General features: G+C 36.9%; 2 protein-coding genes across 2 annotated transcripts; both read right to left on the reverse strand.

Annotated features, from left to right (window-relative positions):
• Positions 1 to 3585: 3585 nt before the first annotated feature.
• On the reverse strand, positions 3586 to 5726 carry LOC106779633. Its single transcript, XM_014667787.2, has one exon. The coding sequence runs from the start codon at positions 5375 to 5377 to the stop codon at positions 3860 to 3862; it is 1518 nt and encodes a 505-aa protein (XP_014523273.1). The 5' UTR covers positions 5378 to 5726; the 3' UTR covers positions 3586 to 3859.
• An 8062-nt stretch (positions 5727 to 13788) lies between these two features.
• LOC106779636 (mediator of RNA polymerase II transcription subunit 13) lies at positions 13789 to 56813 on the reverse strand. Its single transcript, XM_014667790.2, has 23 exons — positions 56309 to 56813; positions 50769 to 51024; positions 49810 to 49883; positions 49596 to 49735; positions 45122 to 45208; positions 44912 to 44999; positions 44749 to 44829; positions 40862 to 40939; positions 40701 to 40777; positions 40483 to 40561; positions 40061 to 40390; positions 39237 to 39296; positions 38579 to 38822; positions 37497 to 37757; positions 32359 to 33729; positions 27636 to 27879; positions 27415 to 27562; positions 26972 to 27059; positions 26759 to 26837; positions 26017 to 26312; positions 24716 to 25784; positions 17242 to 17613; positions 13789 to 14825 (listed from the first exon to the last, which is right to left on the reverse strand). Exons 2-23 carry the CDS (start codon positions 50892 to 50894, stop codon positions 14257 to 14259), a joined length of 5961 nt encoding a protein of 1986 aa, XP_014523276.1. The 5' UTR covers positions 50895 to 51024; positions 56309 to 56813; the 3' UTR covers positions 13789 to 14256.
• Positions 56814 to 63861: the final 7048 nt, after the last annotated feature.

Below are 63861 nucleotides of genomic sequence, written 5' to 3' on the forward strand. Positions count from 1 at the left end.
CATTCGGCCTCACAGATTCTCGGCCATTCGGCCTCACAGGTTCTCGGTCATTTGACCTTACACGTACTTGGCCATTCGGCCTTACAGGTGTTTTGCCTTTCGGCCTTACAGGTACTCAACCATTCAGCCTCACAAGCATTCAGCCATTCGGCTTTACAGGTACTCGGTCATTCGGCCTCGCAGGTTCTCAGTCATTCGACCTCACAGGTGCTCGGCCTTTAGGCCTTACAGGTACTCGACCATTCAGCCTAACAGACATTCAGTCATTCGGCTTTATAGGTAATTGACCATTCGGCTTCACAGGTGCTCGGCCTTTCGGCCTTACAAGTACTTGGCCATTCGGCCCCACAGGCACTCAGCCATTCAACTTTATAGGTACTCGACCATTCGGCCTCATAGGTGCTCGGCTATTCGGCCTCACAGGTTCTTGGTCATTCGACCTCACAAGTGCTCGGCCATTCGGCCCCACAGGTTCTCGGCTATTCGACCTCACAGGTTCTCGGTCATCCGACCTCACAGGTGCTTGGCCATTCGGCCTCACAGGTGCTCGACCTTTTGGCCTTACAGGTACTTGACCATTCGGCCTCACGGGCATTCGGCCATTCGACTTTATAGGTACTCGGCCATTCGGCCTCACAAGTGCTCGGTCATTCGGCCTCACAGGTGCTCGGTCATTCGGCCTCACAGGTTCTCGGTCATTCGACCTCACAGGTGCTCGGCCATTCGGCCCCACAGGTTCTCGGTCATTCGACCTCACAAGTGCTCGGCCATTCGGCCTCACAGGTGCTCGACTTTCGGTCTCACAAGTATTCAATTGTTCGACCCCATATGTATTCGGCCAGTTGGCCCTACAGGGCATAAGATAGTCCCCTATGGACTATAAATCAAAGACAGTCCCCCATGGTTTATAAATCAAAGACAGTCCCCCATGGACTATAAATCAAAGACAGTCCCCCATGGACTATAAATCAAAGACAGTCCCCCATGGACTATAAATCAAAGACAGTCCCTCATGGACTATAAATCAAAGACAGTCCCCCAAGGACTATCATCCTAACGATAAAGGCATTCCCCCGATGAACGCTCACTCACAAGCATTCGGTCATTCGGCATCACAAGTATATGGCTATTCGGCCTCCCAAGTATTCAACCGTTTAGTCTTACAGAATCTTGGCCATTCGGCCTCCAAGGTATCTCTCTCGCCGTTCGATTTAGAGATGAGCAACGCCTAAAAGCACGCTCCCTAGTACAATAGATACAATCTCCCTCAAACTTATAAGTCCTATAGTTAATCATGGCTAAAGTCAAACGATTAACTCAAACTTGGGGGGCATACGTATGGTATAGAATATCTGAATGAATATCTAATTAAAGATATTTAGCAACTAACCATATTTTTTAGGTAAGTTTGTTTATATTTTACTCTGTTTATATTTTATTGGGCTTATGTCAATTTAAGATCAAAAGGACAACTTATAAATAGAGAGTCAAGGCCACAAGTCAGGTACATTCTACTCACACTCCACTACTCTGAAAATACTCTACAGTGATAACAAAATCACTAAATATTCAGTCAAGAGCCGAGACTCTTCAATACACGCTTGACTTGGGCGTCAGAGTGCCTTTTGTAGGTACCTCCCCCTCTCCACAGGGAAGGCGACCCAGCGGTCAAAGTTTGAAGATCACCGAACGACCAGGATTACAGGCGATTGAGCAGCCTAGGAGGAAAGAAGACAAGCAAAGAACCCAATTCAAGCATCGAAAAGCGGTAAATTCATGACAAAACAGGTTAATCTCTCAGTCCTTTAAATCTACATCGAACACTTTATATAAATATCCATTGATTTGAACCTTTTATATACCAATTGATTCATGGAATGAAATCACCATTTTTCCTAAATATTTCACAAAGGGTGTTTCATCCTACACCTCCAACACTTTCATCCAGCACCTCTAATTTCCTAAAATGCCCTTAATTAATGAGGTGATTATCTAGTAATTATTTGCTTATGGCCAAATTTTGTGTAACATTGAAAGCCTCCACTCCCATTTCCCCTATCAGCGCACCCCCTGCACCCCATTTCCCTGCACCTGATTTCCCTACACCCCGTTCCATTTCCTTTATTTTCATTAAGTGTATTTCAATGTGCAGTGAGGAGATGGTCTTTAAGTTTTTACTTTTCTATTTTGGTGTCAAATCTTCTTCTTCTCTTGTATATTTGGCATTTCAGTAGGTTAGATCAAAGTGGGAAGATTATATAAGATGGAAGGACCGAACAGAAAGGAGTGAAGAGACAAAAGGGCATAACTCATCATCTTTCTCTCCGCTTTACAACTTATATACAGTGAGTGATACAAGATAGACAACAAAACAAGGTTGTTGAGAATTGGAGGTGGTGGCAGGCTTGGCGTTTGGAGGTAGTGAAAAAAAATACAAGTATATACATCGGATATGAAAATCCGAAAGGGGAGACTCAGATCTGGATACCCGATGCAGTTTTTGTCGGATGTCGATAGTCGATAGGAAAAACTTATTTTTCGGATGTCGACCGTCGATGGGAATTTTCTTTTTGTCGCATGCTGTGTATATATTTTTAAAATTATACTTCGCACCTCCAGATCCGATGGTGTTGTGTATTGTTTCGCTTTTCAATTTTTGTGTATTTTTTTTGCAGTGTGTTTTAAACTTTGGGTTGATGGCTGAGCATAGCAGAACTTGTGAGAAGATAAGAAAAGAGAAGAGAGAATTGTACAACCAAAGACCAAACCAACCCATTACAACCCACACCAAGTGTTTGAAACTTTTCTTTTCTCTCTACAATTTGTAGAGAACCTAAGCCCGTAACTCTTAACTCATACACTATGCATTCATGCTTCTCTTCTTCATCATGTTTACGTTTATGTTATAATTGCAATTTGTAATTATATTAATCCACACCTCTACACATCTCTTTCAATACATGAGATAATAATTGATAATAGATAAATATGAATGATTTTGGTGGATAGCTAATCATCGACATGAGACTTTTGTATAGTTAAAAAGAGTTTCTCTTTTAGCAGTCAAACCAATATGACTCATTTGGTGGAATGCATCAATTGTTGTAAATTTTTAATTTATATTCAATCTGTATAGATAAAAAAAGGAACTTCACTCTTCATTATGACTAAAGTTAAATCAGAAGCTTATTTACTTCCATGGTGCTGTGCAAGAGAAAGGAGAGCAAATGGCGTTACTGTGTGTGAGAAAGGAAAGCAAATGTAAGTAATGGTCTGAGAGAGAGTGAGCAAATGACACCTGACACACAAATCTTAAAACATATTTTAATTAGGAGACAAATAAAAATTTTAGCAAAGTTTGAAAATACAGAATGAAAGGGTTAGAGGGATAGGGTGAAACACCCTTTCACAAATCACCTATATGAAGTTTAACATAATTGAAACATTTGTTTATATGTATGTAATTTAATAGTTCAATAGTAGCTATATATGTAAAGTGTAAAATATCTCCAACGATTTTATTACCCCGTGAAACAATTGTTCAATATTTATGCAAAAGAAAATCATCAAATTCTTTTGGGATAAATTTAAAAAGTATTATGTGCTACATGTACATAGATAAAAGACGAGAAATATGTAGCAAATACAAGTGTTGTAATGGTATGGTTTTCATTTTCAGTTGCAACTATTACATATAATGGAGTTTAAAAAATAAAGTATTTTGACTTTGTCTATCTCTTTCTATTGGCTGGGAAACAAATTAGAAAACTATGAGAAAGAAACAAGCAGAAGGTAACAGTAAAACAATAATGGTACAGAACGTATATATAGGGTTTGACCCACGAGGCTATTTTACTGGTTAAAACCATTGATGAACAAGAACTCCACTCTGTCTAAGAGAAGTGAAGAGCTGCAAGCACTGATCATAAGTTCTTTGATACTTGGGACTCCTCTGTCCTGGGCAACACCTCTGCCACCTATTGTAATGACACTCAAGAAAAATCTCATCCACCAAACATATGGCCCCAGTTTCAAACAACCTGGGAATCAAGTCAAACTCCGTACCCTCCACATCTATCTTCATCACAACAAAATCGTTCTTCGAAAACGTGTTCTTTAACCATTCAGCAAAATCAAACCCGGGAATTCTCTCAACCTCACCACCATTAAAACCACTTGAAGACTGCAATGGTTGAATCCTCCCCATGCCCCTGCCCTTACCCTGAACCTTCTCCCTAGGGCCATGGTTAATCTCAAATACCAAACTTTCATTCCTAACCCATGCAGCATATGGCAACAGAGTAACCCCTTTTTTCAAACCATACTCCTGATGAAACGTTTTGTCAGCCTCAATGGCATACACATGAAAGGTCTTGTTCTGTTTTGGGTACTGTTTCCTAAACCAACTCCCAATACTAGAACCATAGCTTCTAGCTCCAACATCAACGTAAACATACCTGTCCTTAAAGCTTATATTGACCATTGAAGAAAGGTACCTTATGTTCTTCACGTTTCTCTTCAGAGTGATCCATGGCTTCAGTGGCTCCTCTTCTATTAAAGCCTCAGCGTTTCTAACCAATGTTTTCTTGTACTCGGGAACAGAGCATTTTCCATTAGAGTTGGAATTGGAATCGGAACTAATTACATAACGTTCTTTCTTCACAACGAGTTCTCTTACGCAAGACATCGATGAATCAAACCCTATAACGTCCTTTATTTTCACCACATTACAACAAAAATTTAACAAATCAACGAATGAATTAAAACTATAAGTATCATTGGCCTTTACATGGAACACGGCAAACCCTTCGGGTTTGAGCGTCCGAGCAATTTCCGTCACGAACTCCGCCGGCCGCGGCGATCTCTCTAGTGCACCGTCACCAGCGAACACGAAGTCGAACGTGCCGTTCGCGAACGGAATCCGGCGAGCATCACCCGCCTTTACCAGCGACGGCGATGCCCTCTTCGAAATACCGATGGCGTCTGTCACGCCGATCTCGCGCAGCGCGAGGACGTCGCGCCCGGTCGGCGTCTCAAGGCATAGCGACTTCGCTGCCCGTGAGAGGAAGCCACCAGCGATGAGGTCCTGGAACACAGACGAGTAAAAGCGAACGCTGTTGATCCAATCCTTGCTGGCGTAGCGCTCGGGTGCCGCCGCGCCGACGGAGGCGGAGCGAACGGCGAGAGCGCCGGATCCGGGTCCCGCAATTGCGAGATTTAGCGACGAGGAGAAGAAGCAGAAGTCGCCGAGGGTGCAGGACTCTCCGGCGAGGGTGATGACGTAAGCAAACCTTACGATGACGATGAGAAGGCCGACGATGAGTAACCGTGTCAAAACATTTCTGAGTAAGCCCGGCTTCCCTGTGGCAGGCTCCATGGAAACAGATTGTACAGTTTTCTTGAAGAAAGTAATAATTAGGAGAAAAAAATGAATTAAATGAAAATGTGTTTTGAATATTTTTTCAATTTATCTGGAGTAGAAGCGAGGAGAGAAGATGAATTTGTGAGGGAAGGAATCAACAAAGAGAGAGGGATAAAACAGGAATTCATGGCTCGGGTTTGTTTGAGTTCTATAGAACAGTGATGAAGAAGAAAGAGAAGAAGTTTAGTACGATTTTGGGAACACTGATAAAAATAAGAAGAACGCCGTGTGGAGGTTAGTGGTGATGGGGACAACAGGTTGTTTCTACGCAGAAGGAGCTGGGCAGACAAAGGAAGAGTTGACATTGTCGTGGGCCCTTTTGTGATTTATTTATTATTTAGCTTTATTAAAAAAATAATATAGAATATAACATATATAATTATTGAGCAGTTTGTTATGAGTTTTATAATTTTTATTCCTAAAATGATGTGATGACCAATTGTGTGGTGTAAATTTCAGAATCCTGAATTGGGGACTTTGCTATGGAAAGCATTGAAAGTGCTTATTTCGCGTCACTATCTACAAGTACATCTTAATCTATAAGTATGTATATTATTGCTTGGTCAAAGAGTAATATTTCTTTATTTTATTTTTTTAAGCTGAAATGGCCCTTATTTTAAAATTTGGTGTTTATTATAATATTATATATCTCGCATGTGAATCTTCATTTACTGTCACCACTGTGTTCAGTGTTCCATCTTCTATGGCTGTCACGGCGATTTAAGCATTCAGCACATGGAATTTTCTCAAAAGGAGTTTAATTAAATTCATTAAAGAGAAGGTCGAAACTTCGTTTGTTAGCAATATAATCATAGTAGCACATTATTTTAAAATATTAAAATTGAAACAATTATGGGTTATAAAATATACAACAATTAATGTGATTAAAACTGTAATTTTATATTAAATTTGTGAATTAATTTCTCAATTAATACTATTAATAATTAGTACCTTATATTTATTTCCAAATATAGAGACACTTATGTCAACTAATAAACTATATGGTAATTTTTTTAGGAGAATATTATTCACCTAAATATGAATCTCAAGATTCGACATAAAAAAATATTGAAGTCAATTTGTTGAGAATGGTTAAAATTATTAAAATTATATTATACCTTTCTAGAAAGATAATAATAATATTCAGATGAGAAATTTTAGATGAATTCAAGATTTTAGAAAATCCTCTAAACTAATTAATAATTATCAGAAAATTTAGAAGTTAAATAACTAACGGTCAGTTTCACACATGTCTATGTGAGATGTTCACGTGAGTTAACTTTAAAGGAAAAGAAAAAAGTTATAAAATGAAAATAACTATCAATTAATATTGTATATTTTTCAGTAAAAATAAGAAAGGAAGACAATGGATAAAAACAAATAAGAAGAGATATCATAAGTGTTGGAAGTCTATTTATCGATGAATAATAAAGCAATAAGATATAAGTATTATTGTATGAGACACATTAAAACTAGTGGTGATAAAATGTTTTGATGATTGATGATATATTTAGACAATGAACATTTGAAAATTTTCATCGAATATTTTTTTAAGAGATAGAATAAAGTTTACATGTTGTTTTGATAGAGATTTTATGGGGTGAGACACTAATCTTTTCGATGTGTTCTCTTTGTTTTTGAACGTTTGGACAATTTGAGTCACCCGTCTTCCTTCAGCCTTGATCGCTCGGTTGTCTCTGGTCTGGATTTCTCGGTTGCGTTCAGTTTGGGCCGCTTAGTTGACTTCTTGACCAGGATGAGGAAAGTACCTGCAAAAGGCACTCTGACACTCAAGTTAGGAGCGGTTTTGGGAATTGTGTATCACAATTGTATGTTTGAGTTCTGATCGAACGTTAGCAGGATGTAGTGGAGTGTGAGTTGAGCGTACTTGGCTTTTGGCCCTGATCTTATATTTATAGACCACCTCATGGGCCCTGAACTAATGCAGATCTAATAAAATAAAAACAAACTTATCTTTAGATTCGGTTAGTTATTCATAAACAACATATCACATATCACAACATATCAAATATCTTTAACCAGATATCTTTGATTATTTTATCCTCCGCTAGATTATTGGCCCAACAATAAAATAAGTGCTGGCCCAATTGTGGCCAAATTGCGGTCTCTACTAGGTATAATACATGTGCTCCCCAAGTTTGAGTTAAGCGTTAGACTTTAGTCATGCTTAACTATAGGACTTATGAGTTTGAGGGAGACTGTTTTTAGTTGTTTCTTGTAGATGACCACACAACTGAATACATGTAACTGTTTCAGTTTAGGACGAGAGTGAGCATTCACGGAGAACATTCCCCACCGCTTGGTTCAGGACGATAGTGAGTCCGTATAGAGCCTCACCGTTCGGTTTAGGATGAGAGTGAGTCTATATAGAACCTCATCGCTCGGATTAGGACCAGGAGTTCTCGGAGAGCGTTCCCTAGGTTTTGTGGACGAGAGTGAGCATTCACGGAGAACGTTCCCTACCACTCGATTTAGGACGAGAGTCGGTCCATATAGAACCTCACCGCTCGATTTAGGACGAGAGTGAGTCCGTGTAGAACCTCACCGCTCGGTTTAGGACCAGGGGTTCTTGGAGAGCATTCCCTGCGTTTTGTGGGCGAGAGTGAGCGCTCATGGAGAATGTTCCCCACCGCTCGGTTTAGGACGATAGTGACTCCGTATAGAACTTTAGCGCTCAGTTTAGGACCAAGGGTTCTCGGAGAGCGTTCCATGGGTTTTGTGGATGAGAGTGAGCGTTCACAGAGAACGTTCCCCACCGCTCGATTTAGGACAGGAGTGAGTTCGTATAGAACCTCACCGCTCAGTTTAGGATGAAAGTGAGTTTCTACAGAACCTCACCACTCGGTTTAGGTTGCCACTTGGCCGAGTTTAGGATCCTGTCATCTACAATGAAGAAATACAACAACTCGAATTTGACAAGTGAGAAACCGATTACCTGTGAGGCTGAATAGTCGAATGGTTGAACAAAGGCGTTGAAGTGTTTTGATCCTGTTGGTGAGTTTTTTACCAGGTGATTCATGAGTCACAGGGGATGCTTCTATATGTTGTAAATTCGTAGAAGCTTGTTGAAGTTAATGGTTTTTTCTATTGGGATCAATATACTAGGGTGTGGTTGACATGATGATGTTGAGACAACGTCCTTATCTGGTTCCTTGGGGTTTCAGTAGGATGCCCCCCGGTCCCACGGTGGGCGCCAAAACGTTTCGGTAGAGATTTTATGGGACCGAGACACTAACTTTTCTGACGTGTTCTCCTTGCCTCTGAACGCTTGGATAGCTTTAGCCACTCGCCTTCCTTCAGCCTTGATCGTCGGTTACCTCTGGTCTAGACCACTCGGTTGCGTTCAGTCCGGGCCACTCAACTGACTTCTTGACTAGGAGGAGGGAGGTACCTGCAACAGGCATTTCGACGCTCATGTTTGGAGCGATTTTGGGAATTGTGTATCACAATTATATGTTTAAGTTCTGATCGAACGTTAGTAGGATGTAGTGGAGTGTGAGTTGAGCGTACCTGGCTTTTGGCCCTGATCTTATATTTATAGACCACCTCATGGCCCTGAACTAGTGCAAATCAAATAAAATAAAAACAAACTTACCTTTAGATTCAGTTAGTTATTCATAAACAACATATCAAATATCTTTAACCAGATATCTTTGATTATTTTATCCTCTGTTGGATCATTGGCCCAACAATAAAATAAGCGCTGGCCCAATTGTAGCCCAATTGCGGTCTCTACTAGGTATAATACACATGCAAATTAATTTATCTACATGCGATACAATTCATGTCATCATATATCATATATTAAAATTGACCACAAGTATGCTTCAATGATAAAAGTTGGCCAAGTATTTCATATGCATTTGAGAGAGTAACATTCTTCTTTCTTAATTGTATTTTTACTAGTAAAATTCTTAATGAATAAAACAAAGCCACCTCAAGAAATGAATCCTTCTTAAATTTCAATATTTGAGGGTGTTATTCTCTTGATTTTGTTGCCTCAAAGATTTTTGCAAATCCGATTACAAAAGAACCAACATGTCAAAATTCCACACAAAATTCAACCCCCCAAAAATTAAATAAAATCATGGCACAAAGAAACATTACAAAAAGATGGAAGTTCTCAATAAAATAAAATAAAATGAAACTTAACAAAAGTGTAGGTTTAGCCGAACATGAGCACAATCAAGTATAGAGGTAAGAGAAGAAGAATAAGTACCCTGCAAGGTATGAAACCCATGTATCTCTAAACACACTACCCCCATTAAGTCATGTGCCATCACAAAAAGACAAACTAAGTGCAAATTTTTGCCCTCAAAACCTCCTTCTCTCATTGCAAAACAAACAATAATATCTATCTTATAAAGGAAAATATTTTTGAATTGGTTCTAAGGAAAAAAAGAAACAAAAGGAAAAGGTTCTAAGGAAAAAAAAGAACAAAAAGTAATTTTTTTGAATTATTTAATTAAAAATGAAAAGGGAAATTATCTAGTAAAAGATTATGAATTAATACAAACAATTTAAATAAATCATCCAAATTTTATTTAAACTAGGGTATTTTATTGTGTTTATAGAAAATTTAGTATCTTCTGTTTCAGGAGTACGGTTGAGGATCATAATCAGACACTTCTTCATAGTTTTCCCCAAGTCACTTTATGTTGCCTTAGACATCTGTAGTTAAGTTCCTTTTTGATTCTTGATGTTTGAGCTCCAAATTGTGCATACAGGTGCCTGTTAAATACACTCTAATGCTTAAGTCAATATTTTAGCAGATCAATTATCATAGTAATGTCTTAAATTCACAATAAATGTAATTATCTACCTCCTTACCTTAGACTTGTATTTATAGTTTTGAGATGGGCTTATGATTAGCAGATTCATAATTATGGCCTAAGTTTAATAAGTACGACTTATTTTTAAGGTTGATTATAGGTTGTGCTTAAGTCTCCTTAGGATTTGTGGCCACTTGGTCATCCTATTCTCCTAGCTGTTCTCTTGGCCGATTGGCCGTAGTGTGTATGGTGTAAGGAGAATGCAATGGTGTAGGGTGTAAGGAGGGTGTAGGGTATATGGTGTATGATGTAAGAAAGGTGTAAAGTGTATGGTGTAAGAATGATGTATGATGAAAGGAAGGTGTTTAGTGTAAGTAGGGTGTAGGGTGTAAGGTATACGAAAGATGTACGGTTAAAGGATGATGTAAGGTGTAAGGGTACAATGTAGGGTGTAGGGTGTAAGGTGTAAGGTGTAGGGTGTAGGTTGTATAGCTTAGAGTGTATGATGTAATGTGTAGGGTGTGAGGTGTAATGAGGGTATATGGAGTAAGGAGGGTGTATAGTGTAATGTATAAGGTATATTGTGTAGGGTGTAAGGAGGATTTAGGGTGTAAGGAGGGAGTATGATGTTAGGAGGGTGGAGTGCGTATGATGTAGGGAGGGTTTAATGTATAAGGAAAGTGTAGGGTGATAAGAGAGTGTAGGGGGTAAGGTGCATAGTGTAGTATTTAAGGTGTAGGTGTAAAGAGAGTGTAATGATGGTGTAAGGAAGGTGTAAGGAAGGCTTAAGGAATATGTGAGGAAGGTGTGAGGAATGTGTAAGGAAGGGTTAAGGAAGGTGTAAAAGGGGGTGGTATGTAAGGTGTAAGGAGGTGTAAGTTGTAAAGTGTTGGTTGTGAGGAGTTTAGTGTATGATGTAAGGAGAGTGTATAGTTTAAGGAGGGTGTATGATGAAAACAGGGTGTAAGATGTAATATTTAGGGTGTTTGGTGTATAGTGTATTATGTTTGATGTATAGTGTAGGGTATAGGGTGTAAGATTTACAATCTAGGGCACAAGGTATAAGGTGTAAAATGTAAGGTATGAGGTGTAGGGTGTAAGGAGGGTGTAAAGTATAATGAGAGTGTAAGGTGTAAGGAGGGTGTAAGGAAAGTGTAAAGAGTTTAAGGAAGATGTACAAAAGGTTTAAGAATGGTGTAAAGAGAATGTAAGGAGGGTGTAGGGTGTTAGGAGGGTGTTAATGTGTAAGGTCTAAGGAGTATCAAGGTGCAAGAAATATGGTGTAAGGTATAGGGTATAGTGTATAATGCCCCAGCAACTTACAGGGACTGCTGACTACCCCCACACATCAACACGAGGCTTTCCAGTGTGCTTTGTCCTCACTCACACACTTTCTGAGAAAACTTCCCAGAAGGTCACCCATCCCATAATTACTCTAGGCTAAGCACGCTTAACCAAATTTCTTATGAGTTAGGCTACCGAAAAGCAAATGCATTTGTTTATATGAGTAGCCAAATCAATTCCTTTAAGCTACCCTTCAACTGTATAGTCCCATACCTATACAGTCTCCAGATCCCTCTCATTTCGGTGTATGTTCAATTCGTCCATGTGCCCCTTCCACTCGAAGCCTGCTAGGAGCCGCTCCTTGTCCGTGCCCCTGCACCATGCCTCTTGCACCGACGATCACTCCCCGCCCTCGTCAGTGCCCGGGTGTCACATGCCCACCAGCTTCCGCATGGTTCGTCCTCGAACCACACCGTACTGGGAGAGGCTAGGCTCTGATACCATTTGTAATGCCCCAGCAACTTACAAGAACTGCTGACTGCCCCCACACATCAACACGAGGCTTTCCAGTGTGCTTTGTCCTCACTCACACACTTTCCGAGATAACTTCCTGGAAGGTCACCCATCCCATAATTACTCTAGGCTAAGCACGTTTAACCATGGATTTCTTATGAGTTAGGCTACCGAAAAACAAATGCATTTGCTTTTCGGTAGCCTAACTCATAAGAACTTCATGGTTAAGTGTGCTTAGCCTAGAGTAATTATGGGATGGGTGACCTTCTGGGAAGTTTTCTCGGAAAGTGTGTGAGTGAGGACAAAGCACACTGGAAAGCCTCGTGTTGATGTGTAGGGACAGTCACCAGTCCCTGTAAGTTGCCCGGGCGTTACATAGTGTGTATGGTGTGCGGAGACTATTTGGTCTGCGGTGTAAGGAGGGTGCGTAGTGAAAGGAGGATGTATGGTGTAAGGTTTAGTGTGTAGGGTGTAAGTTATAAGATGTATGGTGTAAGGTGTAGGGTGCAGGGTGAACGATCTAAGGTGTAGCGTGTGGGGTGTGTAGGGTTTGAAGTGTAGGGTGTAAGGAGTGTATAAGGAGAATGTAAAGAGGGCGTACGAAGTGTGTAAAAAGAGTGTAAGAAGGGTGTAAGAAAAGTGTAAGAATAATGTAGAGTGTAGAGAGGATGTAAGGAATGTGTAGGGTGTGAGGAGAATGTAAGTAGTAAAGTTTAAGGTATAAAGTTTTGGGTGTAAGGTGTAGTGTGTAGGATGTATGAAGAGTTGTATACGGTGTAAGGAAGATATAGTGTGTATACTATAAGAAAGATATATGAGGTAAGATATGATGCATATAATATAAAGTATAAAGTTTAGAATATATAGTATAAGATGTAAGGAGGGTGTATAATTTAGGTTGTAAGGTAGAAGGAGAATGCATCTAAAAGTCATGTTAACTTTCAAATTGATTAGTCTAAAAGTCATGTTGACTTCAAAACTAATTAATTTTTTGTATAAAAGAATTTATAAATTGTTAGAATCTAAAAATATCTTTCAAAATTACCTAATTTACAAGTGAAATATAATTTCAATCCAAAGATACTTATAAATTACACAATAGTATTTTTTATGAAAAAATATATTTTAAACTGTATACAATAGAAGAAGTCACAGTTACGAAATAAAAAAAAAAATGTTTAATTTTTTAATCTTTTAGCTTCCACATTGTCACACCTAAAGGTCAAAATTGAATTCCGATGCAATCCAAAAACAATTTTAAAAATAATAAAATGTTTTATACTTATAATTAATGTGATAAAAATTAGTCATTTGATTTGACTCATCACCGATTGACTATTTAATAACCAACCTAATCTAGCTTCCTAGTTAAAAACTCAAAAAAATTATGGTAAATTAAACGAATTAATTCATTAACTCACTTATTTATAATATTTTTCTTAATTCCAAATATAATATCTTTTTTAATTTAAATCTAGGTAAATTTAAGTCTGAAATTATGTTAAACTTTAAAAACAATTTAAAATAAGAAATATAATATAATATAAAATCATTTAAATTCCAAATACAATCCAAAATAATAAAAAATATTAATAATTTTTATATTATAAGATTAGAATCTTAAATATATAAATTCTCAACATTGTGTTCTCCGAAAACATTTTCTTTTTTATCCCATCTATAATACAATAAGGCTCTAAGAATCAGATTAACATACAAGTTTCAACGTGTTTTAACAATACTATTTACAATGATGATGCAAAAGAAAAATAAGGGTGCAGAAAGAAATCCCTTGCTTTTAAATATAATAAATACTAAACCTATTGTACCTAGCAAGGATTCATATTCGTTAGCCTACGAATTAATTAATTATACCTAGCAAACCAATGTCAAGCATAAAATTAGTTACTGTCACATTATTGTTTTACAATATCTAATTACAAAGGAAATGAAATTTCGGGGACCCAAATACTACAAAGATAGAGTATGGTATTCTGTGCTACTACAATCAACAATTCCTATCAATCATGCTAATCTGGGTTAAAATCAGATGTTCTGGAAAAGCTCATGTACATTCCCAACGATTTCTAAATCTATTTCTTCCTGGAACACATCAGCCTCTACAATTAATTTACATATAATCACAGTGGATCTAGTATGATACAGTCTACTGAGCTCAGTTTGGCTGTCTTTCCTCTCTAACCAATGAGCACTTTTCACTATCATTGTATATATAACGCGTACTCAAGATTTCTCTGACTGCTTGGTGAGCTCTTTATCGGCAAAGTGAAGAAGTCTTCTTAGTCTTAGAACCATGTCACAGTGGAAGGGAAGCGCAGTCCGCCGCTCTAAGTATACGGGACTCACTGTCATCCAAGACAGGGCATGAAGCTCTGCTGCAATAGACTCCAGAACCAAGTGCGTCTCAATTTCAAAATCTTTAGCTTCCCAGCTTAAACTTCTACCAGCTTGTTTGTTAATTCCTCGGACCACTTTCTCTTGGGGGATGTTAGTACCTCCATAATAATCAATGAGGCTCACTGAAAGTATAGAGGGCCATTCTTCCTTTAGGTTGCTTCTGTAGTCCTTCCTCATGGAAGGTACAGCTTTTGAAACCACAAATCCAGTAGAGAGAGGAAGAGCGGAACCCTTGCTGTGAAGCAGATGAGCCAGTGGTGGTGACTCTGCTGTGAGGCACGTGGGGAGTTGAAGAACTGTCGGAGGAAGAAATCGCATGCTTGGAGAAGGAATTAGAATGTATGCAGAAGACGTAGAACCAAGAGACTTCACTGGAGTGAAACCTTCGATGTAACCTGCAATAGACAAACCACTACTCCTTTCAGTTCCCCTCCAAAAAGTTATTGCTACAATACTTACATGAGTTACTTAATTATGAATATTCAACTATTAGCTACCATTAGAAAAAAAAATTTTGTATCGTAGTAGCTTTGCAGAATACTAATTTCATCTTCCGATGCCAATATATCTACAATTAAAACTTTTATCCAGAAATCCTAAGTTGAGAATCATGATGAAGAATACTCAACTGAATCTCCTTTATTGCCAAAACAGGTTTTTGGTGTATTGGTGCAATGCAACTTTAAAAAATGCAATTTTTGTCATGAATGTGGAGCTATACCAAAGTTATTCTTTTGGAGGAAAAATAGTAATGATTATTGTTAACGTAGACGCCGTTAGGATTACCTGAGATGATTTGGACAAAATAATTAGTTGAATGCTTTCCTTCGACTTTGAGATTGAAGGCCTCAAGTACTTAAATTTTGGGGATGGGGTTTGCAAGATCACAGAAAGTAATGGTTGTCATAGAGAGTATATTTTAGATCTTCTCAAATAAATTGAGATGATGGGTTTCAGGCACGCAGAAACTCCTAGAGTATAGATCCTAATAAAGAGCTTGGAGGTAAAGACAAGCGTGATCTAGTAGATACCACTAAATACTAAAGATGACAAGGAATGTCAGTGAATCATATTGAGCTCTCCACATGAACATCTTGAGGAAGATTACAGAATTTTTAGGTAATAAAAAGTTCTAGGAGAAGGGGACTTCTTTTTGAGAAAATTGGGCGGCAAGGCTTATGATAGAATTGAAGTTTTCACGGGTGCCAACCACTAGATCCATGCCTGACCTAAAGTCAACATCTGGCTATTGTACTTTTGTTCAGGGAAATTTGGTTACTTGGAGACGCAAAAAAAATTGTAGCCAGTAGCACAGAGATTAAAATATAAGGAAATGGCACCAAATAGTTAGAGAAATGTTATGGCTAAAAGGAATTCAACAGTTACAACTTCCTATCACTCTTCCATGAAGTTGTACAATGATAACAAGGTAACAGTCAGTATTTCTCCGAAAATTGTTCTACATTTTCCGAGCAAGCATGTCAAAATTGATCGACATTTTAAGAAAGGGAACGCGTACATATCACTTGTTCCTACTTCTAGTAAGTTGAATACATTCTTATGAGAGGTTTTCTTAGAACAAATTTTTATCTCTATAAGCAAGTTGGACTTGGACACGTATGTACCTGCTGAGAGTTGTATGCATTTTTATTTTAATTTAAATTTCAAAAAAGGATTCTAGAAGACTATTTAGTTAGTTAGTTAAGATCAATTAATATTACTTATTCAAATCTGGTTTGATTCTATTCTCCTTTATTTTCTACCCTATCTTTATATTCATTTTGTAATCAGGATGGGTAGGATGTCTCCTAGCCACTCTATAATTTCTAATGTAATTTGGAATAATGTATAGAAATAAAGAAAATTTCCCTCTCCTAAAATTAACACCAATCTCTACCAATTTGAGAGGTCAAAGAATTTAAAATTATTAGACAAGATTGGACTCCTGTTTTATTACTTTATTATGCCAGGTATGAATCTAACTAAATATTTTGATGGTCATCTATAATTATTAATAAAGAATATTATTCTTGTAACTACTATTTTTTAGCGTTTATATTGTTACCCTTGTGAATGCAACTCATCTTATTTATTTCATTACTTGTGTAAAAATTACCTAACCATTAATAATAAGGAGTTTTAGTAACCGATTCTTTTGTAGATACATTTTTTTACTGCTTATGTTTCAGTTTAGTAATTATTATAATGTTTAATTTTTTAATTATGACAAAAAATTGGACATACTCGCTCAAAGGCATGGGTTTCCACTTGTACTTTACAATTAGGATATGACAAACACTTTCACTCAGCTATAGTGTGGGTTACTAGATCTAGGTAAGGGTATCCAGGTATTATTAAGAACACACAGACATTGACACTAAATTTTCCATCCAAGCAGATTGGGCCTGTGGTGAGGTATGTTTACAAATGAGTATCGGGACAAAATACTACAATACCCTATGCAAACCCTTTCCATTAAAGATGAAACTATTATCAGACGTGTTTTGGTCTGTAAAGGTTTCTGATGGTTTTGTTAGGCCATAACAGCTATCAGTTAACTGACAGTTGATATAAGCTTGTATAAATGTATACCTCAGTATTTCCTTCACTGATTGTAACATTTATCATAATCCCAATTTCAGCTTGTGTTGCAAAATTTTCAGAATCTAGTATCACCTTTCTCTCCTATATTTTCTTTCATTTTCTCATATCATCTATTCTTGTGCCCCTACTCATCATCCATCAGAACAACTCTCATGAATGCAATTTAACAAAATAGAATTTGAAATAATTGTAGCACAGAAAACTCACCAGGAGTGGAGGAATCTGCTGGGTGAACTAGTTGTAATGTATGGTCCATGGCAACTGCAACAAAACTAATGCTTTGTGCCCAATGAAGCAAACCCCTTGAATTGTCAACCATAGAATGTCCACCCATGAGCTGCTTTCTTGCAGCAGGTTGCCCTAAATTGCCTTTCAAAAAACCAGTGGATTTGGTATGGGGGCTGTACAAGGGACTAGGAGAGGAAGGAAGAGTTCGTTCTGGGATCAAACTCATGTCTTGTTGTTGCAAAGAAGAACCATTACTCGTTGCAGACAACCCATCAGACATAGATTTCCGCAATTGCAGAGGCCATCTCTTCATCTCAGATACACCAACTGAATAAATGGCTTTCTGCCATTCTGTTTGAAAAAAATAATCAAGGTAAAAATGCATGTATAGAGGTAGCAATAAGATGCAAACGAAAATTAGCTTCTCAATCTAAAGTGGCGAAAATATAAATAAAGCTAATTTACTTTTGATGAATGTAAATATGCCAACAAACCATGCACCATTGTAAGTGTTTTATTTACTTTTTATTACTTTTTAAATCCCACAAAGCAAAGTAGCCAGCTCAAAAAACATAATAGTGGTATAACACACTGCGGAATAGCCAGCATTGTTATTGGTTAATTATTATTTAGTTTATTATATTTTTATTACTGCTATTGTTAAATATTGTTATATTCAGTTTCTATTGTCATTTAGTTTATCACGTCATATATTATACTCAAAGTATGTAATGTTTTATTTACTTTTTATTACTATTACATTGTTTATTATATTACATGTGCATTAAATAATTTATCATATTTTATTACTATTTAGTTTATTTATTATATTATATGCATAATGAAATGCTTTCTTTTTGTCAAAGTCAGACTCAAAATAGAGTCACGAACAAACAGAAAAAGGAGAAAAAACACCCAAAAATGTTTTTGGCAAATTGGCCTAATTCTCCAAATCCCAAACTTCCTTCACTAAAAGCCTAGGAGTCTACCGTAACCCAGTGCCGTTTCCATGAACTTAGAAGAGCTCAAAAGAACTATGCAGCCATGGACAGACAAACAGGCCGCAACAGATCACAGAAGGAAAAGGGGCAGAAGAGGCTGTTATAACGAAAAAGTTTGAATAGAGCGTCCAATTCCCACCATTCCATGCGATGCACACTGAACTGTACCATCAAGTCATCGTCCCTTGTGGCCTGTAGCCACTCCACTCCGCCATGGCACTTTAGCCTAGCTGTAGCATGCTATTCTCATCCATGATAACTTGAAGATTGGAACAGCTTGAGCATGATCTAAACCCAGAAGTTCAAATACATCTAGGACAATACTTCAAACTAAAGGCAAAATTCTTCTTCATCAACAAGTTATAGAGATCATTTTGATAAACTAAACAGTGAATAGCTCAATCATATGAACAGAACAATATTAAAGTATACAAAAATGCAAGACGCTGTTCCAACCAACACATCACAGGTTGAGGTGAATAATAATAGTAATAATAAGTGAATTACATCGATACCCCATTCTTTGTTCAAATTGTACACGGTACTTTTACCCTTTTAACCTCTACAATAATCCTTCTTAATCCCCATAAGAGGAGTCATTATAAATGTTACAAAGGCATAGGCGTGTGGAATATAAAGAACCACAAGGGGTGTGGATGTTAGTGTAATTTTCTCAATCAATAGGAATTAGTTAAGAAACTTGAGATTAAAACAGAAAATATATTTCTAGAGAGCTTACTCGATCTCTCTCACAATCTTCTATTTATAATAAAAAACTGATACAAGAGTACATGAAAGATTAAGGGAGTGCACTAAACACCAAGGTGTAGAACTAGGTACTACTATAGGTAAAACTAATGAATAATTAGCACACTACACCCTAAGTAGGTTTAATGATGATAATTCTAACATTTTTCCTCAACCTGGAGCATATAGATTGTATGTACTAAACTTGGAACAAATAAACTCAATCTGAGGACTCCTTAATGACTTGGTCAACACATATGCAAGTTGGTCATTTAATCCAACAAACTTAGTACATATTTCTTTTGTCAACAACTTTTCATGAACAAAATGACAATCAATTTCTATATGCTTAGTTCTCTCATGAAACACTAGATTGGATGCAATGTGGATAGTAGCTTGATTGTCGCAAAATGACATCTTCATAGTCTGAATGTCACAAAAGTTAAGCTCTAAGGAACTGCTTCATTCATATAAGTTCACATGTTAAGGATGCGATTGCCCTATTCGGCTTCAGCACTTGATTGAGCTACTACATTTCGTTTCTTACTTTTCCATGAAATAATGTTTCCTCCCAAGAAAACACAATATCCATTAGTAGACCATCTATCAATAGGCAAACCTGTCCAATCTACATCACCCAAAGACCTGAATGCTTCCTTTATCTCTGGGAGCTTTTTTGATATACCTTAGAATGTAAATGATAGCATTCCAATGGTCAACACAAGGAACCTGCATGAACTGGCTAACCACTCCACCTGCAAAAGATAGATCTAGTCTTGTAATAGTGAGATAAATCAGTTTTCCAACCAACCACCTATACCTCCCATGAATCAAAAAATAATTCAACTTCTTCTGTTGTTAATTTTTGATTTGGGTCCATAAGACTGTCTACCAGTCTACAATTAATCATGCTTGTTTTTTGTAATATATTAAGAGCATACTTCCTTTGAGAGATTACAACTCCATCTTTTGACTGAGCTACTTTAATGCCTAAGAAGTATTTGAGACTTCTAAGATCCTTGATTTGAAAATGTCTATATAAGTACTCCTTCAATTGAGATATTCCAACCGTATCATTTCCTGTAATGACTATATCATAAACATATACTATTAAGTAAGCACAGTTCCCAAAAGATGTATAACAATAAAAAACCGAACAATGGAGCTAAACTTTCCAAACCAAGCATGTCATGATTGCTTAAGGCTATATAGAAATCGGTGCAATTTGCATATACCAAACTCCCCCTGAGCAACAAACCTAGGAGGTTGCTCCATATAAACTTCATCCTCATAATCATCATGGAGGAAGACATTCTTGATATCTATTACAATGTGAGTTTAAGCCTAACTCAACTCCACAAAACCGGCTTGTAAGGTGAGGTCTGTACCCCACGTATATATTATAAATTGGCCTTATCTCTAATCGATGTGGGACTTCCAACGCACCCTCCTCACGCCGAGGTATATACATCTTGAGCGTGAAACTAGATATTAATGGGTGGTTCGATAACAGCTCAATAACGGGTGAAACAATGTGCCCAACAAATATCGCTAGGATAGGCTCTAACCATAGCTCTGATACCATGTTATAAATGGGATTTAGGCCTAACTCAACCCCACAAAACCGGCTTGTAAGGTGAGGTCTGCACCCCACTTATATATTATAAATTGGCCTTATCTCTTGTCGATGTGGGACTTCCAACATGTTAGAGATATTATATTTAGTTTATATTGTGTTTATGTTAATTAGGGAAACATAGTCCCTATATGTTTATTAGGCAAACATTGTCCTTATTTTATTTTATTTTATTCTTACATATTCATTTGTATTTGGGCTTAGCCCATATTTCTTCTATTATAATAGAGAACCCTATGTGTGTATTTAACACGGGAGATTTTCCCTCATCTCTTTCACTATTTCACAATATCCAATCGATGAAGTGACCAGGTGACAAATTGTTAAAATTGCAAAGAGGAGAATAGTAGTCATCTTGGTTATAGGATAGAAAGTGTCACAATAATCAAGACAACAGAGTGTACCCCTTTGCAACAAATCGGGCTTTAAGCCGATCAATTTCACCATCAGGACCGAATTTAATTGCATACACCCGAATTTAATTGCATACACCCATCGGCAGCCAAATGCCTTTTTGCTTGGCAGAAGGGGCACGAGCTCCCAGGTATTACTATGGTCAAGAGCTTGCATTTCTGCAACCATAGCTTGTCGCCATCCAAGAGAGCAAGTGCTTCATTCAGATTTTTTGTTATAACCACAAAAAACACCAGGGATAAAAGAGAATAATAGGAAGGCGACAATCTATTATAGTTAAGAAAATTATAAATGGGATATGGGTTTCGAGTGAAACGAGTACCTTTTCTGAGAGCAATGGGCCAACCAGAATAAGCTTCATCAGGAGGTGCGATATGAAGTGACAAAGGAGAAGAATCTGAAGTAGAGGATTCACCATTTTCTCAAAGAGGTGGACTATCCATCGAAGTCCTGTGTTGGAAGATATCAATATGTGGAAAGAAGGGTGCAGGAGGACTTTGATCAAGTCTTTGATTGACAAAGACATTGGAGATATTGGACTCAACCATTGGAATATGAAGGACCTGCTAGAGGATATGAACATCATGAACAAATGAAGAGAAGTGAAGAGTCTATCCATAGAATTCAACATTGACAAACATGTAGTACTTCTTGGTTTCAAGACAATAATACTGATATCCTTTTTGGAGTCAAGAATAGCCCAAGAAGACACATATAGCACGAGCAAAAAACTTGTCTAGTCCTAAAGACATGTCATGAAGAAAGGGACTTTATGATTGAGAGAGGAGAAGGGCATACTATTAATAAGAAAACATGGAGTTAAAATGACATCCTCCAGGATAAACAGGAATATGGACACCATGCAAAAGGGTACGAGTAGTTTCAATCATGTGTCTATTTTTTCTTTCTAATATACCATTTTGCTACGGTGTATGAGGACAAGTAGACTGATGTAATATACCATGGCAAGTCAAGATTACAAAAAAGGTGGATGAGAAATACTCTTTGGCATTGTCACTTCTTAAGATTTTGATTACTTGACCAAATTGATTATTGATTTCATTCAGAAAGGATGTAAACATGGGTAACAATTCAGAATGGTCTTTCATTAGATAAACCCAAATACATCTTGAATATTCATCAATGAAGGTAACAAAAAACCTAAAACTAAAAAAGGAGATGCGACTAGGTCCCTAGGTATCATAATAGATAATCGAGAAACTAAAGTTACACATTGATTCAAACCTTTTAAGAAAGGTAGATCTAACATGTTTTCCTAGTTGAGCCATTTGCAAGGGTTATGAAATGACGTTTTTCTTGAAAGGAAACGATTGAGAACAAAGAGGTATTACCAGAAATGTGATCAAAAGCACTTAAGTTAATTACCCGTGAATTTTGACCTTCCATGGATTGAGAAATGCAAGTTGTTGATGTAATGGGAGACTGAGATGTTTGTGCCAAGCTATTAGACTTTAACTATAGATACTCTTGATATTCATCCTTAATGAACTTGGACTTGGTAGTTTTAGCCTTCAAGATATTGACGATTTTGGAAGGAAAACCATGCAAGGAGTAGCAATTCTCTTGAGTGTGACCCATCTTTTTGCACATTGAGGACATCCCTAACCTCCTCGACCAACTCCTCTGGCCACATCCTCCTCTTCCTCGTGTGGCAACCATGACATATGATTCCATTAGATCATGAGCTTCCTGAGTTTGAGGCACTGAGTAACGAAGAAGGCGTGTGGTCAAGGTTTCTATGGAAGGGACCTCATAACTAGTCAAAAGTTGAACTCTGATATGATCAAAGTTTGGATGTATAACATGAAGGATCAACACCAAATAATATTTGTCCATTTTCTTCTTGATATCCTCAAAGAGTCCACTTCCAAAAACATCCTCATTTCTTCGACACTAGATTAGGCTTCAGTCATGAAGAACACCATATCATGGTCTCCATTTTAAGAGATGCAAGCTTGGTTGTCGTGTCATAAACACGTTGAATATTGTTGGCATAGATGCTTTGAGCTTTCTTCTAAAAGGAGTGACAAGTTTTGGAAGTTCTAAGAGACATAAGAAGTTTGGGTTTCACAAAATTGGAAATCTACTAATTTCCACTAATTGGCTTTTACAGCAGGTACATGGCTACCATATTGCTCAAGGTGATCATAATGTCCTTGGTCAAGAAACCACATTTTGACGACAATAGACCAAGATATTACTTCTCAAAAGTAATTGAGGGACTTCCAGAGAATGAAATGACACTTCCAAATGCCATTTTTGATCAAGGGACAAAGAACCAGCCAGGAAAACCTTAAAATCTAGGTGACTTTCCACAAGGGTGGCTTCTAGACATTATCGAAATAAAGTTTTGAGGGTCAGAATGGAGAGAGGAGGGTCCTGCAACAACCATGGTGGCACAGTGATGTTCTGACGAGCAAAAGACGGTGCATGGCAGAGAACCGGACCTTGACACCGAAGGGGGATGGTCATCGCTTGGAGAGACGATCTAGATCCGATAGTCGTCGAACGAAACTGCAATGGTAAACGACGGCGAATAGCGACAAAACGATAGAGAACAACGACTAATAGTGTTGAACAATTGCAAACGGCAATGGACAACTGCAAATAGGGAGTGGACAATTGCGAACAGCTGCAAACAGCACTAGATAGATGCTAACAACAATAACTAATGCCGGTGGATAAGACGAGACAGAAACCAAAGCGGGATCAACCCATCTAATACCAACTTGAGATTAAAACAGAAAATATATTTGTAGAGGGCTTACTAGATCCCTCTTACAATCTTCTATTTATAATAAAGAACTTATACAAGAGTACATGGAAGATTAAGAGACTGCACTAGACACCTAGGTGCAAAACTAGGTTCTACTACTATAAGTACAACTAGTAAAAAACTAGCACACTACACCCTAGTAAACTTAATGATGATACATAAATGTAATTATTCTAACAATATCTATCTCAACTTTGTTTAGTTTTTGTGTTTTAGTCTTCGACACTATACTATCTCACTACTCTCCCATTTCCTTTCTGTTGTTCAGTCTCTTGATTCTTTCTCAGCTTGGATCAGTTGTGTTTTCTTATCACATGAGCAGATCTCTCTTGGTATCTTTCTCAGCTTTGTTCTGTTTTGTGTTTTAGTCTTGGACACTTTACTATCTCACTACTCTCCCATTTCTTTTCTCTTGTTCAGTTTCATTGATGTGGTTGGTGCAAGCTACAAATGAGTGGGTTGGATCATATTAGGGTTTTAGTTTTTTTACTCCTCTTTTTATATTTTGGACTGTTAGACCTCAGTTTAAATCCAACAACTTTCTTTTGTAAAGCATAATATATAATATAACTAACTAGAGTAATGATAAGAGGATAGTAATTAGAGCAAAATATAATAATATAGTATGATAATCAAGTAATAATAATAATAATATAGTAAAAAATATAAAATTTTATTTACAGCATCCTATAATATTGAATTATTATGTTATTTGTAGGTATATTATATTTTTTAAACCTCACACTCTAGATGTCTAAAGTATGCCACGGCAATGACATTTTGTGGATAAGCCATGCCCAAAATTTGATGTGCATATAACATAACCCACAGGATAAGAGGCGGTGATAGAAACCATACCAAGATACTCGAGCTCATAAAACCCTCCAATGCGTGCTATCACAAAATCTCGAGGTCTTGCAAGGCCAGGGTCACAAGATTGAATTATCAGACAACCTTGCTGAAGAATTTGTACAAATAGGCACTGCAGTCCCTTCGTATCCTGCCTACTGCTTATACCACCAAAGGGGAAAATGTTACAGTCCAGCAATTCTCCCCTCGAATCTGTCCAGATGCATACAAGCCAACGCCAGTCCTCTGTCCATCCATAGCAACAATGTAGGCTTGCAGGAGTCTTCGGATCAGACCCAGATCCATCAGTGCTTGAAGCAGACTCCACACTTCCTGCTGTACTTGTACTCTGTACATAGTTACCACTACTGTCATCTACCAATGCCTTGGAAGATTCTGAAGTGGGACTACCAATAACTGAAATACCACTTTCAAGAGAACCTGGTTCTGCCAGAATAAAAAGGGGTTCAAACATGTAACGAATTTCATCAAGGAGAAAAATATCTCCAGTTCTACTTGGATCACAGCTCAATCCCCCAGTCCTTGTTGGCTGCCAAGAATTATCCCAAGTACCAGGCCTCAAGCTAGCATCAATGTCACCCTCTCTTGGAAGAGAATGTCCTGCCATTCTAGGACCAACACAATCTTTCCACATCCCAGAAATGGGAGAAGGCAGCTGCGTCAAAACAGAATGAGATCTACCAGAAAATGCAGACTGAGAAAAATCACTAGAGATTCCACGTGAAATTCGACGAGCCTTGCAGTACACAGTAAAAGCAGTCTCTTTTAAAATGACAAGTTCGCTGACAGATGGGCTAGTGACTCTGAAAATGGCATCCACAGTAACAATCTGCAAGACCAATTTTGGAATACTAAACCCTGAAAGCACAAGGACATTAGATGGAGAAGCCTCGTCCACAGCAGCCAAGCCACTTAATGCCTTTACAACCTGACTATGCAAGCTAGATTTCCTCTCTCTATCCAACTGTTGGACTACAGATCCAATCGCAACAGAAGATTCAATTACAGTTTGCAAAATTGCAGTGGGATCAGGAAATGGGCATACCACATAGATTACCTAAACGTGATGGGGTAAAGATGAGATCAAAAGCACCAATGCACATAAATTTACAGTACAAATTAGAGAAATATACTATAACAAAACTATTTTCTGTAATGAACAGTGTCATGCCATTAATACTTAAAACAACCAAGTTGTTAAAGCCTCGTCATAATTTGGACTGATCAGCACTTAGAGAACATAATAACCATTCAATCTACAAAATTTAGCCAATAAACAAGTCACTTACCAAGCATGAACTGTTATTTCCTTCGCCTGGATTTGTAGAAAAGCAAGAGCCAATTTTCAAACCTCTAAGTGCCTTTGAAAGAGACTTGAGATAACTAGTCAGATCCCAGCCATTTGATAATGATAAAAAATAATCACTTACTGAACCAACAAGAGATGCATTACTGCTCTCAATCTTCATTGATTGGGGGCAGTCAAGTAAAACAAAACCACAAGATGACAACTTTGAAGACTCTATCTCCATCTGATTCCCCAAGCCTTGGGGTGAATGAGTACCCAGCTTGCATGTCTCATACACTGAAAAGAATAAAAGAAAAATAAGACTAACAGAACAAACTAACAAAAAAAATCAGAGTGAAGGGTGAAACTTAAATAGCAGTCACAATGCACAAAAATCTAGAAGCAGAGCAGCTCTGGCACAGCAATCACCTGTAGTTACATTTAATTAGTACAACAAACAGAAAAGACCAGAAACACATAATCCTCAAAGCACTTCAAATAGCCACTACATCCATCAAAAAGATGACTTTTATTTCCAAGGAGACAAGATTCAACAACTCTGGTTTCTCCATTTTTTCTTCGGCCTCTTTTTTACTATCATTAATACATGATAGATAATTTGATACGAACACAAATTTGTTAAAACCAAGATATACCATAACATGTATCAAATATGCAATTTGTAAACATCATCAAATAGTCTTCATAGATAAATTGAATCATAGTTACCACTACTTACTTACCTGTTCCTAGCTGTTGAAAAAAGTCAGCAGCAGCAGAAGTAAGGGGATCAATGTCAGGGCATACGACATGATACGTAATCTACAACCAACAATTCAAATCATGATATTAATGAAATCATGCTTTTAAGCTCATACCCATTGGGTAAATAAATCAGAATATATGGTAGAGAAGGTTCTATTAATAACAGCAGCAATTAGAAATAATGAACTTACAGGTTTCTGTAGAGCATAGGGCTCTAGAGGAGCTTTTTCCCAATGCTGCAAGGAGTTTGCTGATGTTTTCAGCCAATCATCTTGATACCTATTAGACATGCTATGTATCAGTGGTTAACTAAATAACAAACTCCACAGTACAAGATATATCTTATCATGTTCAATATAAGACGGACAATATACCAGAAAATAAGCAAGTGATTAATCTAATGGGTTACTTTTAGCACTTAAAAATAAATAATTGAAATTTCTTACGGCCAAATACCAAGAGAGATCAACCAGTGTCTATTTTATACATAAATAAATACAAAGATATCCCGTGATTATAGGGATTACTAAACTAACTGAAGTAAAGCCTCAAATACTATAAAAAGGCTTGAACCCCAGGTAATCATGTATTAACTTACTTCTCTTTAAGCACAAATGACAAAAAGAATACCTACCCCACAAGTATAGAAGGAAATGGAAGAGCAATAAGAGTAGGTTTAAGTCGGGAACATGTTTGCTGCTCTGACTCCGTACTGCATAAATCTAGGCCAGATCTCCTTTGAGAATTCTCATCCACCTTAGCCCCATCCATCATATTGGAAACTGCACTAGCAACCAAATTGTATTAGCATCATGAACAAAAAATCCCATCACTAACGTGAACGCAAACTTCTACCCTTAATACTGGAAGATCCACCAACAGATGATTGGGATGGACTCATTGGTTCTGAAGAATCTCTACATTCATTATTGGTCGATTCTACAGAGACTCCATCAACTATGCTTCCAGTATCAACCAACGGATTGCATCCTTTGCACCAATCAGTTATAGATAATGGCCCTTCCAAATTGGAAAAAGCAGATTTCAATGCTGTTTTTATGTCAGACTGCAGCAAACTGATGACAGTGGATGCATGAACCTGCGAATTCAAAACACTGGAATATAAGTATAAAAAATGAAGCAAAACTCAATCAAAAACCCCATTGACCATTATTAGCCTACAGTTTTAAAATAAGCAACCCCACGAGATTACAACAAATATAAAACAAACTCATAAAAGTAGATTATTAAGAACATAATGTGAAGGATTCAATATAAAAACAGAAAAGAAAACTAAGATGACATTTTCATAAGAGGATCAACATCTTATCACGTCAGAAATAGAAGCATTTAATGGTTACTACTTTCAAGTAGTTGGTGTGTTTAGCTGAGGTCCATGTATAATGTATCTTAAGGAAGTAGTGATTTTTAATGATTCTCTTGAAATAATAGTTGTTATTTATTATCTTTTTAACACTAATAACTACTAATACTATTATTAATACCATAGATATTACAGTAAAAAGCTTATCTGTACCAGAAACACCATTTCAAAATATTGCAGCTCTTCTTAGAATGTCATATTTATGTCAAACTCAACTCTAAACTGGTATTTAACTTAAGCATGACATAGAAAGGTATATTTTCCAAATGCATTGTGTCTAATGCAAACCACAGAATATGTATTTATACTAATTTACAAAATCAATTATAATAAATTTCCAGCTAATAATCAGGAATCAATCATTCTAATTTCCTTAGAATATGTAACTGTTAATTTCCTACAAATATATAAAGAGCTAATTACATTTTAACACTCTCCCTCAAACTGAAGGATATTCGTCATATGAACTAAGCTTGTTACATATATACCCAACCTGAGGGCCTCTAACAAAGTGAAAACTAATCTCAATGTGTTTGATTCTTTCATAAAAGACCAAGTTTGATGCAATGCAAAGTGCAACTTGATTGTCACAAATAAGGTTTGTTTCATGGATGTCCCTTATTTTTAGCAGTAGTAGTAGTGCCTAAGCCACTCACGAGTGGTTGTTGCCGTAGTACGATATTTTGCTTTTGCACTAGATTTGACAACTATATTTTGCTTCTTGCTTCTCCATGAGATAAGTTTCCTCCGAAAAGAACATAATACCCAACAGTGGATCTTCTATATGATGATGATCTTAGTATTGCCTTTGTCTTTTCATACAATAATCTTCGTCTTGGAGCATATTTTATGCATAGAAGAATGTGTCACAGGCATCCTAATGGCTATGACAAGGGGCATTTAGAAATTAGCTAACACTAACCGCAAAGTAATGTCAGGTCTGGTGATGGTGAGATAGTTGAGTCTACCTATCAGGCAGTGATATCTTTCTAAGTCTTTCAATGGCTCCCCTAGAAGAAGCTTGATATTAGGATTCATAGGAGTATCACAAGGACGACAGTCCAACATACCAGTCAGTAAGAATGTCAAGGACATATGTCGATTAATGATAATTCCAAAAGATTCAACAACTTCAATGCCTAAGAAATATTTTAGAGGGCCCAAATATTTAGTACGAAATAGTTGTGAAAGGTGCTCTGAGTTGTCAAATTCCAACCAAGTTAAATGCACTTGCCGAAAGAAGAATGAAAGGAGAAGACAAAATGATCAACGTCATACCTAGTCATGCCAAATTGTATCAAGGCAAAATCAAAACGACCAAACCAAGCCCAAGGAGATTGCTTCAAACAGAAAGACTAATGAAGCTTACAAACACGACGAGAATCGCCAAGAGCAAGAAAACAAGCAAGCTGATCCATGTAAACTTCTTTCTAAAATTCACCATGTAACAATGCATTTTTAATATCTAGTTGGTGAAGAGACCAATGATGAATAGCAACCATAGTCAAAGAGAGATGAACAAAAGTTATTTTGGCCACAAGGGAAAAGGTGTCCCCATAATCTGGATAAAAGATCTATGTATGTCCTTTGGTAACCAAACGAACTTTTAATTGATCAACATGACCATCAAGTCCAATTTTCACTGTACAAACCCGATGACAGCCAACCATTTTCCTGCTAGAAGGTAAAGGAATAAGGTCCCATGTGTGATTGGAATGTAAGGCTTCCATCTCCTCTATCATTGCCTAGCGCCAGCCATTGCTTCACGCATAGTCTTAGAAATAGACACAAAACCTAAAGAAGAAATAGGACAAAGACAAACCATTATAAGTAATGGTAAAAGCATAAAGAGTGTTAGGATTATGAGAGGAAGAATACCTTTCCGTATCACAATACGAAGTTCAGAGGTAGGAGATGATGCTTGAGGATTAGTGGAGTAAGTCACAATTGGAGTTTCAAAACGTATGTGGTATCGAAACAATGGACATTAAGGAGAAGCCATTACCTAAACTGAAACATGAGAGACTTCTGAAGATTCTCTTGCAAAATTGACTTCCAATATAGTTAAAGTGTAGAAGGAAGTAGTCTCGAAAAAGATAACATCAACAGAAACTATATAGCGTTGAAGTTGAGGACAAAAACAATGATAGCCCTTTTTGAAGGCACAAGTAACCAAGGAAAATACAATTGAAAGATTTTTGGCAGAGAGAAAAGGGACTTGTTACCAAACATATGATCAGCGACACCGAAGTCAAGAATCCAAGGTCCAAGGGAGGATGACTCAAAAATACAGGCTACAGAATTATCAAACTGAGTAACGGTGGTGATAGGTTGTGTAGGTTGCATGGCTACCTTGTATTGGAGAAACTCAATGTAGGATCAACATAAATTGAAATCTCATATCATGCTTTCGGAGAAATGATCTGAGCAATATTAGTTGTCTTGGGTTGTTATCGTGATTTTGTACGACATTTTGCTCAATATGGCCATATGGTTGAGAAAAATTGCAATGAGGGCATTGACCATGAATTCCACTTTGTCCATCTCAATAGCAAGATTGGGAGTAAAAGGCAGATGCATCAATTGTAGGTATAAGAGATTGACCAAAAATGAGATTGACCAAACATGTGAGGAACTGAGTGGCGAAGTATTTATTTACTAACGGTGTGTGGACAAAGTCAAACTTAGGAGGAATTACAGCAAGTGCAAGAACCATAAAATCTTTCCATGTTGTTCAGCATGTTTGTTTGCATCATTAGTTAAAGGCATGAGTCAATGAAAATCAGCAATTAAGCAATCGAGCTTACCAAGATATGTTTGTATATCATGATTTTCCAACTTCACAATAATAAAGTTGGGGCAACATTGTAAAGGCGATGAACATCATTGAAGTATATTGTCTTGGCTTATACACCATAACATGTAGTAAACACATGGTATTGAGGCTGCAATTTGACATCAATGGAGAACCAGAGAACGCTACACAAAAAGGCATCAATTTTCATCCATTTGGCTTGATCATTACGGGAAAGTCTTTGGCCTATTAGGTCAAGTGGTCGGCACGACCTTGACCTTGAAACCATAGCTGGACAATAGCAACCCAGGAGCTATAGTTGCTCATCTCCATCAGTTTTTCACATGTAAATAATGAAACAATGGTAAAAGTCATTATGGAAGGGTTATTTGAGTGTGAGCTTTTGGAAGCCATGGGTAATGAACTTGAAATGGGGCTAAAACAGGATGCATGGGTGTGAGGAAGGAGGTAGAGGGCATGCTGACAAGTGGATCATGCCGAAAACAGGAAAGGTAAATGTAATTTGAGATAGGTGCGTGAAACACACGCACAAGACAGAGGTTGCATGTGCGGGCACTTGCACAACAGATTGGAGTGGCACACGAAGCATGGTGGTTCCCGGAGGAAGGCAGTTCTGGTCACAATGGTCACCAGTGTGAAGGGACACTCAATGTCAAAAAAAGGGGTACACAGTGCCTATGAGTATTGTTGATCCGAAAAAACAGAAAAATTAGAGATCGAAGATCAAAACCCTAAACTACTAATACCATATAGAAAGGTATATTTGTTGAATGTATTGTGCATCTAATGTTAGACCACAATATGTATTTATGCTAATTTACATAATCAATTATAATAAATTTCTACCTAATAATCATGAATCAATCATCCTAATTTGCTATAATATGTAACTATTAATTTCCTACAAATATATAACAGGCAATTACATTCTAACCAATGATAAGGGAATTTTCTCAAATCTCACCCACACCCAACACATTGGGCTTGGTAGGCAACTACATTCTAACACATGATAATGGAATTTTCTCAAATCTCACCCACACCCAACACATTGGGCTTGGTAGGCAACTACATTCTAACACATGATAATGGAATTTTCTCAAATCTCACCCACACCCAACACATTGGGCTTGGTAGGCAACTACATTCTAACACATGATAATGGAATTTTCTCAAATCTCACCCACACCCAACACATTGGGCTTGGTACATCGATGATATGATCGGTAACTATTTTAATGGATTTAGGATAGTCTATGATACTAGAATGTGGGTTTATACTTAACTCAATTCCTCAAGTTCAATTAATAGGTGAAGATTGCCACCCTCAAGTAATTATTTACGTTCTATCTCTAATGCTGACAACAATAAAAGCTTACATCGGCAGAAAGTGGATCCACTAACTCCAAGCCAGCAATGTCCAGCGAATGAGAAGAGGCAAGAGTTCCCCCACAGCCAGCATGAACCATGGAAGGGCCACAACAGAATCCACGCCTCCACTGTTCTTGCATTGCAAGTAAACCATAAGGACCATCACCACAATCTGCATCCAAGGCTAGATCAACAAAGGAAAGAGCTTGTTGTACAAGCAAAGCAATCCCATCAAGGAGCTCCTGAAGCGGCTTCCTTTGACCATAAGAAAGAATACCTTCTTCATTGAAAGAACTATGAGAAAAGGATGGACCAACTTCCATGTTAGGTGAATTTGAAGGTTTTACAACTTTTGAAGATCCTAATGTGCGCCAAACACCAACAGGGGCATTCAAGTGACCGTCAAGCATTCCTCCATCAATATCACCTGCAATTCGAATGGGTATATTTTCTTTCTTCTTCACATCGTACTTGCCAGATATATTGTCTGTTGCTGTATTTGGGTCACTAGGAAGCTGATTCAAAAATGAAACCCCAGTTGACCTACTAAAACCAATGGGCATTAGGTTACCTGAAGATAACAGAATATGACGTAATCTGCACACAGAAGCTTGCAACATAACACATGTGATATCAGTAGCCAACAAAGTTTTTGCAGATAGAAGAACATGCTCTGGTTCATGGGTGCCTTCAGCTGTCTTCCTAAGGGAAGACTTGACAATAGCATTAGAACCAATGTTTGAGAGTGGCAGAATCCCCTCAGATTTAGCAATGCTATTATCATTACATATGACAGGATTTTTATCATTTTTTTCTTTCCTACTTTCCACAAATGTATAGTAATGTTTTGAGAGGAGACTTGTACTAGAATCATGTTTTCCAGACCCTGTTTTTGTATTGACAGACATTCCATTCTTCCCCTCCGATCCTTCATTGCAAGGAGAAGAGGGTGGTGCTGAACCATATAAGTAATTGTTTGAACTTGAATTTGAACTCTCTGCTTTACGACATTTTGGAAAATATGGGCTTCTGAATAATGTCGTGGACAGCTCACAGGTAGGGGTCTCAACAGCACCAAATTCAGGAGCAAATGTCATCATTGCTTCAGCTTTCATTATATGATCAAACTCCCTTGTATGCAACATCTGAGAATGATTGGATGGACCCAAAGACATAGAGTTATTTAAGTTATCTTGACTTTTGTTAAGACATTCCTCTACGGATGTTGAAGGAGGGGGGTTAAAGCTCTCAAAGGAAGGAAACCCAACAGGCAAAAGCATTTGATCTGGAACATCTATCACACCACCTGGACTGCTGTTCACATCTCCATAATCTGGGGAAGAAAACATAAGTGCCTGAGATTCTGCTGTTCCTGGGGGCTGTCAGAAAAATTACAGATTAAGTAAGAAACTGGATTATAAGACCAACAAGAAGCAAAGAAAAAGAAGAAGAATACTAAATTTGAAGTATTCAGGAGTTAAAAAAAGATGATGAGTAAACACCGCAAAAGTATACAATCTATGCAATCAAACAAATCTTAAATCAAAATTTTAATTTTATAAAGAATCATGAAGATATAATCAAACAAAATTCATGACATGACTCAGACACATGTAAGAAACAAGAGACCAGGCATAATAAAATAGGAAAACACTTTACACTCCAAAACAAAGACAATAGAAGATAGAACAAACTATACAACTCCATTAATGCAATAAGGATCTTCAAACCCTCTTCATATTCGAGGAGATCATATTGTGGTAAGGCATACAAATCAAAAAGTGTAGCATATACTGTATGCAAGAATCAAACTTATACCGTTCCAATAAACAAGCTGCTAGAACAAATTATAGGTTCAAGGGAAATGTTTATAGTAGGAGAAATGAAAGGGAAGACAAATATCTGTGAATAGGTTTTGTTGTCTCAAACTTTTATAAAGTCTGTGTAGACGGTTGTTTTAGAAGTTTTTCATTGTTTTTGTTATTCTAAAAAGAATAGGAGTGGAGAGTCTGGTTCTCTCGAATAACTAGAAGTTATATGTGTTTGGTTTCTCCACGTTGGAGGAAACCTATGTTCATGTAGAAAATAAGACTGATTTATTATTCAAATAATAAAAAATACATTCCGATACCTTCTATTTGTAATAATCTAATTCTCTTAAAAAGAGAAATAGGAAAATTAGGAAATCTAGAGAAAATAAAATAAAATAAAAGATTATGTATCTATTTCCTCTAATTATCTCAAATTAAAACACTTCCCCTCAAGCTGGATCATACAAGATTGTATGAACCAAGCTTGGAATAGTCAAACTCAATCATAGATTAAGTCAATAAACCAACTTGGACAGCAACAGAAGAATGCGAACTAGCACAATGAAACTTCAACTTGGACAGCAATGAATGAGGGCAAACTAGCACCATGAAACTTCAACTTGTACAGCAATGGAAGAAGGCGAACTAGCATCATGAAACTTCAACTTGGACAGCAATGGATGAGAGTGAACTAGCACCATGAAACTTCAAGAACAAGATTTCCATGAGTAACATATGGGAGGCCTTCAAAGGCTAATAGTCACAAACTTGTAGGGACTTAATCACCCTAAACAGCAACAAACCTTCAGGGACTTCACTGTCCTGAGTAGCAACAAACCTTAAGAGACTTAACTGCCTTGAACATATGAGAGGCCTTCAGGAAACAACGGTCTTGCAGAGGCTAACAGCAACAGACCTGCAAGGACTACACTACCCTGCAGCAGCTGGAACTTTCTCCTTCTCACGACTGAATGGCAAAACGTAAAGGTGGAAGAACTGGGGAGATCCGATCCGTACGATGTACAAATCTAAATCCCATAACTTCGAGAGAGTCAATTCAGTGAGCGGTCTCAAAGAACAACTCTCAATGAGCTGTTATAACAAAGCATTGGCAGAAATCCAAAACACCAAAGATTGGGACTTATGATGGCATCAAAAGGCCAAAGACAGGTTGGAGGTCCAAAAGTTTTGTGCTAGACTTCTCCCAAATGATGATACTTAACATTGTATCACAAGACATACAGGCTAAACCCCTAGAAGAAAGTGACCAACGACTAAAGAAAGAATTGACGCAGTTGCGTCTGGAGTGGTCGATTTGGTCCAAACAAGGAGAGTACTTGGATTCCAACTCCTCCAAGTTGGATTAATGGTGGAAATCCCAAAGTGGAGCAGCTCCGGTCTCGAAAGGAAGGAAACATCGAAGACAGAGGTCAAACTGAAACAGGAGAAGAAGAAAGCAGAAGCGGAAGAGGTAGGACTGGACATCGATTGTGGCAATAGCGACTGACTGTAGTGGCGACACAAGCGGCGGATGATCGAAGCACTGTTGCTCGAGAAACCAAAACTGGAGAACGAAGAGGGCGTCGACTGTGGCATCAGTGGCATCAAAGTAACAAAGAGGGAATGCTCCAAGTGGAAACGCGAGGTGAAACTCTCAAGGGTTAGTTCCTCTCCTCCTCACGGTTGAGATGGATGTTGTCAACCATGTGAGTCAAAGTGGGTCTTCAAAAACAACCCAAGATTTAGTAAGTGAGTAGAAACAAGATGCGGAAGCATGCGACGAGAAGATTCTGTGAAGCCAACGAAGATGGCAGCAATGGTTGATATGGAGGGTCAGATTAGAGAGAGGGCGGCGCGTGAAGAACATGCGTCCAAGCTCAGCTGGAGAAAGGTGGCGCATGGAGGCGCATTGAGTGGAGTCTGACGGGGTTGGCTGTCGCTCAAGAAGGCGGTGCAAATCCATTGGTCATCAGACGAAAGTGCGACGGTGGCCGGCAGCGGCTATCGGACTAATTTGGCGCTCATGGCGGCGCGTGAATAAGAAGTAGCCATGAAAACCGGCACGATTGGTAGTCGCTCGAAGAGATGATCCAGATCCGCTGGTCACCGGTCCAAACTGCGACTGTGGCCGACCGGGGACGGATAGCGACGATGCATAGCTGAGTAAGCGGCGATGGCGGTAGTCTTTCTTGGATTCTTCGAAGAACTCGATCTCTTTGATTCAACTGACAGTCAATAAGAATGCCAAAAGGAGCCAAAATTGATTGGCCACCAACAAAACTAAAGCACCAGTTTCAGCTATTGGTCCGAGAGGGAATGGGTTCGAATCCCACTCTAATCATACTCAAACAAATCTAAGGTAGAACTTGATTAGGGCAATTGGAGTCCATTAAAAACACAAGTTAAAGAAGAGACTTTTAGGGGGTTGTCGACGGTCATGGCAGTTGGTTGCCGGCAGACAGCAAAGACAGCAGAAGCTGATCAGGCAAGCTCTGATACCATGTAGAAAAGAAGACTGATTTATTATTTAAATCATAAAAAATACATTTTGATACCCTCTATTTGTAATAATCTAATTCTCTTAAAAAAGGGAAAAAAAATAATTAGGAAGATTCTTTATCTTAAATTACATGTTAGAAGTGGACTTTAAGCCTAACTCAACCCCACAAAACCGGCTTGTAAGATGAGGTTTGCACATACTTATATACTATAAATTGGTCTTATCTCTAGTCGATGTGGGACTTTCAACACATCCCTCACGCCGAGGTATATACATCTCGAGCGTGGGACTAGACATTAATGGATGATCCGATAGCGGGTGGAACATGCCCAACAAACAACAAATATCGCTAGGATAGACTTTTAACGATGACTCTGATATAAGACTGATTTATTATTCAAATCATGAAAAATACATTCTGATACCCTCTAATTTTAATAATCTAATTCTCTTAAAAAGAAAAATAGGGAAACTAGAAAATCTAGAGAAAATAAAATAAAAGATTATGTATCCATTTCCTCTAATTAGGAAGATTCTAAAAATATTATCTCAAATTACATGTTAGAAGTGGACTTTAAATCTAACTCAACCCCACAAAACCAGCTTGTAAGGTGAGATTTACATCCACTTATATACTATAAATTGATCTTATCTCTAATCGATGTGGGATTTTCAACCGTTTGAATAAAGATCTGCAGTTTCTAAAGCTTATTTCGTTATAGGTCTGAATACCTATCAACAAACAAAATGCATAATTATAGAGTAGCACATGACCTCTTTGGATGTCTAACTTACAATTGAAGAGTTTAAATGTGTAGTATTAACATTCAGATACCTCTCCAAAAGGCAAGACATCGTTTTCAAAGAAGTCACCAAAATCACCAAATTCTGATAAAAGGGCTTGAATATCCATTTCCATGCCCCTATCGTCATCATCCCAGTCCCAGTAAGACCCAATTGGCTCATTTCCTACTCCTGTTATAGCAGAATTGTTCACTTCCACGGAACCAAAATCAGACATGTAAGTATCTTGAACAGGAATGTTTGTGGCAGTACTTAATGACTCTGTCACCCCTGTTCGAGACCTCTTAGAGCCCTGCACAGAAATAAGAGAAGCTATTATGCTCAAATGCACAAAAAATTAGCATCAAGGAAACATTAAACTGAAAACACTCCTTACAGCAAAAAATACGCAATTCAATAAGAGGGGATGGAATCTTGTCTAAGAATATTTTCATATTTGTAAGAAAAATACTGGAAATTAATATTATTTGAGTAAATGTTCTAAAAATGTATTTAGTTAGCCTTCTTCATGTGCATACAATTTAGCAAGTTAGGTAATGAAGAGAGAAGCATGTCTATCAATATGTTGCAAGGGTACTGCAAAACTGTCAAGGACCTAAGGGCATGGTAACTGCACTGAAGAGTATTTCTGAGTCACGCATGCAATACATTACATTTAGAAAAATAATACACCAGCATGCCTTTCATCATACAATAAAATATCACAAGTGCTTTCATCCCAAACAAAACAATGCGGGGAATTTTTGGTAATTGGCTTTAATAGTTTAGACAGAACTTAGGGACTACATTTATATGGCACTGCAGTTTATGCTATCATTTGATTCATTTGGTTAGGGCGGTGTTCACATATTAATTGAGGTTGATAGGCTTGACAAGTGATACGGGATAAGATTCAGCAATTTGCTCCTCTTTAATGCATGATTTTTAAGAGGTCCATCGCAGATATGCATAGTGATTGGATAGCTTCGTTAAATTGGTTTTCTTCTCTTTTTTTCTTTCTGGAAGATCAAATATCTTCTGAGTTCTTCATGATTTTCTTTTCCTATTCTTGATAAACTTACTTCTAAAGTAAAAAAGAATTCAAGTATAATTTCAAAATAAATAATGATATACCAATTTGGGGCCATCACTATCCAGTTGATCAGCAGAAGACACCATAGACTGTCTACATGTTAAAGAATCAGCATCTGCCTCCAGTTCACTTGGTCCTGTAGTCTTGTAATCACTATCACTAGAACTGGCACTTAAGCTACTAATACTGCTACTATTGCTATTGCTACTACTATCATAACTATTTTGCATACGGGCTCCATTGATTTCAGTCCAAGGATCTTCACAACAATCCTCATTACCAGCACTGCAGAAGGCAGAAGAAAAATTTAAGGTAAACTAAACCAGAACAATTGTACTCAAACATATTTATATGCTAAAGAAATTAACCAATAGATTATAAGGAAAAGGTTTCGAAGATGAATAGAAGAGAGATAAAGTTGATGAAAAAACCTACTGACAACATTTTGTTTTAGTTTAGAAAAAAATTAAAATAGAAAATAATGGAAGTACTTATAACAAAAATTGTAGAAACAACATATGTGACTTTTTCTTAAAAAGTAACTGGCTGCCTGACTGTATGCTAGACAGCCATCAGTAGAAGACAGAAGTAGCACAGGATTCACAATTAAACTTTACAAAAATCAAAGATGTTAGAATCAATAAATATCTCAGGCAAAAATCGTGCATACATGCAAAGAGCGATAGAGAGAACACAAACCAGTGAATAAAGGAAGAGGAACTGGGAAGAGATGGTCCCATCCAATTCTGCAGCCAAAATCTGTACGTTTCACATTAAAAGATAAGTCAGCGCCTGCCTCTTTTATGATTTGAAGTATAATGGCTCATATGACAGGACAATCACAAAGCACACATCACATAGTCATGTGAGAGAAAAAAAAAAACTGTTGCAGCTAAAGTGATAGCATCAACTATGGTTTGGGTGAAACCACTTAATAGAGTAAAAATATGTATATGTACACAAAAATAGATGCGAAAAAATGAAAACAAGTAAAGATGATTGTACTGTACAAGAAACAAAGGAGGACATTGAAAACAGAGAAAATAGTTCAAAACAGAAATTGCATACATAGAGGTTACGTATATGGATCACAATACTCCCAACTGCTGTTCAAGTGGAAACAGAGTACTGTTGCTAAATATCATGATAGTGAACCACACCAACATGAGAATTTAACCACTCTTGTTCAAATCTATTGTTTGGTTCACATATCAAGAGAAGAACACCGGTATTGATGAGTAGAATTGTTTTCTATGTAGCTGATTTGGATATGATTCAGAGATCACCCTCCATTGGGATTGGACAATTTTGACTCGTTCATATTTTATTTCTTGTTTTAATATTCTTTTCAGTTTCATGTGCATGATCCCTTATTTTCAAATTTCCTTACACTTCGCCAAATAAACTTTTTATTTAAATTAAACATTGAATTATTATATCTATAACAATGAAGTAGGAAAACCAGCTACACTTAATTAAAGAATGGGGGAACATAAAGTTAGATAACATGGAAGCATAAATACCTTCTCAAGGAAGACCTCGCTAATGATGTTTGTAAAACTGGCACGAGCACTGCCTCAGTTGGATACAGAAATGTTTTCNCATAATCTGACAAGTGATCTGCTGATCCCTTGTGATCACTTCGTCCCGTAATAGGAGATTCAGCAACATGAAGTGTGGGTAAATTCCTGGCACTAATTTTGTTTGGCTGCAAAGAGTTGTCAGTTCCAGATCTTGAGAAGCCCAGACTTACTTCAACATAACAATTTTGCCCCCTCAGCTGGCAACCAACACCCTGGGAAACATTATATGGTAGACCTATAATTCCATTCGACACCCTAAATTTGGTAGAACTGTTATTAGAAATACAAAGAAAAAAAAAGAATTCTGTCATGGGTGATATCTTGATATATCAAATGTCTATATGAAAGGGTATGAAAGGGACCTGAAATAACTTTGCTTGACAAGATCACTTGGAGAACAACCAGTCAAGCTACCACGTATTCCATGAGGAGAAACAATCACTGCAACAAAAATGCACAAGTAAAATCAAATGGTGACAAGGAAAACCACCCATAAAACAAAGATGAAGTTTGCATATTGCTAGTAACCCTTAGAAATGAATTGAACCAGCAAAATTTTATGTGCACAGAGCATGCCAACCTGGAAGTCTACATGCAGACTCCACCGAATGTTTTAATACTTTTTCCAAATCACTTGTTGTAAGCATCCGGATATGCCTGATACAATGGAGGGAAAATAATACCTAAGTATTCCAGTCTTAAATAAAATATTGCGAAAAAAGTGAAATAACACCATCTTACTTTGAGGAAACTATGACATGTATGAATATGGCTTCCTCAGTTGCAGCAAAGGCAAACTCAACTGCAGGCTGTCCTCTTCTGGAAGTATCAGAAATATGCAATAGCAAATTCAAATTATAAAATATATAAATAAAAAGATAGAATGGTCACAGTCAAAAAGCATTTACAAGCTAGATTATACACATTATGTACAAATTACATTGTCCAGTTAACCAGCTTTGGTGGGATTTCGGATTTAGCAATTTCAAGGTCAACAAAACATGAGTAGATCTATGTGAAACTTGAAGTCTACAGGAAAAGAAGCCTGTTATGGTACGGTTAGAAGTTCGAGAAAATTGTTTCAACACAGAATATATTGAGTTGGATAGTGTAAAAAACTATAATATTTGGCAGGGAATCCAAATAGGATAGATGAGAGGAATGACATATGATCAAATGCACCAGAGTCAAGAATCCAAGAATCAAGGGATCAGGAGTGAGGCTGAGTAATAATTGAAACATGATAACTAGTCTAAGCAAAGACGTGTTTGCAACTAAGTGACTACCTTGAGATGGAGTATTCATTGTAATCAGCACCTGAGATAACGTTATCAGATACAATGGAAAAAGTTATTTGAGCAAAATTAGCAACTTTAGTCTGCTGTTGAGCCATGGTGTGGTATTATATTAGTCTTCAAACATAGCCAAAGCTTTGGCAGTAAACGCAACAAGGATATTAACAGTGACCATCACATCCTCAACCAACACAATTAAAAGAATGAGAGATTAGAACAGTAGAATCAATCTACGCCAGAGCAATTGTAGAAGAATACATAAAGGCGTGAGTAGTAAAGAAGTGCAAGTGCCCAACAGCTGTTTGTTAACAATATCATAGACAAAAACAGTGGAGCCAAGCAGTATCTGATTACAAACTAAATCAAGCCCAAGTGGAAGATCAAGAAGAGCAAGAACTACGAAAATTCGATGTATTGGTCAACATGTTGCTCGGGATTATTATTGAAAGGCATGAGAATATCAAGATCAACAAAAAAGATCAGGCTTACTGAAATTCTCGTACATGTCCAACATCACAAAGTAATGTTGGAAACAATGGTCTTCCTAATATCATTAGGATGGATCGTGGTCTTAGTCCAAATATCATTATAGGTCTTCCTAAAGGCTTTAGTTTGGGATTAGTGGAAAACCACAGAAAGCAATATATGAGTAGGTTCTCAATCTCTGTTTCTGTTGAAAGTTCTACGTCATAAGGTCAATTTAGAGTATACATGTAGGTGCAAACCTCACCTTACAGGTCGGTTTTGTAGGATTTAGTTAGTTATAAAGTTCACGTCTTAATATGGTATCAGAACTATGGTTTAGAGTCTATCCTAGATAAATTTATTATTTGTTAGACATATTGTTTTACCTGCTATCGGACTCCTGCTATTGGACCACCCATTAATATCTAATCACACATGAAATGTATATACCTCGACATGCAAAGAGTGTGTTGAAAGTCTCACGTTGACTAGAGATAAAACCAATTTTAAAATATATATATATATATAGGTGCAAACCTTACCTTACAAGCCAATATTGTACGCTTAAATTAGGCTTAAAATCCACTTATTAACAGTTTCTAAAAGAGAAAGTTTACTTCTTAAAGCTTCTCACTAATGGCATAATAGAAATTGAGTTGAGTAGTGACTAGAAGTAGATACTAGTGATGGACCATTCTTCGGTCCAACAAAGGGGTCGAAATCCTTCCGAAGATCATTCATCCTGGTATTAGGCTTATCCAAGCTCTAATAATACCATCTCAAAAATTGATAGAGATATTTGATAGAAACTGAAGATTTTTAATGAAGTGTAAATGACTGCTGTGATTACAAAAAACCCTATTTATATGTTACAAAAAAGCTAGTTAACTAAATGATCTTTATAAGAATACAGGAATAATAGCCTCCAATGACAGTGATTGGACTGCTTTATATTACAACAACTCTAAATATAGCAAGCACGGTTATCAAACTCGATGTAAACTAATGAAAACCTGTTAAACTTGAGTCATTAACTCGACTTACTTTGACATAAGAAATAATAATTTATATAAATAAAGGTTAAATATACTTTTTGTCCCTTAAGGGTCACACAATTTTGGTTTTACTCCCTACTTAAAACTTTGATGGCTTTTAGTCCTCCAATTTTGGTCACACCACGTCTTATTCTAGTTGTCGTGCCACGTTGATTATTTCACTTTTTCAAGTTAAAGTTCAATCACCCTCTGCGACGGCAATCACCTTTGACCTTCAGAACGCTTCAGGAGGCCCTGGGAGAAGAAGCATGAAACAGCTTGCCAGAGAGAGCGATCGAGAAGAAGGATTGGGAGAAGATTTCTGGAGCTCCTCGTCTCCGACGTCAATACATTCATCTTGTTGTAGTAATCACCAATGACACCATGGAATAACCCAAGCACCAAAAATGCAGAAAGATTCAAAAACAGAAACCCAATGGTTCGAGAACACAATCACGCCCTTTAGTAGTAACACCACCTTCTTCATCACACCATTGTTATTTTTCACTCAAACCTGCAAAGAGATCAGAAACCCTCACACCCCAGATCACCCTAGATCGCAAACCCCCCAAATTGATTATAGCTTTGTTCATTCTCAATCATCAAATCCTCTGCATCAAATGAAATCAATAGCTAAATGAAGATTCAATACATGTGTTTCATGTGCTTAAATCATAAAAGAGTACAAGAGAGATTATCTTTGCCCATTTTCCCCCATCAATCGTTTTTGCTTATCCTGATTCCTCCATCCTGCTGTGAGCACGAAATTGCAAAGCGTAGCTTTTGTTTCTGTACGCGTCGTCGGCCTCTGTGAGGAGAAGCCTCTGGCTGCGGCGGAGAGATTTAAGGCGGCGTTGGTTGCGGCAAAAGGGGCTTAGCCGTGCACAGGTAAGGCGACCAGCGGTTGCACGGACGTGATTGCTTTTGAGCAGAAGGAGGAGGGATGACGTCAACGGTGACAGGCGGTGACCGTGGTCACGACTGGTGGTGTCTTGGTTTGCGACGCACAGCGATCTGTAGCGGCGAGGATGCAACATGAAGGAGCGCGATGCTTTCTCTCTCGCGCGAAGAAGATGGGAGAGGAGAGAACCTGGCGTCATGGCCGACGGCGACTACGGCGGTGATGCCGACACCTTCCTGGCCACGGTGTTGCTGGAGGGCATGGAGGGCAAGGGAGAAGAGACGGGAGGCTTCTGGGTGAGTCGCTGTGGATGGTGAAGTTAGGTTCAACTTGAAAAATGAAATAATTAACGTGGCACAACAGCTGGCGACGTGACGTTGTTGTTAACAAAAGTTAACGCCATCCAATTTTAAGGACTAATACTAAGAGTTTCAAAACTAAGAGGACTAAAAACCATCAAAGTTTTAAGTAGGGAATAAAACCAAAATCTTGTGATACTTAAGGGACGAAAAACATATTTAACCCTATAAATAATATCCTAATTCAAATAAGTCTACAAAATTATATAACTTAATAGTTGAAATAAATAAGATGAGGATGCACTTGGATTAGTGCCATTGAATTTTATCCATTTTCAGAAATAATGGTGTAATTTAAGTTTTTCACTACAAAAAAAAAAAAAAAAAACACATAATAATCATCACTGTGCAGTGTGGGGAGTGGAGAGTGTTCATTGAGAGGGGCTGCCACTTCCTGCACCCCGTTTATTTCTTTTGCACCTTCCTAATTTTTTTTAATACCCGTTCTACTCCATAGTAAAAAGATAACCCTATTTTTCATCCCCATTTCCTGGGCCGCCCCACACCTCATAACTCCCTCTGGTGGGAGGGAAACAGCTTCACAGTGGTGCAAGCCATGATAGCAAGAACATACCTAAATAGTTCTTCGCTTTGAAATTGATGAAACTTTGAAAATACATCTCCAAATCTCATGTAGCATAACCCAAGCAAAGCCCTGCCAAATTCAATAAGATAAAATGGCAGATATGAGATCAATATTAAATTCACTATCAGGTATTGAGAGAAAAGAAAGAAACCTTTCTATACGACTCCTCAAAGCTTGAGAGAGAGCAGCTGCAACCTCTTCTGAGTCACCAGGAGCCAACCAAAGTCCAGAAGCAACAACTTGAATATAAACAAAATCCCGTGTAAACATATAACCAGTAAACACAAGTGAGAAAACACCATCCAAGAACCTTTAAAGGGAGTGTATATAACAATCACAAGGGTTCAGTTCTACATGATACCTCTTAATCTGCACACTGCTGGCTGAGCAGTCTCAACAACAGATGAATGACGCCCCGGAAGAAAAAGCCACAGCTTAATCTTTTCATCTGCTTGTTAAATATAGAAGAAATTTTGCAATCATTTGGAAGAATAAAAAGTTGAATGTTTGGAAAGCTCAAAAGCAAAAAACAAAAAATAACGGGTGATTTTGTGTTAATTTCTACCCATGATAGGAAAGAACAGAGACGGAAGAAAAGTACCAAAATGTCAAGTATATCCTTATTTCGTTTATATTTGTTACATTGTAAAGGTTTAAATGTCAGTTAAGTATTTAACATGATTACATATTTTATTCCCACTTTCCCTTCATTTTCTTTATATTGAAACATAAAACAACAACAAAGCCTTGTCCCACTAAATAGGTAGGCTAAGGGCATCACATGACACCATCAAGCTTGATTAAAGACCAAATCTTCAAAGACATTATTTACCGTAAACCCCTTTTTAAAAAAATTCTCCAATATCCTTCTTCAGCCCTCCCTTTTCTACAAATATAACTAGTGTTATCGATATTGTACAACAGAAAATATCGGAGACCCCAAAATCTTTTATAAAGTTATAACAAGAATCATAACATGTTATAGCAGAAACATTCGGTCAAAAGAAATATAATATATACAATATTAAAAAAACACTGAAATACAACTGTTATGCAAAAATAATGATATTATGTCTAGAAATTCAAATATGGAAGTGAAGAAGAAGAAAAGAAAAAAAAAATTATGGCACTTGACAAAAACTAAAACAGACATGCAGTCGACTACCAGCAGCAACTGCAGCTGACTGGTGATAGGCGGATAGGCAGTTATAACACCTAAACTTCTCCTTTAGTTCACTGCTCTTGCATGTCTGTTTATTTTTTGTCAATTTCAATCTATGTTCTTAATTTTTTTTCTTTTCTTCTTCTTTAGTTTCGTATCTGAATTTGCAGACATAATATCATTACCTTTTGCATAATTATACTTTTGTATTTTCTTGTGATGCATACATTATATTTCTTTCGACCAAATTTTTCACTATAACCCATTATAATTTCCGTTATAACTTTATTAAAGATTTTTCGAGTCTTTGGTATTTTCCTTTATCCGATATCATAACACTGGTCCTATGATCCAACCACCAATCAACCTCTGCACCTTCCTCTGACATCCACAACTACTTCGTCTTCAACAACTCCTGCTCCTGCTACCCCTGCCAGTCTGCCTCCACTCTTCCCAGTGCCATACTCGCTTTCTTCCTCCACTCCTGAGAACACCAGTTCTTCGATGCTTGACTCTGGAGCCTCTTTTCATGTTATTAGTGACTCCCAAACTATTCCACAAACTAAACATTTTGATGGTCTAGACCACAACTATGTTGGCAATTGTGAAGGTTTGAATGTTCTAGCATCTGGTTCTACTTCTCTTTGTCATCGTACCCACTCATCTTTTATTCTTAATCTACATTATTTACTACTTGTCCCATCTATCCAAGGTAATTAAACTCGAGAGTTTACGTAAACTCGTGAGAGTCTAGTAAATTCGACTCGTAAACTCGTAAGAGTTTACTTATAATAAAAAAATAATTTATAAAAATAACATCTTGAATCTAATAAATCTGCAAAATTATATGACTCAAAAATACTTAAAATAAGTTAATAAAAAATTGTACAACATAATTAGAACTATTTCTAGACAATTTGTCCTAATTATATTAGTTTTTCACTACAAAATTAAAAAATATATTATAGTTTATAAACATACAAACATTAGTTTAAAAAATTAAAAGCTAATTAATAGTGATGCGGCATGTAAAGGGCTAAATGAGTTATAAAACTGGTTTTAAAAACTTTATAATATAAAGTAAAAGTTACACAATGTACAAGGAGAAAGAAGTGTAGAGGAGCGAGTGTGACCGACCAACGACGAGCCAAGGATGATCCAGCCAACGACATTCGAGGCAACGACAACTGAGCATGACGACAACTAAGCATGATGATGACAACCCAGGCGAAGGCGACGATGACCCAGGCGAAGGCGACGACAACCAAGATCGACAACAATGGCAACCACGTTGACGCCAAGTGCAAGACTGCGTAAGAGAGGGTGAATCGGAAGACTGAAGGCCTAATCTGTTGCGAGAGGAAGATGAGAGAGGGTGATGCAAGAGAAGAAAGGGCTTAAACACGAGGGAGCCCTAATCTAGTGAGTCTGTCCTCTACTTATGACAACGTTCTGATTAAAAAAATTTGTCCACTAAACTCGTCAAAATGCATCTAAACTCGCGAGTTCATACGATTTTATCGATTTTGCAACCAAGTATATCGAGTTCACACGAAAAACGATTTTGTTTCCGAGTTAACTCGAAAGCCATGAGTTGACTCGTAAACTCTTCCGAGTTAACGAATTCACTCGCGAGTTTGATAACCTTGCATCTATCACAAAAGTCTCCATAGTGTTCGTCAATTTGCTCTTGATAATGGTGTTTATTTTGAACATTTTCCTCACTATTGTCCACAAACCCTCTTGTTGTTGTTGTGTCTTCCACAATTGCTCCATCTCCCTCAGAGTCTCTCACTTTATGGCATTCTAGATTAAGTCATCATAATGTCAATGTATTAAACTCGTAATGACTCAACTTAATGTTCCTTTTCATAATAAAAAGTTGGCTTTGTTTTCATCTTGTTGTTTTGGCAAGTCTTATCATTTACTTTCTTCCACTTCGACCATTGTTTATAAACAACCACTTCAATTAATTTTTAGGGATCTGTGGGGACCATCCCATGTCCCCTCTATGTATCCTTTGTCAATGCCTTTTCCAAGTTTATGTGGCTTTACCCACATACATTAAAATCCGAAGCCTATTCTATTTTTCAAAACTTTAAAATCTCATGGTGAACATCATTTTGATACTAAAATAATAGTATTTGTTAGATATATTATATCTTTAGCTAGTTTGTTATTATTCCTTATTTGTACTTTGGGCTTAATCCATATTTCTTTTATTATAAATAGAGTACCCTATGGGGGACATTAATCCCATACATAAGTTCTCAACATGGTATCTAAAGTCTAAGGTTCTTTGGATAAAAAAATTTTGTTGCCTATGCTACTACACCTATTGTTGTCGGCGCCTTCGTCTACCATTGCCACTACCAAAGTTCCAGTTTCGACCGATGATCATACAACAATTGTGCCATCAATGGCATCTTCATCGAAGCTCCTCTGCGCTCTCAATGCCTTTTGAAGTTGTGGATCTGCTCCCCTTTTCATCGTTCGTGGTGGAATGTCTTGCCTCCTCTCAGACAGTGATTTTAAAGCGTTGAGGTTGTTCTGTTTCCTTTGTCAATGGCTTCATCTGCTACTATCTTTTCTAACCTCCCTTCTGTCACCATTGTGTTTGACACATATGCTTTTTCTCCCATAGCAAAGATAGTTTTTGTTAGTTTATTTATACTATCGTGGTGGCTCTTCAACAATTACCTCTTTGTGCACAGGATATCAACAATGCATTCCTCAAAGTTGATTTGCAAGAAGAGATTTACATGGAGTAACCTCCAAGATTTGTCGCTCAGGAGGAGTCTTTTGGGTTAGTATTTTATCTTCTATGTCGTCTTCATAAATCATTAACAATTTGGTGCCACTAGAATGTAAAAGCATGTATTTTCACTAAGTCTTTATTGATTATAGTAGTAACAAGTTTGGTACATACGATTTATATGCACCAACTTGAGGAGGAATGTTAGATATATTATCTTTATCTTTTATATTTATCTAATTTGTTATTACTCCTTATTTATATTTTAAACTTAGCCCATATTTCTTCTATTATAAATAAAGTATCCTATGAATATATTCAAAACAGGACTACATATCAGTGCCTTCACCTATTCTTTTCACCTTTCTCGTCCCAACTCTAATATCCTCACGGGTGCTTCCAATGGTTTTCTTTGTACAGGTCCAAACCACCTTGATGAATTTCCGCTCAATTTTCTTTAATTTGTATTCCATCGGTATCCCTTTGTAGACAATCATTTTGTACCCCAACCATTTTTGTGTGGATACACATTCATCTTAACATTCTAATGTTTGTTACTCTCACCCTTTCTTTTTGTTGTCCTTCTAAAGTCCAACATTCACTACCATAAAGTATAGTCAGACATATAACACAAAAGTTAACATGAAAAGACAGAGAAAACTGTCTTTGCTTCTATTCTTTTGTTCTTATTTTTTCTCCCACTCCAAACAAAGTGTTAGGTAAGTAGAAAATGGGTAACCATTTCCACCCTTCTTGTAAAAAGACACATATTTGCAAAGGATCACAAAAACACTAAGTCGACAATCTACTAGCATGTTTTTTTTCTGTTTTAATGGAATTCAATGTCAATCCTATAATTTTTATGCCTCAGGTTTAAGTTATTGGAAAGCGTGAAAATGTTTATATAAAACACACCACCTGGATTATGCAAGCCCTGGGATGGATCCCAAGGTCCAACAAAGGAATTGGTCCATGTGCTGAGAAATCCCTCCTTTTGCAGCTGCAGATGTGATGAAAGCACCAGTAAATTTGCAGCATCCTTTTGGTCCATTTTTACACTGTTCAAACAGAAGTTAGCCTTGATATTATTAAGCCAAGGAACCAAAACGAAAGAAAATGCATTCAATCTAACCTTTTATCAGGTAGAGGGTTTAGGTCAGGTTCATGAGGTAGATACTGGAACCATGATATCTGATGCAGACTTCCCTGTACAATTTTCCAACAATATATACACACATAAGAAGACATGGAAGCAATTTATAAAGAAGAAGCATGTAGGGAGATATGATTTTATAGTAAAAGTTAACCAAATTACATCTTGGGTTGTAACCATTAGTTCCCAGTAATAATATTGATGTTATTCTTGGAAATGAAAGATTTGACCTTGAGATTTCTGATTAGACCAACAGGTTCTTTTATTATTATTTGACATCTTTCTCACAAAAGCAACAAGTTTTAAGTTGGTTTTTTTATAAGGTAGGTATACATTCATGCCATTGATTGATAAAATTGAGAAATTAAACAGACAAAAAAAAATAGTTGCTGCATCCAGAAAAGCCTTTTCATCTTGTTGTACTAATGGTGATCAAAGGAAGATTAAGTCCTATAGATAAGTTGAGTTTTGGATCAGGTGATTCACTAGTCCAAGCAACATCAACATAATAATAAGCCTGTGCAGGCAGATAGTGATACTGGCCATCCATTGTGGGAGGAGGCCAAAACATATAAAAATTTGCGTTTCAGCACAAAGATTCTTCGCAGTTACGGTCAAAAGGATTCTCCTGTCAACCATTGTGATACTTATTGGAAAAACTACGATTGCAGTATTGGATCAAATAAGGAAGAAAGAACGAGTTAAAATAAAAGCTGGTCGTGTTAAAGCCTCCCGCTGCAAACATATAGAACATGTCTAGAATAAAATTACATGCGATCATAAAAAACAGGGATTATGTGTTAATTTGCAATACTTTTAGTACTGAAATGAGTTCAAACTTATTCATGATGTGAGCACAGCACAGAACATAATCAGCTTCCAGATAAAGGTTAGACAAAATAAATCGTATTAACAAAAGTGATAAGTAAAAGACTTACGATTTTGAAAACATTTGTCCACATAACTGGAATATTGTTATGAAGGCTTCGGTGAATTGAGTTAGGGTTTTGCTGCAAATGAGATACGGCGAATCTGTTTATGTTTGGGTCAGACTCCGACCTCATAAAAATAGGACGAGGGTTTAGGAATCCTTTACGTGCTTCTGCTCTTGTACAAACCAACCATAAAAGCACCCCATTCCGTTTGATATTTCCGAATCTGATTCAGACTGCACCGCTGATTCACCGAGTGTTTCTTTTGCACAGGGGTCAAAAATATAATTTAATAACAACATATTTACAAGGAAATCTACCATTAACAAAATATGAAGCATAAGAAATCTTTCTTCAGATAAAAAATGTGATTCTTAATTTAGTAATTTAAAATAATTTTAATTTCTGATTAAATATATTAATTTATTTATAATAATTTATAACTTTAAGCATGTATCTTTGTACATTTTCTTATGTCATCTAAATATCTCCACCATATACGTCTCTTTGTTGATTGAATACATGTCGGATTATTAAGTTGATATGTATTGAGTCTATCCTTATTAGGTCCGCACAACATCATACAAAATACTTAATCACAATGGTTCATAGTTGTCTATCATTTTTCTAGCAATCCAACGTAACACCTCGAATTAAATGGTCAAACCACATTATTCATTCATGTCCCTACCTTCTTTGTTTTATTGCCTATCTACATTCTTCCATGCTAGTCACCATAACAACTCAATATATACGTACCAAACTCTCCCGCATCACTAGCTTTCTCACATAAAAATTTTCTTTTAATAACCATCAACCCCACATCAAGTCTTATTATCATACATCAACAAAATTCATTGGGTACTTAAAAAAAGAAGAACCAATTGCATTCACAAACCAATCCAAGAAAGTCCTCCACGGTCCTACCAGTTTTTTCCAAATTAGTTTGCAACATACAATCTCCAAAACTTCACTAACTTTCAATGAAATGTCCAAGGACTTGGTCAAGTAAAAACAGCCACCAGAGTACCCATAAATAAAATCATGCACGTCAATTTTTCCTCTCAAAATTTCACCGTGTTAAACTACTCCATTCAACCATCTCATCTTCACTAAGTAAACAACATCAGAATTTTGTTTGTCCAGAAAAATATACTACTATACCAAGCTCATTTCTATATATTGAACCACTAAAATTTACTGCACCATTACAAGAAGTAACTCTACACTTAATTCTGCACTAAAAACAGCATATACCCATTTTTTTGAACCAAAAACAGCCAGCTAAAACAGCAAGTATTTCTACTGCTAAATTCTACACCAAAAAAAACAGCATGCAATCATCTTTTCCAAAACAGAAGCAGCAAGTGTTCCTAAATCTGCACCAAAAACAGCATGCACTCATCTTATTTAAAAGAGAAACAGCAGCCATAAACCTCCCAGAAACTCAAGTTAAATTCATGTAGCTGGTTTCTAATGAATTTTGATGAGTTTAATCTCTTAGAACAATCACTATATTAGCCAAACAGCAAAGAAAATACATCATAGAAACCACCAAGGATAGTAGTAAAAACATAAACTCATCAACACCAAAAATATGTTTAGCCACTCATGATCATCAGGCCATAAACCATAAAAACAAAAGGTAAGGTCAGCTCCCCTTACCGGACTTGTCTTAACCCACCAAGGTACACATAATTCTACACTAAAGCAGCCAATCAAACAGTTTCCAGAATCATAATTTTTAAACCACCAAGTTACAAATTACCTCAAACAAAAATCAGAACATGATATTCAACTAGACAGCATTCACATCATAGCATACCAAAGACACCAGAGTTGAACATACTTAAAGAGTTGGAGAGAAACTAAAATTTTTATCATTACTGTTCACTCAACCCTAATACACATGCTACTCTATTTAAGGGATAGTAGATCAACATAAAAAGGAAAAACAGAAGGCTCCTAAAAAGCCCACTAGATTTCAACCCTCCTCCTCAAGCTGGAGCATATAGATCATATGCACCAAGCTTGGAAAATATAAATTGAATTCTAAGCCCCCTTAGAGATTTGGTCGAGTTATTCATTAAAGTTGACAGACTCAGTAACAAGTTTCTTGGACAACAACTTCTCTCTAATAAAATGACAATCAATTTTTATGTGTATTGTTCTCTATGAAACACTGGATTGGAGACAATATGAAGTGTTGTTTGGTTGTCACAGTACAATTTCAACAACTCATTTTCACAAAATTTCAATTCTTGAAGAAGTTTTCTGATTCATACAAGTTTGCATGTAGTTAAAGTCATAGATCGATATTCAACTTCAGCACTAGATCGAGCAACAATATCATGTAGCAAGATACAAGATTCCCTCCAAGTAAAACACAATATCATGTAGTAGATCTTTGATCAATTGGACAACCAACCCAGTCTACATCACAATATCCTTCCATCCGAGTGCTTCCCATGTTCTCATACAACAATTTGTGTCCTTTTACGTATCTGAGAATACAAATCACTACATTCCAATGGTCAACATGTGGATTTTGCATAAATTGACTCACAACTAGCCTTCTATATCTCTCTAGGTCTGAGAAAGGTTCACCTTGACCTCTCATTAACTTTTGATTTGAGTCCATAGGACTATCAATGGGCTTGCAATTTGTCAAGCATGTTTCCTCTAAAATATCAAGAGCATATTTCCTTTGTGAAATGATGAAACCCTCTTTTGATTGTGCCACTTCAATACCAAGAAAATATTTTAGGCAACCAAGATCTTTAGTCTGAAAGTGGTTGAACAAATGATTCTTTAATTAAACAACTCTAGTGACGTCATTCCCTATAATAACAATATCATCAACATACACCATGAGATAAACACATTTGTCTGGAGAAGAATGACCATAAAACACTGAATGATCTGCCTCACATCGTTTCAATCAAAAATTTTGCACAACTCGACTAAATTTACCAAACTAAGCTCGACTCTGATAAGTGAGAAGAGGTGGAGGAACAATGTCATTCGCATTTTGAGTTTAAGGTACAGAAGCAAGAATAACTAAGGGACCACATGATAGTAGAGGAAAGATTTGTTGAACAGATGAACGATACTCCATGGAGACAAGAAAAAAGGTGTATCCTCAAAGAATGTGACATTAGCAGAGACATATAATATCTCTTGATGGAGGAAGAATAACATATATACCCATTTTGAAGACGAGAGTATCCCAAGAAAACACACTTAATAGCTTTTGCAGAGAGCTTATGAAGACCCGGAGAAACATTATGGACAAAACACGTACACCTAAATACACATAGGGAGACATGGTATAGAGTGTCATTTGGAAAAAATGATAGTGAGGAATTTTATTCTTAAAAGAGGAAGAAGGCATCCTATTGATTAGAAAACAGGCAATAGGACTGCATCGCTCTAGTGATGCACAACAATATTAGTAATCATCAAGGAGCATGTAGTTTCAATGAGATGTCTATTCTTTCACTTTGCAATGCCATTTTGTTGTGGAGTGTGAGGACATGTTGACAGACGTAAAATTCCTTAGAAAATAAGAATGAAGAAAACACACACTACAAAAAAACATTCCTTAGCATTATCACTATAGGAGGATTTTAATTGTCTTCCCAAAATTAGTTCTTAATTTCATTAAAAAAGGACATAAACACGATTAGCGAGAGCGGGAGCAAAAAAGGCAACGGATGCGGACAGCCACGAATGCAGACGCGGACAGCCGCGAATGCAGATGCAGACAATCGCGGATACGGATGCAGATGCAGACAACCTCGGATGCGGAGAGCCTCGGATGCAGACAGCCTCGGATGCGGATGCGGACAGCCGCGGACGCGGCGGATGCGGATGTGGAAGTCGCGGATGCGGACAGCCGCGGAGGATGCGGATGCGGACAGCCACGGAGGATGCGGATGCGGACAGCCACGGAGGATGCGGACAGCCGCGGATGCGGACAGCCGCGGATGCGGACAGCCGCGGATGCGGATGATACCAACTTAAAAAGTTAGGAGAGAAGATGGAATTTTTATTATTACTGTTCACTCAACCCCAATACACATACTACCGTATTTAATGGATAGTAGATCAAAATAAAAAGAAAAAACAGCTCCTAAAAATCCCACTCTAAAAAGCTCACTAGAAAATAAATTACATTTCAACAAACATCAGAATTTAGACGGACTCACTCCCCACAATTTCCAAAACCATGACCCCGATTCCATAATGTAATGTCCCAATTTTGGGAGTCACATAAACGTGACAAAATTAAAAAAAATTATCACCAAAAGACTTATTACAAATTTAAATCAAGCATATCAAATACTAAAGAAATTGCAAGAGATAAAGTTTGAGAATTTCAAAGAAACTTAATTTACTATAACATTTGTTTTATACACAGGAAGATTACTCAATTAAATTCAATTCATATAAGGGCAAGGTTAATGAATATTTACAAGCTGTATGTTCACTTTAATTGTGTAAAAATGTATAAAGCCTTGAAACTATTTACAAACAAAATACAATTCCTTTAAAACCCAATTTGAAACTCTTTTTAGAAACAAAATACAATTCTTTTAAAACCCAATATAGCTTCTTTTAAATTACATAATTATTTGAGCTCCCGTGTGTTATATAATCATCGCCACAAATGGGTGAGCTATTGAATAAACACAAAGCATACACCATATCAAAATACAATAATTAAAGCATTATAATTAATACCATTCACCCAAAATTTAAACATCGTATTATCATTTGTAACCAAAGGAAATAACATTCACTATCCACAAGTATAATCTGCATTCTCTCAAACATTGGGCATATTCAACGTTAATCATATTAGCACAGGAATTCAAAGCCAGAATAATTCAAACAAGCCACTACAGGACGATCTATCGTGAAGATAGTCTTTAAAGTAAAAAGACAACCAGATTTTATCAGTTATGACACTGAACAGATTACCAACAATAATAATTCCCAAAAGTTAACTTTCCATACCATTTTCTTACGAATTCTCCACTGAAACATACCATTATATCAACCTCACTTTTGTTGGAATACACCATGCCATTAATCTTAATATACCCAACTTTCCATACCAAAAATACTGGTTCAGACACAAGACCAAAATTTAATAACAGCACCAACAATTATAATGCTTAAAACAGTAAAATTATAATAATTATTCCAATCATAAATTAAACCCCTTGCTGCACATTTAAATCACTAAACACATACTGACGCAGTTCAATCATCGTAAACCACTGTACAAATGAAAAATCTCAACCCGAAAATAAATCCTCATTCCCTAATCGCACAACACAAGCTATTCCCAATTCGCAACTTACACGGATATACTTACATGCTTCAATAATATCGAGCAACCAATCAAAATGAAATAACTCCCTATACCCTTCGATACCATGAAATGAACCAACTATCATCGCCCAAATTTCCCTTTCCCGAACGCACAATTTTATCACATACAAGCAATCAAACAAAACCACAGTAGCTCCCCATACCTTGATTTGGTTCTAGCTCCGCTCACGGTCACACCCTCGTCAACGAAAGACTTCAATCTCCTAACGCTCTTCACTCGCCCTCCGCGTTCTCACGAGTCTTCCTCTCGGCCATTTTGCTGCGTTTCTCTTCTCCTCCTCTTCTCCTTCCTCACTTAGCCACTAATTAAGCTCTCCCCGTCTTTGCCCCAAAATCCCAAGAAAACTCGAAGAATTCTCCCTCAATGAACTGACGGTTGGGTCTAAAACAAACGATCTCCCCTTCCCATTTCGATCCTCGAACATCAAAGGAGCCAATCGCGTTTGCACGAAAATTTGGCAATCTAAGGATCTGGGGTTGGATGGTTTCGCAGAGAACGTTTTCTCTCTTTCTCTCTCGCGCCGCTGCCACTCAGACCCTAAGTCACTCAAGGCAATTAATAATAATAATAAAAATAAAAAAAAAGAGGTGTTCGCGGTCCAACTCACCTCTCCTACAAAACTAAAAACTCTTTTAAAGTGCACAAGGTTTGAACACCCTCACTTATCGGCCCAACCCCATGGGTTCACCACCAGCTCATTTCGTTCGGTTAAATACATTCTTTTAAAAAAAAAATAATATAAAATAAAAAATAAAGAGTAATGATGAAATACGTTTTCAATTTAATGTCAATTAATGGTGAATAAAATATATATATATATATATATATATATATATTAAATTAAATAAAATAAATATCTTTTTTAAAATATATATATTAAATAAAACAATTTTTTTCTAAATTTTTAAACTTTAATTTAGCCAAAAAGGAATTATGATAATAAATAATAATGAAATAAAACCCTTAACGTCATTACAAAGTATTTTGAAATCTTGGTTTGTAGATAAAGTTCTTAATGATAATAGTTTAAATTAATATTATGTATAATTAGAAGCAATATTTCTAATAATAATTAGAATCAATATATGATATTTTATTATAATTATTGCATTATCTTCTTCTTAACAAAAATATCTAAAAATTGACAAAATTTCTGATAATAATTATAATCTGTCTCAAATATTATTTGATTTGACTAATTTTTTAAATAGGTTTAATCATTCAAATAGTCTTTATTTTTTATTGTTTTCTCAAATAGGTTACTCGTTTTGTTTTTTTTTTGTCTCAATTGGATTTCTATTTTTGTAAAATTGGTGCAATTAAGTCATTGTCGTAAGTTTCGTACTAACATGTTAAAGAGGTGTCACATGTGAGCTTGTGATTTTTTTGAATTTTGCAAATATTTTTTTAATTATTTTTATTTTTATTTTTATTTAAATAAAAATATTTGTCACGTACATTGCATTTGTCTCAATTGAGTCCTTGTATTTTTATTTTATCTCAATTTAGTCTAAATTCTTGTCTTTAAATATGTTTTTGTTAAGTGAATTTTTAGTATGATGTCTTCCAAGTCTTAATATTTAACTCTAGAAACTTTTTAAGAATTGTAGAGTACCAAGAGATAGTATGTACAAAAGGTGTACGGAGGGTGTACACACTTTCTACATCTTTCTACAAAATATGTAGAAAAAGTGTAGAAATGGTGTACAAAATGTGTAGAAAGTGTGTACAAAGAGAGTACAAAGGATATAGAAGAGTATAAAAGGGTGTAGAGAAGGTGTATAAAGATTGTAGAAATATATAAAAAGGGTGTAGAGAGATGTAGAAAAGGTGTATAAATGGTGTAGAAATGGTATATAAAGAGTGTAGAAAATGTGTACAAAAGGAGTACAAAGGGTCTAGAAAGGGTGTAGAAAGAGTGTAAAAAGGTTGTAGAGATGGTGTAGAAAAGGTGTAGAAAGTGTGTATAAAAGGTGTAGAAAGTGTGTATAAAAGGTGTAGAAAAAGTGTAGAAAGATGTAAAAAAGGTGTAGAATATGTATAAAAATGTTGTACAACTTTCCTACATCTTTCTACACTTTTTCTCCACCTTTTCAACATTCTTTCTACACCCTTTTTATATCTTTTTTATATCCTTTATACACTCTTTTTACACCATTTTACATTCTTTCAACACTCTTTATACAACCCTTTTACCCCACTCTACACTTTTTCTACACCTTTTTTACACCCTTTCAACATTTCTCTACACACTTTTTACACTTTTTCTTCACCTTTTGTACACCTTTTCTACATTCTTTGTATACCTTTTGTACATCTTTTCTACGCCCTTTATACACCCTTTCTACACCTATTGTACACTCATTGTATAAAAGATGTACAAAGAGCATGTAAAGGGTGTACAATAAGTGTACAAAAGGTGTATAAATGATGTAAAAAGGGTGTACACCTATTCTAAATCTTTTTACAAAATATGCAGAAAGGATTCAAAAGAGTGAACAAAGAGTATACAAATGGTGTATAAATAGTGTACAAATGGTGAACAAAAGGTGTACACATATTCTACATCTTTTTACAAAATATGTACAAAGATTGCAGAAGGTACATAAAGGGTATACAATGAGTGTATAATGGGTGTAGAAAGGGTGTACACTCATTCTACATCTTTTTACTAAATATGTACAAAGACTGTAGAAAGGTGCACAAAGGGTGTACAACAATTTCACATATTTTTACAAAATATGTAAAAAGGTTGTACGAAGTGTGTAAAAAGTGTGTACAAAGAATGTACAAAGGTTGTACAAAGGGTGTACAAATGGTGTATAAATGGTGTATAAATGGTGTACGAAGAGTGTATATAGGATGTAAAAAGGGTATACACCCATTCTACATCGTTTTACAAAATATGTAGAAAGGTTGCAGAAAAATGTACAAAGGGTATACTAAAGATCTACATTGTTTTACACGATAAGTTCATCCACAATAAATTTTCCCAATGATAACTTCACTCAGCTATAAGTTCAGCAAACGATAAGTTCACCGAACGATATCTTCACCAAATGATAAGTACACCAAACGACGACATCACAAAACGGTAAGTTCACCCACGATAACTTCACTCAACGACATGTTCTCTCACGATAAATTCACCCACGATAAGTTCACCCGTGATAAGTTCACCCACGATAAGTTTACCCATGATAAGTTCACTCAACGATAAGTTCACTCATTATAACTTCACCAACGATAAGTTCTCCCACGATAAGCTCACCCAAGATAAGTTCACCCAAGATAAATTCACCCACGATAAGTTCACCCACGATAAGCTCACGCAGTATAAGTTAACCCAACGATAAGTTCACTCACAATAAGTTCACCCAACAATAATTTCACCCACGATAAGATCACCCACGATAAGTTCACCCACGATAAGCTCACATGCGATAAGTTCACCCACTATAAGTTCACCCATGATGAGTTCACCTCTGATAAGATCTCCCACGATAAGTTCACCCACGATAAGTTCACCCACGATAAGTTCACCCAAGATAAGTTCACCCGCGATAAGTTCACCCACGATAACATCACCCACGATAAGTTCACCCACAATAAGTTCACCCCGCACTAAGTTCACCCACGATAATCTAACCCAATGATATGTTCACGAAACGATAACTTCGCCAAACGATAAGTTCACCTACTAATTTAACCCACGATAAGTTCATCCACGATAAGATCACCCATGTTAAGATCACCCACGATAAGATCACTCACGATATGATTACCCACGATAAGTTCACCCATGATAAGTTCACCCAACGATAAGTTCGCCAAAAGATAAGTTCACCAAAAGATAAGTTCACCGAACGATAAGTTCACCGAACGATAAGTTTACTGAAACGATAAGTTTACCGAATGATAAGTTAACCGAATGATATATTTACCGAATGATAAGTTCACCCGACAATAAGTTCACCCACGGTAAGCTCAATCGCGATAAGTTCACCCGCGATAAATTCACCGCTGATAAGATCACCCACGATGAGTTCACCAACGATAAGTTCACCCACGATCATTTCAGCCCTGATAAGTTCACCCACGATAAGATCACCCACGATAAGTTCACCCACGATAAGTTCACTCATGATAGGTTCACCCACGATAAGTTCACCCACGCTAAGATCACCCATGATAAGTTCACCCGAGATAAGTTCACCCACGACAAGCTCACCCGCGATAATTTAACCCACGATAACTTCACCCATGATAAGATCACCCATGTTAAGATTACCCACGATAAGTTCACCCATGATAAGTTCACCCAACGATAATTTCACCCAACGATAAGTTCACCGAAAGATAAGTTCACCGAAGGATAAGTTCACCGAACGATAAGTTCACCGAACGATAAGTTCACCGAANGATAAGTTCACCGAACGATAAGTTCACCGAACGATAAGTTCACCGAACGATAAGTTCCCCGAACGATAAGTTCCCCGAACGATAAGTTCACCGAACTATAAGTTCACCGAACTATAAGTTCACCGAACCATAAGTTCACCCAATGATAAGTTCACCCAATGATAAGTTCACCGAAGATAAGTTAACCCACGATAAGTTCACCCACGATAAGATCACCCACGATAAGTTCACCCGCGATAAGTTCACCCACTATAAGTTCACCCACGATAAGTTCACCCCCAATAAGATCACCAACGATAAGTTCACCCACAATAAGTTCACCCACGATAAGTTCACCCGCGATAAGTCCACCCACGATAAGATCACCCACGATAAGTTGACCCGCGATAAGTTCACCCCCGATAAGTTTACCTAGGATAAGATCACCCAACCATAAGTTCACGAAACGATAAGTTCGCCAAACGATAAGTTCACCCACTAATTTAACCCACGATAACTTCACCCACGATAAGATAACCCATGTTAAGATCACCAACGATAAGATTACCCACGATAAGTTCACCAAACAATAAGTTCACTAAACGATAAGTTCACCGAATGATAAGTTCAACAAACGATAAGTTTACCAAAATATAAGTTCACCCAACGATAAGTTCACCCAACGATAAGTTCACCCAACGATAAGTTAACAAAATGATAAGCTCACCGCGATAAGTTCACCCACTATAAGTTCACCCACGATAAGTTCACCCCTGATAAGATCACCCACGATAAGTTCACCCACGATAAGCTCACCCAACGATAAGTTCACGAAAGTATAAGTTTGCCAAACGATAAGTTCACCCACTTATTTAACCGACGATAACATAATCCATGTTAAGATTACCCACGATAAGATTACCCACGATAAGATTACCCACGATACGTTCACCCATGATAAGTTCACCCACGATAAGTTTTCCCACGATAAATTCACCCACGATAACATTAGTAGAGAAAGAGGATTTTATGACGTACAAAAACAACCTATTCTGACGTACAAAATTGGGGTCATAGTTCTGGGCGTCATAATAAGTCTGCACATTTTATGACGTAGCAAAAAGTACGTTATAATAGATTCAATATATTATGACGTAGTTCTTCTTGTACGTCACAAAAGGTTGTTTTTTTTTAAAAAAAAATCAGGCTTACATTTTGACATTCAATATTATCTTTTCATCTAATCAATTTATAATCCATATAATTTATATTATAATAAATAAACAAAATAGAATTCATTTTATACATTAAAATATCTAACAATATTTAATATATTATTTATACATAAAAGCAAACCTCTTCAAACAAATCAAGTGGACCTCAAAGATTAAAAAAATGTTTCATTATTGGTACAAATCATCTCCCCTCCTCTCTAAATTCCTCAGATATCAAAAATACAGACTAATGGGTCTTATTCTAAGTGTTCAACCTTCTTATATGAGAATCTCAACATCCATGAGATTGCGCCAAGAGGGAGGTTGCGCCTGCTGTCGAAATCACTTCCCTTCCATGCGTGAACAAACAAGAGAAGGAAAGGACGCCTCATTGCACGACGATGAACCCCCACCCAAAATGTCGTTGTCGCCTCCTCGTGCCACCAGCGCTCGCAAATTTGAACTGGACGAAAGAGAAGAAGAAGAAGAAGAAGAAAATCCCATGGACACCTCGAGCTGGGTCTGTCCGCGAGAAAGACATTGAGGAAATAAGAACTTGTAATTAGGTTCGTAGCTCTGCCCAGGAGAATGACCACAATTTGGAGAATAAAAAGTTAAGTGATTAGGGTTTTATGACTGGATTTTTAAACTCAATCATAATATCATTTTAAAGTAATTTCAAATTTATTATTAAATATTATAAAAAAAATCTATTATGACTGATTTTCATATATATATATATATATATATATATGTTTTAAACTTAATTTTAATTTTGTCACCAATTGATATATTATGATTGATATTTACAACTACGTCATAATATTTCTTATTTTTATTACAAAAATGTCATCAGACAACTTATTATGATAGATAAATTTTATCCGTCATAAAAAGTCTGTCATAAAATCCTCTTTCTCTACTAGTGTAAGATCACTCACGATAAGTTCACCCACGATAAGTTCACCACAATAAGTTCATCCACGATAAGTTCACCCACGCTAAGATCACCCACGATAAGTTCACCTAAGACATGTTCACCCACGATAAGTTCATCCACGATAAGTTCACACACTATAAGTTCACCAACAATAAGATCACCCAAGATAAGATCACCCACAATAAGATAACCCACGATATGATTACCTACGATTAGATCACCCACGATAAGTTCACCCACGACAAGTTCACCCACGATAATTTCATCCACGATAAGTTCACTTGTGAAAAGATCACAACCGATAAGATCACCAACGATGAGTTCACCCACGATAATTTCACCATGATAAGTTCACCCGCGATAACATCACCCACTATAAGATCACCCACAATAAAATCACCTATTATAAGATCACCCACTGTAAGATCACCCATGATAAGATTATCCACAATAAAATCACTCACGATAAGTTCTCCCACGATAAAATCACCCACTTTAAAATCACCCACGATAAGATTACCCACGATAAGTTCACCCACGATAAGATGACCCACGATAAAATCACCCTCGATAAGATCACCCACGAAAAAATCACCCACGATAACATCACCAACAATAAGATTACCCTCGATAAAATCACCCACTATAAGATCACCGACGATAAGATGACCCGTGATAAAATCACCCAAGATAAGATCACCGACGATAAAATCACCCACAGTAAGATCACCCACGATAAGATTACCAACGAGAAAATCACCCACTATAAGATCACCCACGATAAGATTACCCATGAAAAGATCACTCACGATAAGATTACCCACGATAAGTTCACCCACGATAAAATCACCCAAGATAAAATCACCCACTATAAGATCACCAACGATAAAATTTCCCACTATAAGATCACCTACGATAAAATCACCGTCTATAAGATCACCCACGACAAGATGACCCACAATAAGATTACCCACAATAACATCACCCACGATAAGTTCACCCACGATAAAATCACTCACTATAAGATCACCCACGATAAGATNATCCACAATAAAATCACCCACGATAAGATCACCCACGATAAAATCACCCATTATAAGATCAACTCGATAAGATTACCCACGATAAGATCACCCACGA

Source organism: Vigna radiata, unplaced genomic scaffold (genome assembly GCF_000741045.1).
Source record: "Vigna radiata var. radiata cultivar VC1973A unplaced genomic scaffold, Vradiata_ver6 scaffold_368, whole genome shotgun sequence".
Classification (NCBI taxonomy): Eukaryota; Viridiplantae; Streptophyta; class Magnoliopsida; order Fabales; family Fabaceae; genus Vigna; species Vigna radiata.

What these genes read in the sequence shown, in the direction of transcription:
- LOC106779633 (XM_014667787.2), bottom strand. Translation starts at nt 5,377, where the DNA reads ATGGAGCCTGCCACAGGGAAGCCGGGCTTACTCAGAAATGTTTTGACA.